Source organism: Triticum aestivum, chromosome 6B, assembly GCF_018294505.1.
Source record: "Triticum aestivum cultivar Chinese Spring chromosome 6B, IWGSC CS RefSeq v2.1, whole genome shotgun sequence".
Classification (NCBI taxonomy): Eukaryota; Viridiplantae; Streptophyta; class Magnoliopsida; order Poales; family Poaceae; genus Triticum; species Triticum aestivum.
In genome coordinates this window covers 552,800,541-552,872,629 of record NC_057810.1, presented here as the reverse complement: position 1 = coordinate 552,872,629, position 72,089 = coordinate 552,800,541, and the positions used below count along the sequence as shown (strand labels likewise).

The 72,089-nt window shown below is 43.8% G+C and overlaps 1 long non-coding RNA gene and 1 pseudogene across 30 annotated transcripts; one reads left to right on the top strand and one right to left on the bottom strand.

The window, feature by feature from the left end:
• The first annotated feature begins 22,644 nt into the window (after positions 1-22,644).
• Positions 22,645-71,849, top strand: LOC123139360 (probable leucine-rich repeat receptor-like protein kinase At2g28990; annotated as a pseudogene).
• LOC123137960 (uncharacterized) lies at positions 47,873-53,776 on the bottom strand. Of its 30 annotated transcripts, none has more exons than XR_006468671.1 (10): positions 52,740-53,776; positions 52,460-52,649; positions 51,973-52,232; positions 51,677-51,828; positions 51,174-51,317; positions 50,554-50,675; positions 49,516-49,884; positions 49,302-49,422; positions 49,115-49,209; positions 47,873-48,876 (listed from the first exon to the last, which is right to left on the bottom strand). It is a non-coding gene; the product is annotated as an uncharacterized lncRNA (long non-coding RNA). The 30 variants fall into 30 exon arrangements; XR_006468670.1 differs by having other exon boundaries at positions 50,558-50,675; XR_006468682.1 differs by having other exon boundaries at positions 49,516-49,879; positions 50,558-50,675.
• Positions 71,850-72,089: the final 240 nt, after the last annotated feature.

Here is a 72,089-nt window from a genome sequence, read left to right as displayed (position 1 = left end):
TTGAGGCTCGCGGTGGGTATCGTTATTTTCTGACCTTCACAGATGATTTGAGCAGATATGGATATATCTACTTGATGAACCATAAGTCTGAAACATTTGAAAAGTTCAAAGAATTTCAGAGTGAAGTGGAAAATCATCGTAACAAGAAAATAAAAGTTTCTACGATCTGATCGCGAAGACGAATATTTGAGTTACGAGTTTGGTCTTCATTTGAAACGATGTGGAATAGTTTCGCAACTCACGCTACCTGGAACACCGCAGCGTAATGGTGTGTCCATACGCCATAATCATACTTTATTGGACATAGTGCAATCTATGATGTCTCTTACCGATTTACGACTATCATTTTGGGGTTATGCATTAGAGACAGCAACATTCACACTAAATAGGGCACCATCTAAATCCGTTGAGACGACACCATATGAACTGTGGTTTGGCAAGAAAACCAAGTCGTCGTTTCTTAAAGTTTGGGGTTGCGATGCTTATGTGAAAAAGTTTCAACCTGATAAGCTCGAACCCAAATCAGAGAAGTGAGTCTTCATAGTATACCCAAAAGAAAATGTTGGGTACACCTTCTATCACAGATCCGAAGGCAAGATCTTTGTTGCTAAGAATTGATCCTTTCTAGAGAAGGAGTTTCTCTCGAAAGAAGTGAGTGGGAGGAAAGTAGAACTTGATGAGGTAATTGTAACTTCTCCTGAATTTGAAAGTAGTTCATCACATAAATCAGTTCCAGTGACGCCTACACCAATTAGTGAGGAACTTAATGATGATGATCATGAAACTTCAGATCAATTTACTATTGAACCTTGTAGGTCAACGAGAGTAAGATCCGCACCAGAGTGGTACGGTAATCCTGTTCTAGAGGTCATGTTACTCGACCATGATGAACCTACGAACTATGAGGAAGTGATGATGAGCCCAGATTCCGCAAAATGGCTTGAGGCCATGAAATCTGAAATGGGATCCATGTATGAGAACAAAGTGTGGACTTTGGTTGACTTGCCCGATGATCGGCAACCAATTGAGAATGAATGGACCTTCAAGAGGAAGACGGACACTGATAGTAGTGTTACTATCTACAAAGCTCGAATTGTCGCAAAAGGTTTTCGACAAGTTCAAGATGTTGACAACGATGAGATTTTCTCACCCGTATCGATGATTAAAGTCTGTGCGGATCATGTTAGCAATTGCCGCATTTTATGAAACTTGGAAAATGGATGTCAAGACTACATTCCTTAATGAATTTATTAAAGAACAAGTGTATATGATGCAACCAGAAGTTTTTCTCAATCCTAAAGGTGCTAACAAAGTGTGCAAGCTCCAACGATCCATTTATGGACTGGTGCAAGCATCTCGGAGTTGGAATATACGCTTTGATGAGTTGATCAAAGCATGTAGTTTATACAGACTTGCGATGAAGCCTATGTTTACAAGAAAGTGAGTGGGAGCACTACAACTTTTCTGCTAAGTATATGAGAATGACATATTGTTGATCGAAAATGATGTAGAATTTTCTGGAAAGCATAAAGGAGTGTTTGAAAGGAGTTTTTCAAAGAAAGACCTCGCTAAAGCTGCTTACATATTGAGAATCAAGATCTATAGAGATAGATCAAGATGCTTGATAAGATTTTTCAATGAGTACATACCTTGATAAGATTTCGAAGGTGTTCAAAATGGACCAGTCAAAGAAGGAGTTCTTGCCTGTGTTGCAAGGTGTAAAGTCTAGTAAGACTCAAAGCCCGACCACGACAGAAGATAGAGAGAGAATGAAAGTCATTCCCTATGCCTCAGCCATAGGTTCTATAAAGTATGCCATGCTGTGTACCAGACCTATTCTATACCCTTCCCTGAGTTTGGCAAGGGAGTACAATAGTGATCTAGGAGTAGATCACTGGACATTGGTCAAAATTATCCTTAGAGGACTAAGGAAATATTTCTCGGTTATGGAGGTGATAAAGAGTTCGTTGTAAAGAGTTACGTTGATGCAAGCTTTGACACTGATCTGGATGAATCTGAGTCTCGATCTGGATAGATATTAAAAGTGGGATCATTTAGCTAGAGTAGCTCCATGCAGAGCATTGTAGACATAGAAATTTGCAAAATACATACAGATCTGAATGTGGCAGACCCATTGACTAAACCTCTCTCACAAGAAAAACATGATCACACCTTAGTACTCTTTGGGTGTTAATCACATGGCGATGTGAACTAGATTATTGACTCTAGTAAACCCTTTGGGTATTGGTCACATGGCGATGTGAACTATAGAGTGTTAAATCACATGACGTTGTGAACTATTGGTGTTAAATCACATGGCGATGTGAACTAGATTATTGACTCTAGTGCAAGTGGGAGACTGAAGAAAATATGCCCTAGAGGCAATAATAAAGTTGTTATTTATATTTCCTTATATCATGATAAATGTTTATTATTCATGCTAGAATTGTATTAACCGGAAACTTAGTACATGTGTGAATACATAGACAAACAGAGTGTCCTAGTATGACTCTACTTGATTAGCTCGTTAATCAAAGATGGTCAAGTTTCCTAGCCATAGACATGTGTTGTCATTTGATAAACGGGATCGCATCATTAGAGAATGATGTGATGGACAAGACCCATCCGTTAGTTTAGCACTATGATCGTTTAGTTTATTGCTATTGCTTTCTTCATGATTTATACATGTTCCTCTGACTATGAGATTATGAAACTCCTGAATACCGGAGGAACACTTCGTGTGCTATCAAACATCACAACGTAACTGGTTGACTATAAAGATGCTCTACAGGTGTCTCCGATGGTGTTTGTTGGGTTGGCATAGATCGAGATTAGGATTTGTCACTCCGTGTATCGGAGAGGCATCTCTGGCCCCTCTCGGTAATGCACATCACTATAAGCCTTGCAAGCAATGCGACTAATGAGTTAGTTGCGGGATGATGCATTATGGAACGAGTAAAGAGACTTGCCGGTAACGAGATTGAAATAGGTATGGTGATACCGATGATCGAATCTCGGGCAAGTAACATACCGATGACAAAGGGAACAATGTATGTTGTTATGCGGTTTGACCAATAAAGATCTTCGTAGTATATGTAGGAGCCAATATGAGCATCCAGGTTCCGCTATTGGTTATTGAACGGAGATGAGTCTCGGTCATGCCTACATAGTTCTCGAACCCGTAGAGTGCGCACGCTTAACATTCGATGACGATTTGTATTATGAGTTATGTCATTTGATGATCGAAGTTTGTTTGGAGTCCCGAATGAGATCACGGACATGACAAGGATTCTCTAAATGGTCGAGAGGTAAAGATAAATATATTGGAAGGCTATATTCGGACATCGGAAAGGTTCTGAGTGATTCGGGTATTTTTCGGAGTACCGGAGAGTTACCGAAATTCATCGGGGGAAGTAGTGGGCCTTGATGGACCATACAGGAAAGGAGAGAAGGGCCTCAAGGGGTGGCCTTGCGCCCCCCATGGCAAGTCCGAATTGGACTAGGGAGGGGGTGGCGCCCCCTCTCTTTCCTTCTCCCTCTCCTACTCCTTCCCTCTCTCCCCTCTTGTAAAAGGAAGGGGACTCCAACTAGGATTGGGAATCCTAGTTGGACTCCCCCTATAGGCGCGCCCCTCCTAGGCCAGCCTCCTCCTCCTCCCTCCTTTATATACGTGGCCAAGGGGGCACCCCAAAGCACAATAGACAGTCTCTTAGCCGTGTGCGGTGCCCCCCTTCACAGTTTTACACCTCGGTCATATCGTCGTAGTGCTTAGGCAAAGCCCTGCGCCGATAACTTCATCATCACCGTCACCACGCTGTCGTGCTGACGAAACTCTCCCTCGGCCTCAGCTGTATCAAGAGTTCGAAGGACGTCACCGAGCTGAACATGTGCAAATCGCGAAGGTGCCGTGCTTTCGGTACTTGATCGGTTGGATCGCGAAGACGTTCGACTACATCAACCGCGTTACTAAACGCTTCCGCTTTCGGTCTACGAGGGTACATGGACACACTCTCCCCACTCGTTGCTATGCATCACCTAGATAGATCTTGCATGATCGTAGGAATTTTTTTGAAGCTATTGCGTTCCCCAACAACAAGTAAAAGTGGTCTTTTCGTGATCAGGTTAAACATGTATTTGCAAAAAACTAGAGTATCCATCAAGGAAGCAAAAGTGTGTGTGCTTAGATAATCTTTCTAGCATTTGATCAATAAAGGGCAGAGGGTAATGATCTTTTCTAGTTGCTTTATTTAATTTTCTAAAATCTATTACCATTCTATAGCCTGTAACAATTCTTTGTGGAATAAGTTCATTCTTATCATTAGGAAGAACAGTAATACCTCCTTTCTTAGGAACACAATGAACATGGCTTACCCATCTACTATCAGCTATAGGATAGATTATACCTGCTTCTAGAAGTTCTAATATTTCCGTTCTTACCACCTCTTTCATCTTCGGATTTAACCGACGTTGGTGATCAACAATGGGTTTAGCATCAGGTTCCATATTAATCTTGTGCTGAGATAGAGTGGGACTAATGCCCTTTAAATCATCAAGAGTATATCCAATAGCAGCTCTATGCTTCCTTAGTACTTTTAGTAATCTTTCTTCTTCATGTTCTCAAAGCTTAGCATTAATAATAACAGGATATATCTTCTTTTCATCAAGATACGCATATTTCAAAGTGTTTGGCAATTGTTTTAATTCAAACACAGGATCACCTTTAGGTGGAGGAGGACCTCCTAGAGTTTCAATAGGCAAATTGTGTTTAAGCAGAGGACGTTGTTCAAAGAAAATATCATCTATTTCATTTCTTTCATCCATATGTAAATCATTTTCATGGTCTAGCAAATATTGTTCTAGTGGATCAGTAGGAGGCACAACAATAGAAGCAAGACCAATTATTTCATCCTTACTAGGAAATTCTTTTTCATGAAGCTTTGTACTAAACTTGGAAATGAGACTCATCACCAAAACTAACACCGACAGTTTGTTTCTCAAAATCTATTCTAGCATTAACGGTGTTCAAGAAAGGTCTACCAAAGATATTTGGACAAAAGTCATCTTGTGGGGAACCAAGAACAAGAAAATCAGTAGGGTATTTTATTTTCCCACACAAGACTTCAACATCTCTAACAATTCCAATTGCTGATATAGTATCTCTACTAGCAAGTTTAATAGTAACATCTATGTCTTCTAGCTCCGGGGTGCTATGTCATTCATAATCTCTTGATATAAGGAGTAAGGAATAGAACTCACGTAGCACTTATGTCACATGTTATCTAACCTCTAGTGGTGTTATGTGAACGTCGACTACATAACACTTCACCATTATTTGGGCCTAGAGGAAGGCATTGGGAAGTAATAAGTAGATGATGGGTTGCTAGAGTGACAGAAGCTTAAACCCTAGTTTATGCGTTGCTTCGTAAGGGGCTGATTTGGATCGATATGTTTCATGCTATGGTTAGGTTTACCTTAATACCTTTGTTGTAGTTGCGGATGCTTGCAATAGATGTTAATCATAAGTGGGATGCTTGTTCAAGTAAGAACATCACCCAAGCACCGGTCCACCCACATATCAAATTATCAAAGTACCGAACGCGAATCATATGAACGTGATGAAAACTAGCTTAACGATAATCCCATGTGTCCTCGGGAGCGCTTTTCCTATTATAAGAGTTTGTTCCGGCTTGTCCTTTGCTACAAAAAGGATTGGGCCACCTTGCTGCACTTTATTTACTTTTTTTACTTGTTGCTCGTTACAATTTATCTTATCACAAAACTATCTGTTACCACTTATTTCAGTACTAGCAGAGAATACCTTGCTGAAAACTGCTTATCATTTCCTTTTGCTCCTCGTTGGGTTCGACACTCTTACTTATCAAAAGGACTACGATAGATCCCCTATACTTGTGGGTCATCAATCACCATGATCTTGCGTGTGCGTAGGATTTTTTTTTTGAAATTACTACATTCCACAACAGTGGCATCCGAGCCAGGTTTTATGCGTAGATGTCATATGCACGAGTAGAACACAAGTGAGTTGTGGGCGATATAAGTCATACTACTTACCAGCATGTCATACTTTGGTTCGGCGGTATCGTTGGATGAAGCGGCCCGAACCGACATTACGCGTACGCTTACGCGAGACTGGTTCTACCGACGTGCTTTGCACATAGGTGGCTGGCGGGTGTCAGTTTCTCCAACTTTAGTTGAACCGAGTGTGGCTACGCCCGGTCCTTGCGAAGGTTAAAACAACATCAACTTGACAAACTATCGTTGTGGTTTTGATGCGTATGTAAGAACGGTTCTTGCTAAGCCCGTAGCAGCCACGTAAAACTTGCAACAACAAAGTAGAGGATGTCTAACTTGTTTTTGCAGGGCATGTTGTGATGTGATATGGTCAAGACATGATGCTAAATTTTATTGTATGAGATGATCATGTTTTGTAACCGAGTTATCGGCAACTGGCAGGAGCCATATGGTTGTCGCTTTATTGTATGCAATGCAATCGCCCTGTAATGCTTTACTTTATCACTAAGCGGTAGCGATAGTCGTAGAAGCATAAGATTGGCGAGACGACAATGATGCTACGATGGAGATCAAGGTGTTGCGCCGGTGATGATGGTGATCATGACGGTGCTTCGGAGATGGAGATCACAAGCACAAGATGATGATGGCCATATCATATCACTTATATTGATTGCATGTGATGTTTATCTTTTATGCATCTTATCTTGCTTTGATTGACGGTAGCATTATAATATGATCTCTCACTAAATTATCAAGGTATAAGTGTTCTCCCTGAGTATGCAACGTTGTGAAAGTTCTTCGTGCTGAGACACCACGTGATGATCGGGTGTGATAGGCTCTACGTTCAAATACAACGGGTGCAAAACAGTTGCACACGCAGAATACTCAGGTTAAACTTGATGAGCCTAGCATATAACAGATATGGCCTCGAAACACGGAGACCGAAAGGTTGAGCGTGAATCATATAGTAGATATGATCAACATAAATGATGTTCACCATTGAAACTACTCCATCTCACGTGATGATCGGACATGGTTTAGTTGATATGGATCACGTGATCACTTCGAGGATTAGAGGGATGTCTATCTAAGTGGGAGTTCTTAAGTAATATGATTAATTGAACTTTAATTTATCATGAACTTAGTCCTGATAGTATTTGCATATCTATGTGGTAGATCAATAGCTCGCGTTTAGCTCCCTTGTTTTATTTTTGATATGTTCCTAGAGAAAACTAAGTTGAAAGATGTTAGTAGCAATGATGCGGATTGGATCCGTGATCTGAGGATTAACCTCATTGCTGCACAGAAGAATTATGTCCTTGATGCACCGCTAGGTAACAGTCCTATTGCAGGAGCAGATGCAGACGTTATGAACGTTTTGACAAAAGCTCGGTATGATGACTACTTGATAGTTTAGTGCACCATGCTTTACGGCTTAGAACCGGGACTTCAAAAATGTTTTGAACGCCACGGAGCATATAAGATGTTCCAAGAGTTTAAATTGGTATTTCATACTCATGCCCGTGTCGAGAGGTATGAGACCTCTGACAGTACTTTTCCTACAAGATGGTGGAGAATAGCTCAACTAGTGAGCATGTGCTCAGATTGTCTGGGTACTACAATTGCTTGAATCAAGTGGGAGTTAATCTCCAGATAAGATAGTAATTGACAGAATTCTCTAGTCACTATCACAAAGTTATTAGAACTTTGTGATGAACTATAATATGCAAGGGATGACGAAAGTAATTCCCGAGCTCTTTGCGATGCTGAAATCGACGAAGGTAGAAATCAAGAAAGAGCATCAAGTGTTGATGGTTAACAAGACCATTAGTTTCAAGAAAAGGTCTAAGGGATAGAAGGGGACTTCAAGAAGAACGGCAAGCAAGTTGCTGCTCAAGTGAAGAAGCCCAAGTCTGGACCTAAGCCTAAGACTAAGTGCTTCTACTGCAAAGGGATTAGTCACTGGAAGCGGAAATGCCCCAAGTATTTGGCGGATAAGAAGGATGGCAAGGTGAACAAAGGTATATGTGATATACATGTTATTGATGTGTACCTTATTAATGCTCGCAGTAGCACCTGGGTATTTGATACTGGTTCTGTTGCTAATATTTGCAACTCTAAACAGGGGCTACGAATTAAGCGAAGATTGGCTAAGGACGAGGTGATGATGCGTGTGGGAAATGGTTCCAAAGTCTATGTGATCGTGGTCGGCACGCTACCTCTACATCTACCTTCGGGATTAGTATTAGACCTAAATAATTGTTATTTGGTGCCAGCGTTGAGCATGAACATTATATCTGGATCTTGTTTGATGCGAGACGGTTATTCATTTAAATCGGAGAATAATGGTTGTTCTATTTATATGAGTAATATCTTTTATGGTCATGCACCCTTGAAGAGTGGTCTATTTTTGATGAATCTTGATAGTAGTGATACACATATTCATAATATTGAAGCCAAAAGATGCAGAGTTGATAATGATAGTGCAACTTATTTGTGGCACTGCCGTTTAGGTCATGTCGGTGTAAAGCGCATGAAGAAACTCCATACTGATGGAATTTTGGAACCACTTCATTATGAATCACTTGGTACTTGCGAACCATGCCTCTTGGGAAAGATGACTAAAACGTCGTTCTCCAGAACAATGGAGCGAGCAACAGATTTGTTGGAAATCATACATACTGATGTATGTGGTCCGATGAATATTGAGGCTCGCGGCGGGTATCGTTATTTTCTGACCTTCATAGATGATTTGAGCAGATATGGGTATATCTACTTGATGAAACACAAGTCTGAAACAGTTGAAAAGTTCAAAGAATTTCAGAGTGAAGTGGAGAATTATCGTAACAAGAAAATAAAGTTTCTACGATCTGATCGCAGAGACGAATATTTGAATTACGAGTTTGGCCTTCAATTAAAACAATGGGGAATAGTTTCACAAACTCATGCCACCTGGAACACCACAGCATAATGGTGTGTCCGAACGTCATAACCGTACTTTATTAGATATGGTGCGATCTATGATGTCTCTTACCAATCTACCACTATCGTTTTGGGGTTATGTATTAGAGACAGCTGCATTCACGTTAAATAGGGCACCATCTGAATCCGTTGAGACGACGCCTTATGAACTGTAGTTTGGCAAGAAACCAAAGTTGTCGTTTCTTAAAGTTTGGGGTTGCGATGCTTATGTGAAAAAGCTTCAACCTGATAAGCTCGAACCCAAATCGGACAAATATGTCTTCATAGGATACCAAAGGAGACTGTTGGGTACACCTTCTATCACAGATCCGAAGGCAAGACTTTTGTTGCTAAATTCGGAGTTTTTCTAGAGAAGGAGTTTCCCTCAAAAGAAGTGAGTGGGAGGAAAGTAGAACTTGATGAGGTAACTGTACCTGCTCCTCTATTGGAAAGTAGTTCATCACAGAAACCGGTTTCTGTGACACCTACACCAATTAGTGAGGAAGTTAATGATGATGATCATGGAACTTCAGATCAAGTTGCTACTGAACCTCGTAGATCAACCAGAGTCAAGTTGCTACTGAACCTTGTAGATCAACCAGAGTAAGATCCGCACCAGAGTGGTACGGTAATCCTGTTCTGGAAGTCATGCTACTAGATCAAGATGAACCTACGAACTATGAAGAAGCGATGGTGAGCCCAGATTCCGCAAAATGGCTTGAGGCCATGAAATCTGAGATGGGATCCATGTATGAGAACAAAGTGTGGACTTTGGTTGACTTGCCCGATGATCGGCAAGCAATTGAGAATAAATGGATCTTCAAGAAGAAGACTGACGTTGACGGTAATGTTACTGTCTACAAAGCTCGACTTGTTGTAAAAGGTTTTCGACAAGTTCAAGGGATTGACTACGATGAGACCTTCTCACCCATAGCGATGCTTAAGTCTGTCTGAATCATGTTAGCAATTGCCGCATTTCATGATTATGAAATTTCGCAGATGGATGTCAAAACTGCATTCCTGAATGGATTTCTGGAAGAAGAGTTGTATATGATGCAACCGGAAGGTTTTGTCGATCCAAAGGGAGCTAACAAAGTGTGCAAGCTCCAGCGATCCATTTATGGACTGGTGCAAGCCTCTCAGAGTTGGAATAAACGCTTTGATAGTGTGATCAAAGCATTTGGTTTTATACAGACTTTTGGAGAAGCCTGTATTTACAAGAAAGTGAGTGGGAGCTCTGTAGCATTTGTGATATTATATGTGGATGACATATTACTGATTGGAAATGATATAGAATTTCTGGATAGCATAAAGGGATACTTGAATAAGAGTTTTTCAATGAAAGTCCTCAGTGAAGCTGCTTACATATTGGGCATTAAGATCTATAGAGATAGATCAAAACGCTTAATTGGACTTTCACAAAGCACATACCTTGACAAAGTTTTGAAGAAGTTCAAAATGGATCAAGCAAAGAAAGGGTTGTTGCCTATGTTACAAGGTGTGAAATTGAGTAAGACTCAAAGCCCGACCACGACAGAAGATGGAAAGAGAATGAAAGTCATTCCCTATGCCTTGGCCATAGGTTTAATAAAGAATGCGATGCTGTGTACCAGATCTATTGTATACCTTACACTGATTTTGGCAAGAGAGTACAATAGTGATCTAGGAGTAGATCACTGGACAACGGTCAAAATTATCCTTAGTGAAATAAGGATATGTTTCTCGATTATGGAGGTGACAAAAAGGTTCGTCGTAAAGGGTTACGTCGACGCAAATTTTGACACTGATCCAGATGACTCTAAGTCTCAATCTGAATACATATTGAAAATGGGAGCAATTAGCTAGAGTAGCTCCGTGCAGAGCATTGTTGACATAGAAATTTGCAAAATACATACGGATCTGAATGTGGCAGACCCGTTGACTAAACTTCTCTCACAAGGAAAACATGATCACACCTTAGTACTCTTTGGGTGTTAATCACATAGCGATGTGAACTAGATTATTGACTCTAGTAAACCCTTTGGGTGTTGGTCACATGACGATGGGTATTAATCACATGGTAATGTGAACTATTGGTGTTAAATCACATGGCAATGTGAGCTAGATTATTGACTCTAGTGCAAGTGGGAGACTGGAGGAAATATGCCCTAGAGGCAATAATAAAGTTATTATTTATTTCCTTATATCATGATAAATGTTTATTATTCATGCTAGAATTGTATTAACCGGAAACATGATACATGTGTGAATACATAGACAAACAGAGTGTCACTAGTATGCCTCTACTTGACTAGCTCGTTGATCAAAGATGGTTATGTTTCCTAGCCATAGATAAAGAGTTGTTATTTGATTAATGGGATCACATCATTAGGAGAATGATGTGATTGACTTGACCCATTCCGTTAGCTTAGCACTCGATCGTTTAGTATTCTGCCATTGCTTTCTTCATGACTTATACATGTTCCTATGACTATGAGATTATGCAACTCCTGTTTACCGGAGGAACACTTTGTGTGCTACCAAACGTCACAACATAACTGGGTGATTATAAAGGTGCTCTACAGGTGTCTCCGAAGGTACTTGTTGGGTTGTCATATTTCGAGATTAGGATTTGTCACTCCGATTGTCGAAGAGGTATCTCTGGGCCCACTCGGTAGTGCACATCAGTATAAGCCTTGCAAGCATTGTAACTAATGAGTTAGTTGCGGGATGATGTATTACGGAACGAGTAAAGAGACTTGCCGGTAATGAGATTGAACTAGGTGTGGAGATACCAATGATCGAATCTCCGGCAAGTAACATACCGATGACAAAGGGAACAACGTATGTTGTTATGCGGTTTGACCGATAAAGATCTTCGTAGAATATGTGGGAGCCAATATGAGCATCCAGGTTCCGCTATTGGTTATTGACCAGAGACGTGTCTCGGTCAATTCTACATAGTTCTCGAACCCGTAGGGTCCGCACGCTTAACGTTTCGATGACAGTTATATTATGAGTTTATATGTTTTGATGTACCGAAGGTTGTTCAGATTACCGGATGTGATCACAGACATGACGAGGAGTCTCGAAATGGTCGAGACATAAATATTGATATATTGAAAGCCTATGTTTGGATATCGGAAGTGTTCCGGGTGAAATCGGGAATTTACCGGAGTACCGGGAGGTTACCGGAACCCCCCGGGAGGTAAATGGGCCTTAGTGGGCCTTTACAGAGAAGAGTAGAGGTGGCCAGGGCTGGGCCGCGCGCCCCTCCCCCCCTAGTCCGAATAGGACAAGGAGAGAGGGGGCGGCGCCCCCCTTCCTTCTCTCCCTCCTCTTTCCCCCTCCCAAATCCTAATCCAGCTAGGAAGGGGGGGAGTCCTACTCCCGGTGGGAGTAGGACTCCTCCTGGCGCGCCCTCTCCCTGGCCGGCCGCACCCGCCCTTGATCCTTTATATACGGGGGCAGGGGCACCCCATAGACACAACAATTGATCTGTTTGATCTTTTAGCCATATGCGGTGCCCCCTCCACCATAGGTCACCTCAATAATACTATAGCGGTGCTTAGGCGAAGCCCTGCGTCGGTAGAACATCAACATCGTCATCACGTCGTCATGCTGACAAAACTCTCCCTCAACACTCGGCTGGATCGGAGTTCGAGGGACGTCATCGGGCTGAACGTGTGGTGAACTCGGAGGTACCGTGCGTTCGGTACTTGATCGGTCGGATCGTGAAGACGTACGACTACATCAACCGTGTTGTGCTAACGCTTCCGCTTTCGGTCTACGAGGGTACGTGGACAACACTCTCCCCTCTCGTTGCTATGCATCACTGATACGTCCATTTTGCATGATGATTTTATATCAATATTTATCGCATTATGGGCTGTTATTTCACGTTATGTCACAATACTTATGGCTATTCTCTCTAACTTTACAAGGTTTACCATGAAGAGGGGGAATGCCGGAAGCTAGAATTCTGGCTGGAAAAGGAGCAAATATTGGAGACCTATTCTGTGCAACTCCAAAAGTCCTGAAACACCACGGAATGTCTTAGAATAAATAAAGAAAAATCGTCACCAAAGATGAAGGCCAGGGGGCCCACACCCTGCTCACGAGGGTGGGGGCGCGCCCTCCCCCTGGGCGCGCCCCCTACCTCGTGGGCCCCCTGGTGGCTGTCTGATGCCCATCTTCTCCTATATGAGCTCTTTCGATGAGAAAAAAAATCAAAAGCAACCTTTCGGGACAAGACTCCGCCGCCACGAGGCAGAACCTTGGCGGAACCAATCTAGGGCTCCGGCAGAGGTGTTCTACCGGGGACACTTCCCTTCGGGAGGGGGAAATCATCGCCATCATCATCACCAACGCTCCTCTCATCGGGAGAGGGCAATCTCCATCAACATCTTCACCAGCACCATCTCATCTCCAAACCCTAGTTCATCTCTTGAATCCAATTCTTGTCTCCATGTCTGGGATTGGTGCTAGTAGGTTGCTAGTAGTGTTGATTACTCCTTGTAGTTGATGCTAGTTGGTTTATTTGGTGGAAGATCATATGTTCAGATCCTTTATGCACATTATTACCCCTCTGATTATGAACATGAATATGCTTTGTGAGTAGTTACGTTTGTTCCCGAGGACACGGGAGAAGTCTTGTTATTAGTAGTCATGTGAATTTCGTATTCGTTCGATATTTTGATGAGATGTATGTTGTCTAACCTCTAGTGGTGTTATGTGAACATCGACTACATAACACTTCACCATTATTTGGGCCTAGAGGAAGGCATTGGGAAGTAATAAGTAGATGATGGGTTGCTAGAGTGACAGAAGCTTAAACCCTAGTTTATGCATTGCTTCGTAAGGGGCTGATTTGGATCCATATGTTTCATGCTATGGTTAGGTTTACCTTAATACTTTTGTTGTAGTTGTGGATGCTTGCAATAGAGGTTAATCATAAGTGGGATGCTTGTTCAAGTAAGAACAGCACCCAAGCACCGGTCCACCCACATATCAAATTATCAAAGTACCGAACGCGAATCATATGAACGTGATGAAAACTAGCTTGACGATAATCCCATGTGTCCTCGGGAGCGCTTTTCCTATTATAAGAGTTTGTTCTGGCTTGTCCTTTGCTACAAAAAGGATTGGGCCACCTTGATGCACTTTATTTACTTTTGTTAATTGTTGCTCGTTACAATTTATCTTATCACAAAACTATCTGTTACCACTTATTTCAGTACTTGCAGAGAATACCTTGCTGAAAACTGCTTATCATTTCCTTCTGCTCCTCGTTGGGTTCGACACTCTTACTTATCGAAAGGACTACGATAGATCCCCTATACTTGTGGGTCATCAAGACTCTTTTCTAGCGCCATTGCTGGGGAGTGTAGCGCCTTTGGTAAGTGGAATTTGGTATGGAAAAATTTATATAGTGTGCTAAAATTTTTGTCACTTGTTACTATGGAAAGTAATTCTGTGAGGGGCTTGTTCGGGGTATCTTCACCCCGTACAGTAGAGCAAAGAGTTGCTCCTCAACCTTCTGAACCTATTGAAAATGAAACTCCTTTTGAATTTCCTTCGGGTATGATGGAAAAACTGCTAGCTAATCCTTTTACAGGAGATGGAACAAAGCATCCTGACGAACATCTACGCTATGTGGATGATATTTGTGGACTATTTAAGCTTGCAAGTATACTCGATGATGTTGTTAAGAAGAAGGCTTTCCCTTTATCTTTGGAGGGAGACGCATTGACATGGTATAGGCTATGTGATGATATGAGATCATGGAACTATAAAAGACTGAAATTGTAATTTCATCAAAAGTATTACCCTATGCATCATGTTCATCGTGATCGCAATTATATATATAATTTTTGGCCTCGCGAAGGAGAAAGTATCGCTCAAGCTTGGGGAGGCTTAAATCAATGTTATATTAATGCCCCAATCATGAGCTCGTAAAAGAAGTGATTATGCAAAGTTTTTATGCTTGACTTTCTGATAACAATCGCACCATGCTCGATACTTCTTGTGTTGGCTCTTTTATGATGAAGCCTATTGAATTTAGATGGAATTTATTGGGTAGAATTAAACGCAACTCTGAAGATTGGGACCTCGACGAAGGTAAGGAGTCGGGTATGACACCTAAGTTTGATTGTGTTAAATCTTTTATGGATACTGATATTTTCCGTATTAGCACTAAATATGGACTTGACTCTGAGATAGTAGCTTCTTTCTGTGAATCTTTTGCTACTTATGTTGATCTCCCTAAGGAGAAGTGGTTTAAATATCATCCTCCCATAGAAGTAAAAGTAGCTGGACCTATTAAAGTTGAAGAAAAGACTGTCACTTATAATGATCCTATTGTTCCTACCTCTTATGTTGAGAAACCACCTTTCCCTGTTAGAATGAAGGATCATGCTAAAGCTTCAACTATTGTTCGTAAAAGCAATACTAGAACTTATACACCTCCTGAGCAAGTCAAAGTAGAACCTAATATTGCTATTGTTAAAGATCTCATGTGTGATAATATTGATGGGCATGTCATTCAATTCTCTGGTGAAACTGCTAGAATTGCTAAACCATGTGATAGAGATAAACATAGACATGTGGTAGGCGTGCCTGTTATTTCTGTTAAAATAGGAGATCATTGTTATCATGGCTTATGTGATATGGGTGCTAGTGCTAGTGTTATACCCATTGACTTATATAAAAAATTATGCAAGATATCGCACATGCTGAGTTAGAAGATATTGATGTTACAATTAAACTTGCCAATAGAGATACTATATCTGCAATGGGAATTGTTAGAGATGTTGAAGTCTTCATATACGAGCACGGGAAGCCTCTCATCAAACCTGATCATCCTCCTCTAACAACGATGATGCGAAGATTGCATGAATGGTACATGGATACCTGCAGGAAGTCTGGGAAGGATAGTTTGATGGTGAGAATTAAAGATGAGCACGACTTAATTGGAGTCGACCTGATGCCTGTTGAATTTGTGGAGTTATTTCAGTTATTCAATCAAGAGGCCCTCGACAAACAACTCATGACTTGCTACTGTCTGTAAGTATTACTTCTGTAATTAAGTCTCTATAGCTCAGCTCGTTCATTGCATGTATATATAATTATCCTCACTATATTATGCAGACCGAAGATCGTCAAATGCAAAAAAGGACAAATCTACGACCTTGGGTTCATTAGCCCAAATACCGTAAATGAATTTATGGTACAAAACAGAGTCAAAGATACTGAGGAAAACTTGCTACAATCGTTCCTTCACATCAAAACAAAGGGGAAATATTCTTTCCTTACAACTTCAAGTGAGTGTTACTGTCTTGTGCATATTCGGTTTCGCTTACTCAAGGTTATAGTAATGTAATTGATGAGTTATGAAGGAAATATGCCCTAGAGGCAATAATAAAATTATTATTTATTTCCTTATATCATGATAAATGTTTATTATTCATGCTAGAATTGTATTAACCGGAAACATGATACATGTGTGAATACATAGACAAACAGAGTGTCACTAGTATGCCTCTACTTGACTAGCTCGTTGATCAAAGATGGTTATGTTTCCTAGCCATAGACAAAGAGTTGTTATTTGATTAATGGGATCACATCATTAGGAGTATTATGTGATTGAATTGACCCATTCCGTTAGCTTAGCACTCGATCATTTAGTATTCTGCTATTGCTTTCTTCATGACTTATACATGTTCCTATGACTATGAGATTATGCAACTCCCGTTTACCGGAGGAACACTTTGTGTGCTACCAAACGTCACAACGTAACTGAGTGATTATAAAGGTGCTCTACATGTGTCTCCGAAGGTACTTGTTGGGTTGGCGTATTTCGAGATTAGGATTTGTCACTCCGATTGTCGGAGAGGTATCTCTGGGCCCACTCGGTAATGCACATCACTATAAGCCTTGCAAGCATTGTAACTAATGAGTTAGTTGCGGGATGATGTATTATAGAACAAGTAAAGAGACTTGCCGGTAACGAGTTTGAACTAGGTATGGAGATACCAATGATCGAATCTCGGGCAAGTAACATACCGATGACAAAGGGAACAACGTATGTTGTTATGCGGTTTGACCAATAAAGATCTTCGTAAAATATGTGGGAGCCAATATGAGCATCCAGGTTCCGCTATTGGTTATTGACCGGAGACGAGTCTCAGTCATGTCTACATATTTCTCGAACCCGTAGGGTCCGCATGCTTAACGTTTCGATGACAATTATATTATGAGTTTATATGTTTTGATGTACCGAAGGTTGCTAGGAGTCCCGGATGTGATCACAGACATGACGAGGAGTCTCGAAATGGTCGAGACATAAAGATTGATATATTGGAAGCCTATGTTTGGATATCGGAAGTGTTCCGGGTGAAATCGGGACTTTACCGGAGTACCGGGAGGTTAGCGGAACCCCCTGGGAGGTAAATGGGCCTTAGTGGTCCTTTACGGAGAAGAGGAGAGGTGGCCAGGGCTGGGCCGCGCGCCCCTCCCCCCTAGTCCGAATAGGACAAGGAGAGAGGGGGCGGCGCCCCCCCCCCTTCCTTCTCTCCCTCCTCTTTCCCCCTCCCGAATCCTAATCCAACTAGGAAAGGGGGGAGTCCTACTCCCGGTGGGAGTAGGACTCCTCCTGGCGCGCCCTCTCCCTGGCCGGCGGCACCCTCCTTGCTCCTTTATATACGGGGGCAGGGGGGCACCCCATAGACACAACAATTGATCTGTTTGATCTTTTAGCCGTGTGCGGTGCTCCCCTCCACCATAGTCCACCTCAATAATACTGTAGCGGTGCTTAGGCGAAGCCCTGCGTCGGTAGAACATCAACATCGTCATCACGCCATCGTGCTTACGAAACTCTCCCTCAACACTCGGCTGGATCAGAGTTCGAGGGACGTCATCGGGCTGAACGTGTGCTGAACTCGGAGGTGCCGTGCATTCGGTACTTGATCGGTCGGATCGTGAAGACATACGACTACATCAACCGCGTTGTGCTAACGCTTCCGCTTTCGGTCTACGAGGGTACGTGGACAACACTCTCCCCTCTCGTTGCTATGCATCACCATGATCTTTCGTGTGCGTAGGATTTTTTTTGAAATTACTACGTTCCCCAACAAGTTATGCGTGCGCAGGTTCCACTTTATTTTGCTAGAGATTAAGCTTGACAGGGGAGTAGTAACTGTCTTAGATTCGAGACGTAAAGATCCCGAGGAGTATGCGGACATGACTGCAATGCTTCAGAAGTAAGTTCAATCATTATCGCACCATATCGACAACTTCCGTTCATTTCCTGATATCAACTAATCATTTTCTTTGCCTAGCAGGGTTTGAAAACAGTTCACCGGAATGGTTCCGGGTCTGCAGAAGGAGCTACGATTTACACACCCCAGAGTAAGTAGTACTAGCTAGTTCCGCACATCTCTCATTGATTCTTGTTTCATCAATACCATTATCATGCTTGATTATCAGTTTCATTGAACTCTATTCTCGTAAAGTGCTTGTGGTAGGAAGGCGCGATTAATTTATGTGGATACTACGTTTGCGAGTTTATTCACCACTCAACCTTTGAGCGGGGCTACTCTGACCAACAATATGAAGTACGTAAACAATAATATTCACAATTTTATTTTATTACCATCAACTGTGTTGAGTTTCCTTCATATATATGTATTGACCCCCTTCTTTAAATTAGATCTGGCAGATGCAGGATGAACTCCTACCACATGATCGCATACGAGGAATTCAAGAGGAATTGGCGGGATTCTTTCTTGACCACGTCATAAATGAGAAGGGAGAATACCATTACGGAAGTTCAATGGGAGTTTGGCGCTTGATGATGTCAGGGATGTTATATTGTATATATGTAGTAGCGTTGGATAGATATACGAAAACTTGTTGTTCGACCAAGCACGGAGAAAGAGAGGTCACTCTTCTCTCTATATATGTTCATGATCATGATGTTGTGTAATTAATGGTTCCTTCATTTGCTTACTAGCTAGCGTCGAGTTATTTCTATATGTATAGTAGCTAGGGTCGACCAAGCACGGAGAAAGAGAGGTCACTTCTCTCTATTAGCTAGCTAACACAATATGAAACCCCTAAATTAACCCTCCAAAACCCCTAAACCCCCTCCCATTTCAAAAAAAAACAACAACAAAAACCCCAGCGCTTGCGAGCTGCTGACGTGTGGCTGCCTTTTAGTCTCGGTTGGTGTTACAAACCGGGACTAAAGGTTCTCCTGCCTGGGCGCCCCACAGCGGCCACGTGGACCTCCTTTGGTCCCGGTTCGTAAGCCAACCAGGACTAAAGGTTTTGGGCATTAGTCATGTCTGTTTTGTCCCGGTTCCAGAACCGAGACTAAAGGCCCTCTGGAACCGGGACTAGTACCATGTTTTCTACTAGTGTCCTCCCGCTCCTCCTGCACCATGTCCATGTAATGGGCATGGGCCTTGCCTATGGTCAAGGTGCAATGCACCGACGAGGTTGGCACGGAGGAGGAGGGTGGTGGCGCCGGTTCATCGGTGGGATCATCCTCCATTGGGACATCGTCGTCCTCCGACTGCCCTCGGCCAGCTAGCCAGCAACAATGGAGGCCATCTCCTTCTTCTGGTTGGACGTCAGCCCGTCCTAGAGAGCTTTGGCGGGGGAGGGATCCATGGTGGGAGTGGTGTGGAGAGGGGTCGGAGTTGGATGACTACGGCTATGGCCGGGGCAACATTTTTTATAGCAATGGTGGGCGTCAGAGGGATGGACGGGTGGCGCCAGAGGAGACGCCTTGGCAACCGCGTGCCATCAATGTGGGCGGCAGACAGACAGACGAGGCGGCCATCGCGTCATTTCAACGCGCGGCAGACGCCTGCATAGGGAAGAGACGCGGGCGGCGCTCTCTCGGCCGACACGCCACTTCAATGCCGGCGCCAGTGAGTGATCGCATCCGCTCTACCGGGCATGAATGCGGGCTCTGACGCTCTGGAGCGGCGCTGGCCGAAAATGAGTGGGAGGGGAGGAGGTTTTGGTGGGTCAGGGCGGTCAGAAGCGGGCGTGACAGCGATCCAGACTCCCGCAAACCTCCCCACTTTTATCTTCGTTTGCGGGAGAAATCGGGTCCGAACTGCGCGGCGGACCGATATAGACCCGCATTGGATGGCTTCTATGGTGTGGACAGCGCGGTCCGGACAGTTGCAGGAGGTTTGAGGGTCGGTGTTGAGATGCCCTTAGGAGGATCGGGGAGCTCTTTTAGCATGACTAGCTAATTCATGGGTCGTGGCGTTTACCTCACTAGAATAATATTCAAAGCATATGTTGAGAAAAATCATGCTATAGATGATAATATTAAAAAATGTCATATCTTGCTAGGGTAAAAAACTTAATATTAATCACCTGCAAGTCCTCTGATTTCTTCTTCTTTTCCTGGAAAAATGATAAGAGTTGATGAGCAGAAAATTACAAGCAGCTAAGAATGCAAAGTCAAGAATTATCTAGATAATGTGAAATGAAAGATGAGAATTGTAAGAAACGGGCAGGCGTGACCAACAAAAATGATGCACGACATTACGTGCGTTACATTTGGTCGTTTGCTAATATGTTTTTACCATGCATGGCCTTTTATTCGACCAAAGGGTGGATTAATTGACTTAAAATGAAGCATTAATGGGATACAATTATAATAAGCATACACCCGCCCTATCTATAGTTAGAATGCACACAACTAACAACAACTCTCATACACAAATAAACATGCGGCAAAAAGCAAAGTCATAAAAGATAAAAAGAAACTATGCCTAAGCGAGGAAAAAAAAAAAGAAAACCCCCGAGCGATCAAAACAATGGCCAACAAACTACAACAATGATCATATCTGTACCAGCCATCTCTTGACACTGACAAGGATATCTACATCAGCCAACTCGGCACATTGAGCACCACCATCGGTAACCTCCACTGCCGACTCACACCGCCGCATCCTCCGCACGCCGTAAACCACACACCGCCTCCGCAACAGGCTCGTTCTAACCCAGATCTCGCATGCTGCTTGACCATGTCGTCTGGATCTAGGCCCGAGAAACCCTAAGACAGCGACCGCCAGCCGAAGCTAGTCATGGCGCTGTTGGAACCCCTCCTGGCTACGAGCAGCACACCAAGGCGGAACTCCACCATCCACCGGTGAGGGCGGAGCATCCAGCGGCAGTGGTGCGAGACAGTGCAGATCAGACACCAGGAGGAGAGGACGGGGAAGAAGGAACGCCCGGCCGCCGCCCGATGCATGGAGCTTTGCCTGGCTGGCATGAGGGATGCGGCCTAAAGGACGGGAATTTGGGCGGACGCCCGGTCGCCACAGAGTCGTCTAGGAGGCGACATGGGAGTTTTTTTACCATATATCGGCTTTTGGGGGCCACATCTAGGGATCTGGTGAACAAACCGCGAGTGTTTTTTTTAGCATCAGTACAGACACAAGCGCTCATATACACGCGCATACACTCATCCCTATGAACGCACACACGCACACCCTACCCCTATGAGCACCTTCGAGAGACTGAGCCGGCATATCATCTTGAGATTTACGAAGTCACCGTAGGCACCTCATCATCGACGGGAACGTCACCTCCCACTGAAAGCGCATTGCCGAAAATCCTGAAATAAATCCAGGAATAATGCGAGCACCAGGAATTGAATCCTGGTGGGTTGGCGGATACCACTATCCACCTAACCAACTCAACCACAGGTTGATTCGCAAACCACGAGTGTTTTGACATGCGAAGCATGTACTTCCTTTGTCTCACAATATAAGATCATTTTTCAAGTTACGTTCTTCAAAAACGATCTTATACTATTATAAGACAGAGGGAGTTCACTCCATTCCGAAATATAGTGCGTCCACGCTTCCCGAGGTTCAACTTTAACCATAAATTTAACTAACGAGACCGACTGCGGTAGAAAAAAAATTACATAATTAAAAACTTCTTTTGAATACGAATTCACTGGTATAACTTTTGCTCTCACCGCAGTCAGTTTTGTTGGTTAAATTTATGGTCAAAGTTGAAACACGGGAATAGAGAAAGCACTATATTTTGGAACGGATGGGGTATACTAATTACTGTCTAGAGCTTTCCACAACTGTATTAATAAAATTGATGAAATCATCGATAGTTTATCTTCATCTCATTAAATTAGCCAGTTGAGGCACTAAAGAAAAAGAGAGGAAATATTCTTTCATGAGGTCACGACATGCTTCCATGGGTTCATTGAGCCTCCTACGTGGAACCAACAACTTGGCATCAAATCCGTGTTTCGAAGTGCAAAGTCAACTAAACCAAGACGCGATCTTACAATTTCCCTGCGAGTAAGGTCGCTGTCAGTCATCATTACTTCTTCTCTCATTTTTGTTTCGAACCATGATGATTCTTCTCTCCATTTTGTGAGACGGATAGAGCTCGAGAAGAACCAGTCGGTCAACTCCACGGGTTGGCGTTTACGGGCATAAAAATAAACTCAAGTGCATAATTATCCACATTTAGTTTAGGATGTTTTGGTGCAATATATACACATAAGCGCGCAGGGCATTGCCAGTTAGAGATAGTGCCATTGCATGCGCTGTTCCAAACTTCCAATGGTGATCTTCGTCTATTTTGCTGTGCTCGTGTTAAGCGCCACCCCGATCCATGTCGTCGGTCAGCCAGGTTTTCACCTGAATAAAGATGCGCATCACACCGTACCAATCCCATGTGTGTCTTCTTGGTGTATCTCCCGATTCTAACTTGTTTCATGTTGTTTGTGTAAGAAAGGCTTTCTGAGCATCGACTGCGGCATGGATGCCGAGCTCAGCGGCCGAAAGGACGTCAACACCGGCATCGTCTACATCTCAGACGACCAGTACGTCGACGCCGGGGAGAACCACCGGGTGGCAGCCGAGCACGACACCAGCGCCACTGTCGAGCATTATCGTACGCTCAGGAGCTTCCCGTCCGGCGTATGGAACTGCTACTCGCTCCCGACGGAGATCGGCACCAAGTACATGCTCCGGCTGGAGTTCTTCTACGGGAACTACGACGGCAAGAACAGGTTGTCGACGCAGTTCGACCTGCACCTGGGAAGCAACTACTGGGACACGTATGAGACCGGCACTAGGGGCTGGCCGGCCGAGGCGGTCTTCGTCGCCTGGGCGAGCTGGGTGCCGGTGTGTCTTGTGAACAACGGCGGTGGCACCCCATTCGTGAACTCCGTGGAGCTGAGGGGGCTCGGGGCCTCGCTATATCCCAACGCCACCACCAGCCAGTCGATGGCCCTGTATTCGCGGCGCAATTTGGGGACAAACAAATATATGCGGTATGCTCCGCTTCCATCTTTCTTTTCTTATTCAGTGTTGCTAAATCTCAGTCGACAAATGCTATACTGATGAGATCTTATGCGAAAATTCATACAAATTTTTTCTTTTTATTTTTTTCTTTCATATATGATAGTCCCTCCTTTCCGGTTTATAGGGCTTATCTCAAAATTTTAGTTTTTCCATTTTATAAGGCTTAATTTAGTTGTTTTTCATCACATGTTCAGATTTCAAGGTGCATTAAATCATTGCATGCAAGTACTAAGAGAAAATTAACCAATGCATGCAATTTATGCATGCATGCATTGCAATTAATGCATTGGTAAACATACTTTTTTTGAGGAAAACAAGATTAGTAATTGGGTGCTTTTGCAAACTATAAAAAGTATTCCACCACTCATCATCTACCTTGGTTGGTAAGAATTTTGAATTGAGCCTTATAAACCGAAAAGGAGGGGGACTTGGTTAAATCTATATCGACTGAGATCTAATCACACTCTTTCTTATTAGGGGGTTGAATTGAGCTTAATATTTGTGTGCTCCTCGCATTTAGCTTTAAAACTGAATACTGAAGACCACGCGTCAATTACACGTACTCCAGTGGTTAAACATTAATTTTGTTTGACATATACTTTACAACAATTTTAATAACATTTAATTATATGGAAGTATGGGTAGAGAAATGCACGTAAAGTTTTGATTTAGTTCAGATTTTGCTACGATTTGATTGGATTTTTTGCGGGTAAGATTGATTTGATTTGATTAAGTTAATGTTAGACGTGGTTTAGTAAAGTATCGATTTGATTTAAATTATTTCAAGATAATATATTTATGTTGCTTCTTATTTTGCCATCGCGCCGGCCGGGCAATAGACCGGGCCGGTCAAACTAGCCGCCGGTCTGTAGAAACTGGCACCTGCATAGCTTGACCTGTCCGTCTAACGCATAACTTTTTCTCTTGGAAACTTCAAAAAAGACCGTGCCATCTAGGTTCTAACCCGAGACCTTCATGTTCAGAGCAAAGCAAACTAAACATTAGACCATCGCGACCGATTGTCCTTACTCACTGCTCTTCCACTTTTATCCTCATTTAGTTCGTGGAACTTTTTCCTTTTCCTTTTTTTTATTTTCTTTTTTTTCTTGGAATGGGTTTGTTTCTTTAATTCTTTTTTTTTGCTAAAAGCATGAACTTTTTCCTCATATCCGTGATCTTTTTTTATTGATGAAAATTTTCTTTAAGATCGATGAATTCTTTTCAAATGGATGAATTTTTTTCAAAATAGACGAACGTTTTTTAGAATCAGTTTTTTTCAAATCTGATGAACTTTTCTCAAGTTCAATGAACTTTTTTCAACATTGATGAACTTTTTTTAAAATTGATGATTTAAAAAAATGACCTTCTTTTCAAAATCGATGAACTGTTTTCAAAATAGAAGAACTTTTGTCAGAATAGATGAATTTTATTCAAATATGATGAATTTTGTTTTTCATATTTTACCAAAAACATTCATATTCGATGAAATTTTTTCAAATTTGATGATTTTTTTAAAAAAATAAATGAACTTTTTTCAAAATCAATGCCTTTTTTCAAAATCATTGAAACTTTTTTAAGGATATAAAGTTTTGTTTCAAATGGATGAACTTTTTTCTTTAAATCTGCAAGCCTTTTTTTATTTCACAATTTTATTTCATAAGAAATAGAAAAATTAGGTGAGTTTTTTCTACCGGATCAACAACCAAAAAAGGAACAAAAAAACTTGGCTACTAGCGAGTGGCTGAGCGAGCGGCCGATCCAGTGAAGCGAGGGACCGAAGTTAGCAGTACCGACTGTATTTGCTTTCCCGAGCAAGCGAGCGCGATCATAGGCCGACGCATGCCAGCGACAGTGCGAGCGCCAGCACGTTAACGGGCGCCTGCAACGCTGCATAGGAACTCTCGTGCGTGAGCGCTATGATAAACCACAAGTATAGAGAATCGCAACAGTTTTCGAGGGTAGAATATTCAATCCAAATTTATTGATTTGACACAAGGGGAGTCAAAGAATATTCTCACGTATTAGCAGTTGAGTTGTCAATTTAAAAACACCTGAATAACTTAATATCTGCAGCAAAGTATTTTGTAGCAAAGTAATATGGAAGTAACGGTAACGGTAGCAAAAGTAATATTTTTGGGTTTTGTAGTGATTGTAACAGTAGCAAAGGAAAAGTAAATAAGCGAAGAACAATATGTGTAAAGCTCGTAGGCATTGGATCGGTGATGGAGAATTATGCCGGATGCGGTTCATCATGTAACAGTCATAACATAGGGTGACACAGAACTAGCTTCAATTCATCAATGTAATGTAGACATGTATTCCTAATATAGTCATACGTGCTTACGGAAAAAAACTTGCATGACATCTTTCGTCCTACCCTCCCGTGGCAGCGGGGTCCTAATGAAAACTAAGGGATATTAAGGACTCCTTTTAATAGAGTACCGGACCAAAGCACTAACACATAGTGAATACATGAACTCCTCAAACTATGGTCATCACCGGGAGTGGTCCCGGTTATTGTCACTTCGGGGTTGCCGGATCATAACACATAGTAGGTGTAAGGGCATATTTATTCCCAATATGTTTTGGTGATTGATGACAATGCTTGTGCGGACTAATCGTGTGCGTTAGTTCTTTCAGAGATTCATCCATTGGCACGAGACGATTTCCTCCCCTCGATGTTGTAATTCAAGACGGTGTAGCTCCTTCGTTTCGTTGTTGTTGGACTAGTTCCGTAGGAGTCACCGTACTATCAAGAGGGGATCCGTTTTGGTAAGACTTGGGTGGAATCACACGTACACATCATTATCACACCCGTCGTCTTTCCTTCCGCATCTCTGGAGCTGCTGTTTTCCCCTTACTGTGCTCTACTCTGCCCTAGCGGTAGTACCGCGTCCACAGCGGTAGTACCGCCGAAACTCCACAGCGGTAGTACCGCTCTCAGAGCGGTAGTACCGCTTGGGTGTTTCGGCCGTAGTACCGCTGTGCGTCTGGGCTACTTCCGCCTCGATTCTCGAACGAATTTTTCGTGTCGGGTTTTGCGGCACTAAGGGAGGTAGTAGGGGCGGTAGTACCGCTCTAAGCGGTAGTACCGCCCTTCCCTAGCGGTAGTACCGCCCTGGTGTCAGGGCCTTGGGCAGCGCAGCAGTACCGCTGGGTCGAAGCGGTAGTACCGCCCGGAGCGGTAGTACCGCTCTTCCCTGGCGGTAGTACCGCCCTGGGGTCAGGGCCCCAGGCAGCGCGGCAATACCGCTAGATCGAGCGGTAGTACCGCCCGGAGCGGTAGTACCGCCCTTCCCCAGCGGTAGTACCGCTCTGTGCGGGGCTGGTGAGTGGGATAACGGTTGGATTGTTCTTCCCACTATATAAAGGGGTCTTCTTCCCCAAAGTTGTCCTACCTCTTTTCCCCAAAGCTCCATTGTTGCTCCAAGCTCCATTTTCGCCCGATCTCTCTCCCTAGCCAATCAAACTTGTTGATTTGCTCGGGATTGGTTGAGAAGGCCCAGATCTACACTTCCACCAAGAGAAATTTGATTCCCCCACTTATCCCTAGCGGATCTTGTTACTCTTGGGTGTTGAGCACCCTAGACGGTTGAGGTCACCTCGAAGCCATACTCCATTGTGGTGAAGCTTCGCGGTATTGTTGGGAGCCTCCAAGTGTTGTGGAGATTGCCCCAATCTTGTTTGTAAAGGTCCGGTTGCCGCCTTCAAGGGCTCCAATAGAGGAATCATGGCATCTCGCATTGTGTGAGGGCGTGAGGAGATTACGGTGGCCCTAGTGGCTTCTTGGGGAGCATTGTGCCTCCACACCGCTCTAACGGAGACGTACTTCCCCTTAAAAGGAAGGAACTTCGGTAACACATCCTCGTCTCCACCGGCTCCACTCTTGGTTATCTTGTCCCTTTACTTTTGCAAGCTTACTTGTGCTATATCCATTGCTTGCTTGTGTGCTTATTGTCTTTGCATCATATAGGTTGTTCACGTAGTTACACATCTAGACAACCTATTTCATTGCAAGTTTTAAATTGTTAAAGAAAAGTCTAAAAAGTGTTAGTTGCCTATTCACCCCCCCCTCTAGTCAACCATATCGATCCTTTCAATTGGTATCAGAGCGTCGTCTCTTTATTAAGGACTTTGCCATCCGAAGAGTATGGTTGACACCAACGATGGTGTGGAGGAGCACTCCGGTGTGAATCCTGTCTCGTCTTCGGCTGAAGGGGGAACCTCGGTCTCTCGTGAGGAATTCGATATGGCTTTAGACACATTGAAAACCTCCATGACGGTCGAGGTTAAAAGCATGTTTTCTGAATTCCTAGAGGGACTCAAACTATCTACCTCGCCAATGAAAGTGGGTGATCCCATTAACAAGGTGACGGATGCTAACCCCGACAAGGGGGAAGCTAATAGTGAAAAGAGTCCGTCTACTAGTGGTAGGAATGGCACCGGCATCTATGCCCGTGTGGAACCCCCGGTGTATAGAGGACCGATCCCCTCTACTCATTTGAATCATGCCGGTCCTCCTCCTAAATATGTGAAAAATGAAGATTATGATTCTTGGGTTTATCGCTTCAAGCGTCATTTAAAACATGTGAATACTAACCTTTGGAGAATTATTGAAGAAGGTTTCTATCCTCATGATCCAAGCAACTTCACCCCTCGAGAAGAAGTGGACAATCAATTTAATGAGAGTGCTCTCTTCATCATCCAAGATGCTATCCTTCCCGAAGATCTCCCTCATCTTCGACCTCATGTCATGGATAAAGAAGCATGGAAGTGTGTCGAGCGTATGTATTGAGGAAGTGCTAGCATTCAACGCTCCAACTATGAAGTGGTGCAAGATGAAGCCAATGAGTTTGCAATGAAAGAGGATGAAGAACCTCGTGAGCTCTTTCGAAGAGTGACCAAACTTGCGGTCGCACTCCGAGATCATGGGAGCAAGGACACGGATGACAACTGGATCAAGCGCAAGTTCCTCAAGGCCATGATGCCCTACAACAAGGCCATGTCCTCCGTTATCCGCCAAAGACCGGACTTCCACTCCATGACCTCTGGTGAAGTGTTGGATGAGTTTGTTGCAATGAACATCTTGGATAAGACCGCCGACAATGCGGTGCTCCGTTCCCAAAGGGAAAAGAAGCCAAATCTTGCCTTGAAGGCCAAGGTTAGTGTGGAAGAAGAAGAAGAAGAGGAAGATGAGGAGAGCAACCCCGAGGACACGAAGTATGATTATCATGAGCACATGGCTCTTGCCTCAAGAACGTTTTGGAGTAAGAAGACTACAAGACCCAACTTCAACAAGAACAACTCAAGTGGCCTCAAGGGGAAGCAACGAGTTAGAACTTGTTTCAACTGTGGCAATGTCAGCCATTTCGTTGCGGATTGTCCTTACGAGAAGTGGGAAGACAATGGTGGCAAGTTCATTCGAAAAGACAAAGCCAAGTCCTTCCCAAACAAGAACAACTTCACCAAGAAGACTCCTTCTCGCGGGTTGGTGGTTCAAGAAGAATACCGTGAGGATGACGATGATGATGAAGATGGTGAAACAATGGCCATGGCATCCGTTGCCATTGTCTCAACTCCTCGGGTGTCTCTCTTCGATGCACCTAACGAGAACATCACCGCCAAGTGCCTCATGGCTAAGGCCACCAACAAGGTAACCCCCAACATCAAAACCACCATTATTCCTAACCCTCCTTCAACGGATGACTTTGATAATGGTAAGGGGTCCAATGAGGAGATCAATGAATTTGAGTCCTTCATGAGTAAGCTCAAGGGAAAATCCAAGAAGCATTTCGTTGCTCTCTTGGAACAACTTGGTGAAGCCAATGACATGATCGAGGCTCATGAAGAAACCATCACTAAGATGGAAAGTCATAGTCGTGACTATGCCGATGAGATATTGGATCTCTCTAATGCTCTTGAGGAAGAGTGTGGGCATCGTTTGGCTCTTGAGGAGTCACACAATGATGGTCATGCTAAACTAAAGAAAGATATTGATCATGCTCTTGTTGTGTCTCGTGTTCTAGCTTCCGAGAAGGGTAAACTTGGGGTTGATCATGTTAGACTCACGGAGGAGTTTGACGTACTTGACAAGGCCCACAAGGTCTTGAAAGGTGCTCATTCCACCCTCAAGGAGTCTCATGCTCAACTCCAAGTTAAGCTAACCAAGGAAAAGGCCACATTTCCTCACATGGTCTTAATTGATAATGCAAATGCTACTAACCCATGTTGTGAGCATGTGCATCTTGTGGAGGAAAATGCCAAGTTGAAGGAAAAACTCGAGAAAGGTCTTGTGTCATGCATACAAGGCGAGAAGAACCTAAATGACCTTTCGAGAAATCAAAAGGAAGTTGTGGGCAAGGAGGGAGTTGGGTTCGCACCCAAGTCCAAGAACAAGAAGAAGAACAAGGAGAAGAAGAGCAAGACCAATCGACCTCCTCCGCTCACGCAAACCTTTGTGAGGGAGGGAGAAGGTGCTCCTAAGGAGAAGAAGAACAATGAGAAGAGTGGTGAAGCCAAAGAGCGCAACGCCATCTCTCCCAACAAAGCCGGCGACTTTAACCCCTCTTATGTGTTGTGCCGTGCTAGTGATGGACATGTTTATGCTAAATTTGTTGGTTCTCCTTATGAGTACATTGAATGGTCTATTTGGGTTCCTAAGACCCTTGTTACTAACATCAAAGGACCCATTACTCAATGGGTACCTAAAACCAAGCATTGATCTCTTGTAGGTGTTTGCTTCCGGTGGGGGATCATGGTTGCTCGATAGTGGAGTAACAAATCATATGACCGGGAGCAAGGACTTGGTGGTGGACGTGCACAATATCCCATCTATGCCCACCAATGTCGAATGGGGTGATGCCTCACATTCTAAGGTATTGGGTCTTGGCAAGGTTGTCATTTCTCATGATCTAACGATCAAGAAAGGCATGCTTGTTGAGTCCCTTGCGTTCAATTTACTTTCCGTTCGTCAACTCGCACTCATGGGTTTTGCCACCTTCTTTGATATTGATACCGTGGCCCTCTTGTGGAGCAAGACTCTTAAAGTAGCCTTTGTTGGGCATGTCGAGAACGGTCTCTATGTGGTTAACTTCTCGGAGCAACCCACTAAGACCGCGACATGCCTAATGGCTAAAGTTGATGTGGGATGGCTTTGGCATCGCCGTTTAGCCCACGTCAATATGAGATCTTTGCAAAGTCTTCTCAAGGGGGACCATGTTCATGGACTAACGAATGTTAGTTTTGCCAAAGATCGTGTTTGCAGTGCTTGTATCGAAGGAAAGCTTCATGAGACGGCTCATCCTCCCACGACTATCATCTACTCGAAGAGACCCTTGGAACTCCTCCACATGGACCTCTTTGGGCCCCCATCCTTTGATAATCTTGGGGGTAGAAAGTATTGCTTGGTGATAGTGGATGATTATTCAAGATACACTTGGGTATACTTCTTCAAGAGGAAGAGTGAGACTCAACAAACCATCATCGACTTTGCAAATGAAGCTCAACGTCAACATGATGCAAAGATCTTGACAATAAGAAGTGACAACGGCACCGAGTTCAAGAACTACACCTTGGATGAGTTTCTTAGTGATGAAGGGATCAAGCATCAATATTCTGCACCATATACCCCTCAACAAAATGGTGTTGCGGAGAGGAAGAACCGGACGTTGATGGATGCGGCAAGAACCATGATGGCGGAGTTCAAGTCTCCATACAACTTCTGGGCCGAAGCCATCAACACAGCTTGTCATGCATCCAATCGGCTCTATCTCCGCAAAGGCTTGAACAAGACTCCGTATGAGATACTCACCGGGAACAAGCCTAATCTCAAGTACTTCCGGGTGTTCGGGTGTAAGTGTTTCATTCTCAAGAAAGGTGTTCGTTTTTCTAAATTCGAAGCTAGAGCTCATGAGGGCATATTTGTTGGTTATGCTACAAACTCTCATGCTTACCGTGTTCTCAACAAGTCCAACGGACTCATTGAGGAGACGTGTAACGTAGAGTTTGATGAAAATAACGGCTCCCAAGTGGAGCAAAGTGGTACTTGTGATGTAGGTGATGAAATTCCTCCCCAAGCCATAAGAAGAATGGGTATTGGTCATATCCTACCCATTGAGGAACCCCTTGTGGCCGAAGGAGAAGGACAATGCTCCACTCAAGTGGAGCCATCACCTCCCCAAGATCCACACGCTTCCAAAGAACAAAGTGAAGGCCCTCAACCTAAGGAACAAGACCAAGGGCAAGATCAATCACAAGATGGTGATGAACCTCCACATGATGCCCAAGGTCAAGTTCTTCCCCTCGAGCAAGTTCAAGATCATGAGCAAGCTCAAGATCAAGAACAAGCTCATGACAACGCTCAAGATGATCAAGTGAACCCTCCTCCTTCGACATCCGAGGAGGAATTGGAGCGTCGTGCCGTGAAGATTGCTTCCAAACTCACCACCAAAGGTCATCTCATGGAGAATGTGGTTGGAAGCCTAAGAAAGGGGGTAAGCACTCGTAGACAGTTAGCAAACTATTGTGAACATCATGCGTTTGTCTCTTGTGTTGAACCCCATAAGGTCTATGAGGCGCTCGAAGACTCGGATTGGCTCAATGCCATGCATGAAGAACTCAACAACTTCGAATACAACAAGGTGTGGAGATTGGTGCCAAGACCTTCGGGGAACCACAACGTCATTGGAACAAAGTGGATCTTCAAGAACAAGCAAGATGCTCATGGGAACATCATTCGCAACAAGGCAAGATTGGTAGCACAAGGCTACTCCCAAGTCGAGGGTATCGACTACGGTGAAACCTTTGCTCCCGTTGCTCGTCTTGAATCCATTCATTTGTTGATTGCTTATGCTTCCCATCACAACTTTAAGTTGCAACAAATGGATGTGAAAAGTGCTTTTCTTAATGGTCCCATTAATGAGTTGGTTTATGTCAAGCAACCCCCCGGGTTCGAGGACCCCTACTTCCCGGATCATGTGTATCAACTCGATAAGGCACTCTATGGCCTTAAACAAGCCCCACGTGCGTGGTATGACCACCTTACCGAGTTGTTACAAGATCGTGGATTTGAAGTAGGACAAATCGATCCCACTCTTTTTACTAAGAAGGTCAAAGGGGAGTTGTTTGTATGCCAACTATATGTTGATGACATTATCTTTGGTTCTCCTAACAAAGCTTTCAATGAGGAATTTGCCGCTCTCATGACCTCCAAGTTCAAGATGTCTTCGATGGGAGAATTGAAGTTCTTCCTTGGCTTTGACATCAAACAAAGAAGAGAAGGAACCTTCATCAACCAAGCCAAATACACTCAAGACATGCTCAAGAGATTCAAGTTAAGTGATGTCAAGCCGGCTTCTACTCCAATGCCCACCAAGTGCCAACTTGACATTGATCCCAATGGTAAAGCAGTGGATCAAAAGGTATATCGCTCCATGATTGGATCCTTGCTTTACCTTTGTGCATCTAGACCAGATATCATGTTGACTGTGGGGATGTGTGCACGGTTTCAAGCTGCACCAAAGGAAAGTCACTATGTGACGGTCAAGCGAATCTTTCGATATTTGGCTCATACCCCAAACTTTGGCTTATGGTACCCAAGAGGGGCAAACTTCAATCTTGAAGGGTTTACGGATTCCGATTGGGCGGGAGACAAAGTGGATAGGAAGTCCACTTCCGGAGGGTGCCAGTTTCTTGGGTGCTCTTTGGTGAGTTGGTCTTCCAAAAAGCAAAGTTGTGTGTCTCTCTCGTCCACCGAAGCAGAATATGTGGCGGCCATTAGTTGTTGTGCACAACTCTTGTGGATGAGGCAAACTATAAAGGAATACGGTGTCATTTGTGACAAAGTGCCTCTTTGGTGTGACAACGAAAGTGCCATCAAGATTTCTCTCAACCCGGTGCAACACTTCAAGACGAAGCACATTGAGATTCGGTATCACTTCATCCGGGATCACATTAGGCGAGGAGAGATCAAGCTCAAGTATGTCAACACTCATGATAACCTTGCAGATATTTTCACGAAGCCCTTGGATGAAGCAAGATTTCGCGAGTTAAGGCATGAGCTAAATATCATTGATTCGAGCAATGTGACTTGAACCCTGGCACACCCCACCCCACTCAACTTGGTATCTTGCTTAGATGTAGGCATGGACATAGGGGGAGTGTTGTTCTCCCAATGAACTTTCCCTCCCCCCATTATGCATAAAACGATCAACTCTTTCACAATAGCCATTTTTGATGGTACTTGTGCTTCAAAGACGAGTTTTGGTCATGGGCCCAAGGATAATTCTTCGCGGTGCCATACCATTTGACTCAAACATAGGTGGCTCCGGCCACCGCCCTCTCCTGAGAGAGGCCAGAGCTTACTCTGTTTCGTGTGGTTGTTTGTGTTTGAGTTGTTTCTGGTCTGTTGTGTGTGTGTGTGTGTGTGTTGTCGCGGCGGTCCTCTCGTTCTTTTGGCTTTGCTTTCCGTTTCTTTTTTAGCATTAGCCGTTGGTCTAGAAGCAGTGTGGTTGCTGAAGCGGTACTACCGCTGGTGGCGAGCGGTACTACCGCTCTTAGCGGTACTACCGCCCTCCAGAGCGGTACTACCGCTGTGAGGCGTGGGCTGGGGGTTATATCGGGGGCAGGGGGAGTTTCTTCTCCCCCATACCCATTCGCTCACCCCTTCGCCCTGTTCGTCTCTCTCTTCAGCAACCGGCACCGCAGGAGGGCTCTGGCGGATCTCCCTCTCCGGGGCGCTCCTCTCCGTTTCCTTCGGTGGAATCGATCCCCACCTTGTCCTCTTCCCATGGATGCCGGTATTGCCCCCGTTCCCTATTTCCTTTCGTCTAGATTTCCAATCTAGCGTTCTTGGGGCAATAGTAGTTGCATCTCTAGATTTTTGTCCAGATCTAGGCTTGAGTAGGATGGAGAATGCTTCTAGACTGTTTGGATTAGTGTTAGGTTGGAGTATTTTTGAATTTGGTAGGACGGTAGTACCGTATCTGACCACGGTAGTTGGAAACTACTGTTTCCCCGCCTCGAGCGGTACTACCACTCTCCCAGAGCGGTACTACCGCTGAGAGCGGTACCAGAGCGGTACTACCGCTCAAGGGTCACGGTACTACCGCCCTCTACCCAGTTCCATCATCCTCCAACCTCTCAGTGATCTCTTTGTTCGTGTTTGTGGCTTAAGCTCCTTCTTTCTGGTTGTTTGTGTGTTTGTGTGTGTGGTTACAGGTGATGAGGTTCCTGAGCATCAGGCTCGTCGTGTCAACCCCGGTCGTGCCTCGTCCAAGCGCTACCGCACCACTGAGCTCACTGAGCCTGCCGAAGGATCTTCTAGTGCTCCACCTCCTCCCCAACTGCAGAAGAAGCCTGGGGTCAAGCCAAAGCCAAGCAAAACCGTGCCAGAAATGCCACCCAAGGAGTTCTGGGCAAGGTGCCGCCGCAACCCGTATGAGGTCGACCAAGATCCCACTTTGGTCAACCGTCCGTTCTGGACCAGGTTCCAGTTTGCCATCTATTTTGATGTCCTCAAAGCCAAGAAGAATCTCTATGTCAACGTGCACTCCATCGACACCGAGCATATGGAGAATGATCCTGACTACTTTGGTGAAGCTCTTCAGATGTGCACTCAACTGAACATTCTCGGGATCATGCAATTCAACAAGGACTATGATGCTGATATTGTGGCCCAATTCTATGCCATGGTTCACCTTGGGACCGATGAGGATAGGACTCTGACTTGGATGACAAATGGCAAGTTGCTGTCAGTCAAGTGGAAAGCTTTCATGCAGTTGATTGGGGTGGAAGATCTTGGACTTGAGTCTTCTGTCGGCTTTCGCCCCCACCGTCGCACCAATGCCACTCACAAGCAAGCTCTGTGGCCCTACTGCACTCTGAGGATCAACCATGAGACGAAGAAGGAGACCTATGAGCTGCCTGCCTATCTGGACATTCTTCACCGTATCTTCAGAGAGACTCTTTTCCCTCGCATCGGGAATCTGGACCAGGTTCACTCTTATCTCGTGGACATGCTTCTCTTCTGTCAGCGGGAGAAGGGGCAGAGCATCAGAGAGTCCTTGGATATCTCTCATGTTATGAGGTCTGAGCTAATTTCTGCTATCTCCGAGCGCAAGTGCCCGATTTATGGTCCGTTCATTATGCTGCTTATTGAGAAGGCCTGGGATCGTGTCTATCCCAAGGTGGTGCTGGAGATTGGAGAGTTGGTTTCTCACGATGTCAAGCGTCTGAGGAAGAAGGATAACTGGGGCACTCAGGCCCCTAGGACTGGAGTTGCTTCATCTGCTGCTGCCATGGAGACTGAGGAGGAGTTTGGGGCTGAGGCTGAGGATGAAGATGATGACTGCGTGCCTTCTGAGGGAGAGCCCTCTTGGGACAAGAAGCTCAAGATCAAGGTGAAGAAGATGTTTTGCATGGAGTCTCACGGTCAGTACATGACTCATGTGGCTGAGAAGAAGGCCCGAGGTCGCCACAAGGAGCTCATGCGTCAGATGGGTGCTATTGTGATTAGTGGTTCTGAGGATCAGCTTACCGAGGAGGAGGAGTGGATTCAGCAGTACTGCCCCTGGACTGATTCTAATGCTGAGCACTTCCCGGCTGACGATGGCACCGCAGATGATCCCTCTGAGATCTGATGGGTGTCCATCGTTTACCTTCACCTGGAGCCGTAGCATCACTACCTCTCCTTTTGGTGTCTCGATGCCAAAGGGGGAGAGAGTTTAGGGATTTGCGTTCTGTGTCTTCCGTCGTTTGTGTTTGTGCTTTCGCTTGTTGCTTTATTTGGTTTGTGTCCGTGAGACCTAAGTTCTGGTTCTGTCAGTAAGACCTAAGCTCGAGTCATATGGTGTGAGACATATGCTACCTTATCTCTTCGTATCTTTATCTATGTCTATCTAGCTTATGAGTTCCATGCTTATCCTGTTATATATATATGTTGCTCTCATATCTTGCTTAGGTAGTTGGTCTCTAAAATGTAGGGGGAGCATTGATCCTGGCATCTGTGCCGTGCAGTCCAAAGCACTTTTCTAGGTAGCACACATCCAGGGGGAGCCCTTCTATATTTTAGGACGGTTGTACTTTTGCGCTTATCCTATATCTTTCATATTGTGCAAATCCCGTATTGTCATCAATCCACCAAAAAGGGGGAGATTGTAAGGGCATATTTATTCCCAATATGTTTTGGTGATTGATGACAATGCTTGTGCGGACTAATCGTGTGCGTTAGTTCTTTCAGAGATTCATCCATTGGCACGAGACGATTTCCTCCCCTCGGTGTTGTAATTCAAGACGGTGTAGCTCCTTCGTTTCGGTGTTGGTGGACTAGTTTCGTAGGAGTCACCGTACTATCAAGAGGGGATCTGTTTTGGAAAGACTTGGGTGGAATCACACGTACACATCATTATCACACCCGTCGTCTTTCCTTCCGCATCTCTGGAGTTGCTGTTTTCCCCTTACTATGCTCTGTTCTGCCCTAGCGGTAGTACCGCGTCCACAACGGTAGTACCGCCGAAACTCCACAGCGGTAGTACCGCTCTCAAAGCGGTAGTACCGCTCCGAGCGGTAGTACCGCTCTCAGAGCGGTAGTACCGCTTGGGTGTTTCGGTCGTAGTACCGCTGTGCGTCTGGGCTACTTCCGCCTCGATTCTCGAACGAATTTTTCGTGTCGGGTTTTGCGGCACTAAGGGAGGTAGTAGGGGCGGTAGTACCACTCTAAGCGGTAGTACCGCCCTTCCCTAGCGGTAGTACCGCCCTGGTGTCAGGGCCCTGGGCAGCGCGGCAGTACCGCTGGGTTGAAGCGGTAGTACCGCCCAGAGCGATAGTACCGCTCTTCCCTGGCGGTAGTACCGCCCTGGGGTCAGGGCCCTAGGCAGCGCGGCAGTACCGCTGGGTCGAGCGGTAGTACCGCCCGGAGCGGTAGTACCGCCCTTCCCCAGCGGTAGTACCGCTCTTTGCGGGGCTGGTGAGTGGGATAACGGTTGGATTGTTCTTCCCACTATATAAAGGGGTCTTCTTCCCCAAAGTTGTCCTACCTCTTTCCCCCAAAGCTCCATTGTTGCTCCAAGCTCCATTTTCGCCCGATCTCTCTCCCTAGCCAATCAAACTTGTTGATTTGCTCGGGATTGGTTGAGAAGGCCCAGATCTACACTTCCACCAAGAGAAATTTGATTCCCCCACTTATCCCTAGCGGATCTTGTTACTCTTGGGTGTTGAGCACCCTAGACGGTTGAGGTCACCTCGAAGCCATACTCCATTGTGGTGAAGCTTCACGGTATTGTTGGGAGCCTCCAAGTGTTGTGGAGATTGCCCCAATCTTGTTTGTAAAGGTCCGGTTGCCGCCTTCAAGGGCTCCAATAGTGGAATCACGGCATCTCGCATTGTGTGAGGGAGTGAGGAGATTACGGTGGCCCTAGTGGCTTCTTGGGGAGCATTGTGCCTCCACACCGCTCTAACGGAGACGTACTTCCCCTTAAAAGGAAGGAACTTCGGTAACACATCCTCGTCTCCACCGGCTCCACTCTTGGTTATCTTGTCCCTTTACTTTTGCAAGCTTACTTGTGCTATATCCATTGCTTGCTTGTGTGCTTATTGTCTTTGCATCATATAGGTTGTTCACGTAGTTGCACATCTAGACAACCTATTTCATTGCAAGTTTTAAATTGTTAAAGAAAAGTCTAAAAAATGTTAGTTGCCTATTCACCCCCCCCCCTCTAGTCAACCATATCGATCCTTTCAGTAGGTGACTATAGACTTGCAAGATAGGATCAAGAACTCACATATATTCATGAAAACATAATAGGTTCAGATCTAAAATCATGGCACTCGGGCCCTAGTGACAAGCATTAAGCATAGCAAAGTCGTAGAAACATCAATCTCAGAACATAGTGGATACTAGGGATCAAACCCTAACAAAACTAACTCGATTACATGATAGATCTCATCCAACCCATCACCGTCCAGCAAGCCTACGATGGAATTACTCACGCACGGCGGTGAGCATCATGAAATTGGTGATGGAGAATGGTTGATGATGACGATGGCGACGAATTCCCCTCTCCGGAGCCCTGAACGGACTCCAGATCACCTCTCCCGAGAGGTTTTAGGGCTTGGCGGCGGCTCTGTATCGTAAAACACGATGAATCCTTCTCTCTGATTTTTTTTCTCCCTCAAAGTGAATATATGGAGTTGGAGTTGAGGTCGATGGAGCGTCAGGGGGGCCATGAGGCAGGGGGCGCGCCCAGGGGGGTAGGCGCGCCTCCCACCCTCGTGGACAGGGTGTGGGCCCCCTGACGTGGATTCTTCTTCAAGTATTTTTAATATTTTCCAAAAATATGTTCCATGGAGTTTCAGGTCATTCCGAGAACTTTTGTTTCGGCACATAAATAACACCATGGAAAGTCTACTAAAAACAGCGTCAGTCCGGGTTAGTTCCATTCAAATCATGCAAGTTAGAGTCCAAAACAAGGGCAAAAGTGTTTGCAAAAGTAGATACAACGAAGACGTGTCAACTCCCCCAAGCTTAAACCTTTGCTTGTCCTCAAGCAATTCAGTTGATAAACTGAAAGTGATAAAGAAAAACTTTTACAAACTCTGTTTGCTCTTGTTGTTGTAAATATGTAAAGCCAGCATTCAAGTTTTCAGCAAAGATTATGACTAACCACATTCACAATAACTCTTAGGTCTCATGTTTACTCATATCAATGGCATAATCAACTAGCGAGCCATAATAATAAATCTCGGATGACAACACTTTCTCAAAACAATCATGATATGATATAGTAAGATGGTATCTCGCTAGCCCTTTCTGAGACCGCAAAACATAAATGCAGAGCACCTTTAAAGATCAAGGACTGAAAAGACATTGTAATTCATGGTAAAAGAGATCCACTCATAGTTATACCCAATATAAATTAATAGTAATGGATGCAAATGACAGCTGCGCTCTCCAGCTAGTGCTCTTTAATAAGAGGGTGATGACTCAACATAAAAGTAGATAGATAGGCCCTTCGCAGAGGGAAGCAGGGATTTGTAGAGGTGCCAGAGCTCGGTTTTGAAATAGAGATAAATAATATTTTGAGCGGTATACTTTCATTGTCAACATAACAACCAAGAGATGGTGATATCTTCCATGATACACACATTATAGGCGGTTCCCAAACAGAATGGTAAAGTTTATACTCCCCCTCCACCATCAAGCATCAATCCATGGCTTGCTCGAAACAATGAGTGCCTCCAACTAACAACAGTCCCAGGGGGAGTTTTGTTTGCAATTATTTTGATTTGATTTGCATAAAGCATGGGACTGGGCATCCCGTGACCAGCCATTTTCTCGTGAGTGAGGAGCGGAGTCCACTCCTCTTGAGAATAACCCGCCTAGCATGGAAGATACGGACATCCCTAGTTGGTACATGAGCTATTCGAGCATACAAAACAGAATTTCATTTGAAGGTTTAGAGTTTGGCACATATAAATTTACTTGGAACGGCAGGTAGATACCGCATATAGGAAGGTATGATGGACTCATATGGCATAACTTTGGGGTTTAAGGGATTGGATGCGCAAGCAGTATTCCTGCTTAGTACAAGCGAAGGCTAGCAAAAGACTGAGAAACGACCAACTAGAGAGCGACAATAGTCATGAACATGCATTAAAATTAATAAACATGGAGTACAAGCATGAGTAGGATATAATCCACCATGAACATAAATATCGTGAAGGCTATGTTGATTTGTTTCAACTACATGTGTGAACATGTGCCAAGTCGAGTCACTTAAATCATTCAAAGGAGTATACCACCCCACTATACCACATCACAACCATTTTCATAGCATGTTGGCACGCAAGGTAAACCATTATAACTCATAGCTAATCATGCATGTCATGAGCAACTATAATCTCTAATTGTCATTTCAAACATGTTTATTCATAATAGGCTGAATCAGGAACAATGAACTAATCATATTTACAAAAACAAGAGAGGTCGAGTTCATACCAGTTTTTCTCATTTCAATCAGTCCATCATATATTGTCATAATTGCCTTTCACTTGCACGACCAAATGATGTGAAAATAATAAGAGTGCACGTGCATTGTACTAAGCTGAAATCTGCGAGCATTCAATAAATAGGAGAAGACAAGGCAATGTGGGCTCTTGGTTAAATCAACAATAATGCATATGAGCCACTTCAGCAATTTAATTATGGTCTTCTCCTATCGACCCCCAAAGAAAAGAAAAGAAATAAAACTATTTACACGGGAAAGCTCCCAACAAGCAAAAGAAGAACGGAAAATCTTTTTGGGTTTTCTTTTTAATTGTTACTACTACAATAAGAAAAATTAACTTAACTAAAAGCTGCACTATTTTTTTTGGTTTTTCTTAAGGTTTATTAAACACACAAGAAGAAAGCAAGAAAAAGAAAATAAGCTAGCATGGATAGTACAGTGAAAAAGTATGAGCACCGACATATAGCAATGAGTGTGTGAACATAAATGTAATGTCGGTGAGAAATACGTACTCCCCCAAGCTTAGGCTTTTGGTCTAAGTTGGTTTATTGCCACGGATGTCCTGGCGGATATTCAAAGTTGTAGTTGGGGTCGTACTGAGATGAAGAAGACTCTGATTGCCACTGGTTGGCAATCATCTCCGAATCCCACTGGTAATTAGATTGTCGTGGAGGATCAAATTGTGGTTCCGACTCCGGCTCTGTGGCTGATGTAGGGTTCCGGTAGGCGTGAATGGCCGCCAGCGGAACGAGATACGGACCTGCAGATAAATCAAACAAGGAAGGAGCAGGCAAGGTAATAGTTTCAGGGTGATGTTTATCAAAGAACAATTTGTATTTAAGCGACCCTTCCCTATTCTTAACAATAAAGTCATGCGCTATCATACTCTTATAATCTAAATAAGCAGTAGGCAGCAATTTTTCTTCTTTTTCATAGTGCCTAATAGGTATGTTATAATGTGCAGCAAGGCTTGAAGTATAAATACCTCCAAAGATGGGGCCCTTTGTACGGTTCAAACTTAACCGTTTAGCAATAATACCGCCCATACTAACAGTGTTATCGCAGAATAAACCATGAAACAAAATAATAATATCAGGAACACTAAGGTTTCCACAGTTTCTGCGACCTATTAAGCAACGACTAGCAAATATGGCAAAGTAGCGTAAAACAGGAAAATGTATGCTAGTGATTCTTGCATCGGGAACCTTCCTAGTTTCCCCTACAGTAATAGTGTCAATAAACCCATCCACATCTTCACGATGTGGTTCATCTAAACTACCCTCAAAAGGTATTTTGCAAACCTTGCAAAATTCATCTAGTGGCATCTTCTTAATCACATCATATAAATGAAACTCAACTAAAGGTGGTGATTAGTTATGATAATAGTAGAAGTTTTGCACAAAAGTATTGGTGAGTAAGAGATACTGTTTGCGTTGGTCGCGGAGAAAGTCGGTGAGGCCTGCATTCTCAGCCAATTCATAAAAATCATCATAAATCCCGGTTGCTCTCAAGAAATCATTGGAAGGCCATTCACACGGTCGAACCTCCGCGGTGCAAGGCAAATTATATTTGGGCCTCTGTGCCTCTTCACTTTGCTTTTCCTTCGAGCTTCGGCTCGATGAGCCCCTCAAAAATCTCTTCATTATTTTCTGAAATTTTTAGTAACTTCAAATAAAAGTGAATCAAGCTCAACAAAATTGATAGCAACTACTCCTACAAGTGCCTGGAGCCTATATCATGCATTAGAACTACTTGGAACCATATAAATTTGACATGCAAGCTCAAGAAAGTGGTCACCTAGGCAACAAAAATTTGCAATGAATAAAGTACTAGAACAAAAACTAATTGGACCAATGGAGGAGTCACATACCAAGGAACAATTCCCCCAAGCAGTTTTGTGAGAGGTGCTTTGAGTAAGGAGATCGAAAATCGCAGCAAAATGAGCTAGAACTCGTGCTTGAGCTGGATAGTGATTTTTTTGAGAGGAAAAAGGAGTGTGTGGGTGCAGGAATAAGTGGAGGGGAGCCACAGTGGGCCCACGAGGCAGGGCGCGCCCTGGACCCTCGTGGCCAGGTGCTTGCTCCCCCTGCTGTGTTCTCAGTTCCAGATATTCTCAAATATTCCAGAAAAAAATCATATTTCAATTTCAGGGCATTTGGAGAACTTTTATTTTTGGGGTATTTTTATATTGCACGGATAATTCAGAAAACAGACAGGAAAAATACTATTTTTACTTTTATTTCAACTAAATAACAGAAATTAAAGAGAGGGTACAGAAGGTTGTGCCTTCTAGTTTCATCCATCTCATGCTCGTCAAAAGGAATCCACTAACAAGGTTGATCAAGTCTTGTTAACAAACTCATTTCGAATAACATGGAACAGGAGAAATTTCGAATAACACTATGTTACCTCAACGGGGATATGCACATCCCCTATAATAAGAATATCATATTTCTTCTTAGCAGTAGGAAGAGGAAATTCAAAACCTCCAAAAAATCGATGGAATTTTTCCAATGGAATTGATACTGTGGACTTGAGGTTGTTTCCTCGTAAAGTGTACGGTATGCTCATTGCCATTAACATGAAAAGTGACATTTCCTTTGTTGCAATCAATAACAGCCCCTGCAGTATTCAAAAAGGGTCTTCCAAGAATAATAGACATACTATCGTCCTCGGGAATATCAAGAATAATAAAGTCCGTTAAAATAGTAACGTTTGCAACCACAACAGGCACATCCTCACAAATACCGACAGGTATAGCAGTTGATTTATCGGCCATTTGCAAAGATATTTCAGTAGGTGTCAACTTATTCAAATCAAGTCTACGATATAAAGAGAGAGGCATGACACTAACACCGGCTCCAAGATCACATAAAGCAGTTTTAACATAGTTTCTTTTAATGGAGCATGGTATAGTAGGTACTCCTGGATCTCCAAGTTTCATTGGTATTCCACCCTTAAAAGTATAATTAGCAAGCATGGTGGAAATCTCAGCTTCTGGTATCTTTCTTTTATTTGTAACAATATCTTTCATATACTTAGCATAAGGATTCATTTTGAGCATATCAGTTAATCGCATACGCAAAAGGATAGGTCTAATCATTTCAGCAAAGCGCTCAAAATCCTCATCATCCTTTTTCTTGGATGGTTTGGGAGGGAAAGGCATGGGTTTCTGAACCCAAGGTTATCTTTCTTTACCGTGTTTCCTAGCAACAAAGTCTCTCTTATCATAATGTTGATTCTTTGATTGTAGGTTATCAAGATCAACAACAGGTTCAATTTCTACATCATTGTCATTGCTAGGTTGAGCATCATCATGAACATCTTCATTAACATTTTCATTAGGTTCATGTTCATTACCAGATTGTGTTTCAACATAAGAAATAGATATATCATTTGGATTCTCAGGTGGTTCAGCAATAGGTTTACTAGAAGCATGCAAAGTCCTGTCATTTTTCTTTTTCTTCTTTTTAGAAGGACTAGGTGCATCAATATTATTTCTCTGAGAATCTTGTTCAATTCTCTTAGGGTGGCCTTCAGGATACAAAGGTTCCTGAGTCATTTTACCAGTTCTAGTAGCCACTCTAACAGCATAATCATTATTCTTACTATTTAATTCATTGAGCAAATCATTTTGAGCTTTAAGTACTTGTTCTACTTGAGTGGTAACCATAGAAGCATGTTTATTAATGAGTTTAAGTTCACCTTTAACTCTAGACATATAATCACCCAAGTGTGCAAGCGTATCGGAATTGTATTTCAATTGTCTACCAAAATAAGCATTGAAGTTTTCTTGTTCGACAATAAAATTATCAAACTCTTCTAAGCATTGTCTAGCAGACTTATAGTGAGGAATATCACCTTCATCAAATCTATAGAGAGAATTTACCTTTACTACCTGTGTCGGGTTATCAAGACCATGAGTTTCTTCAATAGGTAATGGATTAAGATCATATATTTCTTCAACAGGCGGTAAATTAAGACCATGTATTTCTTCAATAGGAGGTAAATTCGTAACATCTTCAGCTTTTATACCTTTTTCTTTCATAGATTTCTTTGCCTCTTGCATATCTTCAGGACTGAGAAATAGAACACTTCTCTTCTTCGGAGTTGGTTTAGGAATAGGCTCAGGAGTTGGCTCAAGAGCTGGCTCCGGAAGTGTCCAATTATTTTCATTTGTCAACATATTATTCAATAGAATTTCAGCTTCAGCCGGTGTTCTTTCCCTGAAAACAGAACCAGCACAACTATCCAGGTAATCTCTGAAAGCATCGGTTAGTCCATTGTAAAAGATATCAATTATATCATTTTTCTTAAGAGGATGATCAAGCAAAGTATTTAAGTAACTGGAGAAGCCTCCCTCAAGCTTGTGGGAGACTCTCTTTCTCAATTTGCACAAAATTATATATATCCCTCAAGGCAGCTTGTTTCTTATGAGCAGGGAAATATTTAGCAGAGAAGTAATAAATCATATCCTGGGGACTACGCACACAACCAAGATCAAGAGAATTAAACCATATCTTAGCATCACCCTTTAATGAGAACGGAAATATTGTAAGGATATATAGGTAGCGAGATTTCTCATCATTAGTGAACAGGGTGGCTATATCATTTAATTTAGTAAGATGTGCCACAACCGTTTCAGATTCATAGCCATGAAAAGGATCAGATTCAACCAAAGTAATTATATCAGGATCAACAGAGAATTCATAATCCTTATCAGTAACACAGATAGGTGAAGTAGCAAAAGCAAGGTCAGGTTTCATTCTAGCATTAAGAGATTGCTGCTTCCATTTAGCTAATAACCTCTTGAGCTCGTATCTATCTTTGCAAGCTAAAATAGTTGTAGCAGCTTCTTTTTCAAAAACATAACCCTCAAGAACAACAGGTGATTCATGTTTATTAGGGGGAGAGTCTTCATCATCAGTTTCGTCAATGTTATCAATTTCAATAATTTTATTCTCTCTAACCCTAGCAAGTTGTTCATCAAGAAATTCACCAAGTGGCACAGTAGTATCAAGCATAGAAGTAATTTCATCATAAGTATCATGCATAGCAGAAGTGGCATCATCAATAACATGCGACATATCAGAACGAATAGCAGAAGCAGGTTTAGGTGTCGCAAGCTTACTCAAAACAGAAGGTGAATCAAGTGCAGAGCTAGATGGCAGTTCCTTACCTCCCCTCGTAGTGGAGGGATAGATTTTTGTTTTCTCATCTTTCAAGTTCTTCATAGTGACCAGCAGATATAAATTCCAAGTGACTCAAAGAATAGAGCTATGCTCCCCGGCAACAGCGCCAGAAAATAGTCTTGATAACCCACAAGTATAGGGGATCGCAACAGTTTTCGAGGGTAGAGTATTCAACACAAATTTGTTGATTCGACACAAGGGGAGCCAAAGAATATTCTCAAGTATTAGCAGTTGAGTTGTCAATTCAACCACACATAGATAACTTAATATCTGCAGCAAAGTATTTAGTAGTAAAGTAATATGGAAGTAACGGTAACGGTAGCAAAAGTAATATTTTTGGGTTTTGTAGTGATTGTAACAGTAGCAACGGAAAAGTAAATAAGCGAAGAACAATATGTGTAAAGCTCGTAGGCATTGAATCGGTGATGGAGAATTATGTCGGATGCGGTTCATCATGTAACAGTCATAACATAGGGTGACATAGAACTAGCTCCAATTCATCAATGTAATGTACGCATGTATTCCGAATATAGTCATACGTGCTTATGGAAAAGAACTTGCATGACATCTTTTGTCCTACCCTCCCGTGGCAGCGGGGTCCTAATGAAAACTAAGGAATATTAAGGCCTCCTTTTAATAGAGTACCGGACCAAAGCATTAACACATAGTGAATACATAAACTCGTCAAACTATGGTCATCACCGGGAGTGGTCCCGATTATTGTCACTTCGGGGTTGCCGGATCATAACACATAATAGGTGACTATAGACTTGCAAGATAGGATCAAGAACTCACATATATTCATGAAAACATAATAGGTTCAAATCTGAAATCATGGTACTCGGGCCCTAGTGACAAGCATTAAGCATAGCAAAGTCATAGCAACATCAATCTCAAAACATAGTGGATACTAGGGATCAAACCCTAACAAAACTAACTCGATTACATGATAGATCTCATCCAACCCATCATCGTACAGCAAGCCTATGATGGAATTACTCACGCACGGCGGTGAGCATCATGAAATTGGTGATCGAGGATGGTGGATGATGATGACAGCGACGAATTCCCCTCTCCGGAGCCCCGAACGGACTCCAGATCAGCCCTCCCGAGAGGTTTTAGGGCTTGGCGGTGGCTCCATATCGTAAAACGTGATGAATCCTTCTCTCTGATTTTTTTTCCCGAAAGTGAATATATGGAGTTGGAGTTGAGGTCGGTGGAGCGTCAGGGGGCCAACGAGGCAGGGGGCGTGTCCAGGAGGGCAGGCGCGCCCCCCACCCTCGTGGACAGGGTGTGGGCCCCCTGACGTGGATTCTTCTTCCAATATTTTTAATATTTTCCAAAAATATGTTCCGTGGAGTTTCAGGTCATTCTGAGAACTTTTGTTTCTGCACATAAATAACACCATGAAAAGTCTGCTGAAAACAGCGTCAGTCTGGGTTAGTTCCATTCAAATCATGCAAGTTAGAGTACAAAACAAGGGCAAAAGTGTTTGGAAAAGTAGATACGACGGAGACGTATCACGCTATCCTTGTAATTTGGCGCACATCCCTGTTCGTCCTTGGGTTTGGCCCATTTAAGTCTTTTTTTTCTCTTTCTCACTATACATGTCGCGTTCCTATACGCAGTTCGGTCGGTGTATGTAATTTTTTCTCACTATTTTTAGGATGAAGGTTCCATCGGTGTTTTCTCGGGCAGTTTTCTCTTATTTTTTCAAGGAAGAGAATTTTTTTCGTTTTTATTTACCTTTTTTCTGAAATCATGAACTTTCTCCCAAATTTGTAGACATTTTTTTCCAATTTATGAACTAATTCAAGATGATTTTTTCAAAACCATGAAGTTGTTCAAATTCATGATTTTTTTCATTTTTTGTTAACTTATATTGTTGTGATTTTTTTCAAATTCATGAACTATTCTTAAATTCATGAGTTTTTCCAAATATGGTGAACATCTTCAAAGTTCAAGATTTTTTCAAAATTATTAATTTTTTTCTAATTTATGAATTGGTTGATGGTCAAGTGGTCAATGGTCAAAGGCCGACCAGGTCAACCGATCAATAGTTGGCTGGTCAACTGAGCGAACAATTGTTTTAGAGAGAAATCAACAGAGTAAGCAAAAGGGCGACTAAACTAAGCGAGCGAATGACTGCTTATTGGGCCGGCGCACGATGAGTAGTGTGCCGGCGCCGGGTCATTAATTGGTGCGTCTGGCGCCATATAGGGGGACTCGCTTTATTCTTTGGTCTTACTAGATGACCCGTTGCGCCCATGGTGCAAAGGGCGACAGCAAGCCAAGTATTGTAAGAGTGGTGATAAGAAAATTCAGGCACAGATCAAAATAATAAATACTTACTGCTGGTAGATAGATACTTAGTGATGATACATAGTGGTTATAAGAAGTTTTTGATCGATTATTTACAATGTTATTAGGAAGCATGGTAGATAGCTAGAGATACATCTTATGAGGCGACGAACATTAGATGGAGTCATCGTTGCACGTTTCATGGATATTGAAAACGGCTTTGTTGTCCAGGCTACCTTTATTAGTGCTAAAGCCTGGGTTTGTTCAAAACACTGAAAATACAAGCGTATGAGGACAGCAACAGGGTAGCAGTCTTCACTTGTCCTTGCAGGTGGTGGTTTAGTAGCCACAGCAAAGGTTGCGAGGACCAATTTAGCGAACAAAGCTGATGCAAAAGACAGGATAGCTCATAAGGCAAGAGATCGACATGGCATTGGCAAGTTTATAAGAGTTAAATTGCCATTGTAATAAAGCCCATTATACAGTGTATCAGTTGCATGGATGCACAAGGAAGAGATAAACCAGTTAAGGAATTTAAAAGGATCTAACAGCATTTATGGGTTCTTATCATTTTAAAGACAACATTTATGGGTTCTTAGCATTTTAAAGACAACAGGCTGTAAAACATGGCAATTTTAAAATAACCAAAAGCAAGGCATGAACAAATCAGTGAAGGGACTATAAGCTGCAGGAATAGACGTACCACACATGCATGCTTATCTGAAAACTTGGATCAACCACTACTTCAGCGTTTTTGATGAAATGAAGTCTACATACTTTATGTTATCTGGCACCTCTTTGTTTGTGCCTTTTCCCTGGTTTGTAATAGCTAGATTCAAACTAAGTAGGTGATGTCAGGTTTTCGCCCCATGGTGCTCGTTTCGATGGCGGGCGAGCACAGTGGGTTTCCTGGCAGTGCATTGAACTCGCTGCCTCTCTTTCCTTGCTTCCTGGTTGTATCGGAGACTGTTGTATTTCCATTTATCTTAAATGGAAAGGGGCACGCCCGGTTCAAAAAAAAAAGCAGCAGCAGTAGCACCCCTAAAATTTCAAAAGGATTACATGAAAAACACATACTTGTGGTCTATATGAACAGAAACAGAAATCCAACAAAGTCAAATAAAGAAACAGAAGCATGGAAACTCTAATTGCTATAGGAAAATAAGCTTTATTGTACGTGGGTTTCGTAGCGCTTAATTTTGTACGATCCATATGCCGACTGCCAGCTTGGATAGGTAGTTAGCAGTGTATTATGCTTAATTGTATAGAAAGGGCATACCTGTTAAGCTTAAGTGGCATAGGAACTGTAGTTTCCATCGTGTTAGGAGGCATAGTAGCAGGAGCATCAGCATCAATATCAGTCAGTTGAGAACCCTGCAAAAGGGTGAAGCTAATTATTGGAAACCATGCAAGAGGAAACCAAGAAAGAAGATAAAGAGGGAGCTAGATCCAATAGAAATACTAACAGTGATTGAAACAAAGGAATTTATGAAGTTGGTGTGACCACCCGGTCATGATGCTTCTCTTGCCAAACAAGGACACACGCATGCGGCAGCTCCCTCTTATGAAACTCCCCTGTGTGGATAACTGAAAAATAGGAAGTTAAATGAAAAGCAGTAAAATTAACATACATGGCTAAGAAAATGTTTAATAGGGGAGTGAAGACACTGGGTATAGTACCAGCAACTATAGGCCCAAACATCCTCCCTGTCCTCATTTTCTGTAGGTACTCAAGAAGTTTCAAGCGATACACTCGAACGGTAATGTCAGACCTATCGACTGTTTTTTGCCCAGGTTCAGTACTCTCCGTTATTTCAGGCCACTTTGGACTACATGTGAAGGTTGTGATTATATCAGGCGAGGCATGCATACGCAAAACAGCCACCCCATCATAGAAGTTTTCAGTCATACAGCGCGGACCACCAGCATAAGATGGAGGCATCCAACTCTTCTTACCGACCTCGGGCCCATTAGCTTCACCAAGTCCAACAACAAGATGGAGCTTTCCAGCGCACATGTCGTATCAAAGCTTTTCGGAAAGGACCTTCACTAAACAGCAAGAAAAGCATGAGTCAGTAGATCATCAGAGGCAGTAGAGCACCAGCAAAATAGCAAGCAGAAGATGATAGGACACGAAGTAATGTGTTGGCTGAAACGCAAGAGAATTGAGAACAGAGGTGAGATATGAACTTATTATGTTCTCTTTCACCTAAGCAAAGATAGATATAAATGCACATGCATAGCGAAGGCATTGCAAGGAAGAATCTCAACGGGAAAAAACATAGGTGCAACATAGGTAGATTACATTGTCTCAACACAGGACGATGGATTCCATAGTTATACATAACCATAAAGCAGTTCGAAAAGGATATATACATAGAATATTTTTTAGGTACCAGGAAAAGCCGAAAGAAGCATTTATGAGCTTGTACAAACGGACTATTTAGGCGCTGATTAATAAGAAGTATAAACACACTAAGCAAAGGGCTATCAAATAGCTACTCCCTCCGTTCCAAAATAGATGACTCAACTTTGTACTAACTTTTACTAAAGTTAGTACAAAGTTGAGTCGTCTATTTTGGAACGGAGGGAGTATAATATAAGCTATATCTTCACTAACAACTGAAAAGGTCTGCAGAATAGCTGTAATCTCGACTATATCTTCACTAACAATTGAAAAGGGATGGAAAATAGCTGTAATTTAAGCTATATCTTCACCAACAATTAGACTTTTTTGCTTGACGCATTCTCCAGAGAAGAAACATTTGAAGGTGTCGGGACTGCTCTAGCTGCCTTACAGAGTTAAACCGGTACTCCTCTTAAGAAGTTCCAACCAGTGCCTGTTTCAGAATGAGTGGGTAAAATTTATCATGCCGTCTGGTGTAAGCGCCCAGTTTGAAAATATAAAGCATTGTTAGTTTGGCACATATGCAAATCTATTATTCTGAGAAGAAACATTTTTCCTCAAATAATAACTTTGTATGATATATTGTGGTTACATCAAAGAAATCATCTCCAAGTTTAACAGTCTTCTACTACAATCAATCAAAAGGGCACAATAAGATCATGTAACATCACTAAGCTAACTCAAAAGAACCAAACTCTAAATATTTCGTATTTTCCTAGGCACGACAACTGCAACAAAAGAGGAAACAGATCAGCCATAATACAATTGTGTTTGTATAGGCCTACTAAAAGAACACATGAGTAATAAAGTCCACGAACTGAAATCTAAATAATTCCAGAGCAGCCCAAGCATAATGCAAGCAGCACAACTACGGCGGCGAGTTGCGGACATCAGTTGTAAGCAGCCCTCTACCGGGACAGTCGAAGTGGACCTGCTTTGACTGAGGACCTGTCGAAGTGGATGTAGGTGCAGAGGTTGATCCGTTGCTGAGGTGAGGCTTGCGGCGGCGGTCCGAACGGGTTTCTTCGCGCTGATCCGATCGGTGGCCTTTATGCGCCTGGAAGCAAAATCTGTTCTGAATGACATAGGTAGGTTAACCAACTGGGAGCGAGTAAGTTGTTCATTACTTAAGCACGACAAAATTTAGAGAAAGGAACACATAGTGTCGGACTGAATTCCTTTAGCTCACCACCCAAGATAAAGACATACTGTAAGACCTATGATCCCATCTTTACATAAATTGAGAGACATATACCTATGACATAACTACAAGCTCTACATTCGAGATGTCTGCTCAGAGTTTCTTTCATTTCATCGCAATTCTTTTGAATACGAATAAGAGAAACTTTTTGCACTCTCTTTTTTAAATGAATAAAAGAACTCGTGTCATTCGATAGAACAAAACCTAAATAGTCAAATTTGATTGGTACTTACACTTTTCAGTTTCCAGAGTCCATGTTCTGGACAACATTGTCACAGTGGATGCTGGGACCATCTCCCTTGATCAGTCAGCAGAACGGATTTTCAGATGTGGGCCTCTTCATGCCTTCTCCACTACTGTTGTTGCCACCTTGTGCTGGTCAGACCTAAACCGTGATACAAAAAATAAACAGATTAACAGAGCAAGCTCCAAAAATCTACAGCAGGAAAGCATAGATGATCAGAGCATTGAATCAAAGTGGATTTTGCTGCCACGACGCGGTTCGGTCAGAAGGCAGCCTTAGACGTACAGATAAACTGGATCTCTGCCGTCGCTTCATGGTTAGTTGCTGCAACTGCCTCCGACTCCTCATGGATTTGGCTACAAGGTCACGCCTGATAGGGAAGTCCCAGCTTCACATTGCCTGGAGTACACCACTGTCGGGCTTTACTCGCACCAGAAAAACCAGTGCCATTAACAAGGACTAAAGCAAAACCCATTTCTCCAGTATCCTGATAACCTCGCAGTCTATTTGCTTTAGCTCTCACGTCTTCATATGTCGACCCAGATCTGAATACAACGTTAAGTTACCCTTCTGTATCCATGTAAAAATTAGACAATATCATGGTAATAAGAGATCTACTCGATGGTAAAACATAGCTCTATAATAAGTATGAACAGATACCAAAGGATGCATCCTTTTAAATAATTCCGAGGGCATCATGAGTATTGCAAAAGCATGTACAAATAATGACATAACTAAGAGGAATGAATATTTCCTCTTGGAAGTTTCATACCTCTAGTTCTTCTGGTTCATAGAAGTAATGTGACTTTCGGGGTGTGAGAAATAAGGCCAGCATCTTCCCCATGGCATCTCTTGACCAGAATCGAACTCTTCTCACCCTCTCTTTCTTCTTTCTTCTCCTCCTCCTCTTCCGAGGCTGCATCGTCGTCGGCCAGCATGTCGCCCTCTCTTTCTTCTCCTCTCTGAACAATTCACATGTTCAGCATATAGACCCGGTGCTATAAGATAATGTACAAGAAAGACAGCTACCACACCAGGGTTGCACGAGCTACCTCAAAAGTGTCAGCATAATATTGCATTGAAGAAGGCATAATCTTCATGCGCTTAGTTAACACCATGTGTAGTAAAACATTCGTCTGCAAAGCCACAGACACCCAGGGTCAAAATCCACTACTGTTTTCACCAGAAAATCAGATCAGACAAGAGGGAAAGACCACTTCGAATTATAATTAGCAAAGCACCAGACAAGAGGGAAAGACCACTTTGAATTATAATTAGCAAAGCACCATCCAGAGGCAAACAAGGCGCACATTGTTGCGCCCGTCCATTGTAGAGAAGGAATAACGGTTCAAATTGCAGCCCTTCAAGTATACAACCATAGAGAAAGATCGATTGATTTACTGATAGGCTTTTGCTCTAACCTCCTATTCTAACACATATTTATTACCAATAAAAAGTTAGCATTCAATTTCGAAGTAGAAAAGCAAACATGCCCTTGTTTGTAATGGCACTTGAACACCAAAGCGAGGAATATGCAAAAGTGCATGCCTTCACAGTGATAGGACATGATGTAAAAGCAATTCCACACTACCACCATCTCATACGTGTAATGGAACAGAATATGAGCTTCAAAGTGACGGAAGATTGATCTGCTATTACCTGCAGGTTCGGGAAAAGGGGGTTTCTACCAATCAGAAAATCACATATTTGTTCAGATATTTGGATATATGTTGGTCGTCGACCACTGCAACACCTGTGGTCACAACACCAATGCCTATGATACAGCTCCCCTCGTGCCTTCTCCAGCAGCTAGCACGTGGTAAATCAGCATCACCTCTCCTCAGGTAGGTGTCCTCGTCCCGTATCTTTGGCGGATCAGTACAAAATTCATATTTGGATATATGTTGGTCATTTCACGTGCAGATGTTTTGTTAGCACATAATATTGTTGTTAGCAAGCATGTAACATAGGCACAATATTATCATTAGTTTTAATAGTCAAAACTTTAAAGTAGACTCGCCATGCTTCCCCACTGGTCCTGGACGACGGCCTCCGCATCGCGGTCGAGCAGCAGATTAACGAAAAGCAGACTCACCGTGCTTCCCCACTGGTCCTGGACGATGGCCTCCGCATCGCGGTCGAGCAGCAGATCAACGACCTTGGCGTGGCCCTCGACCGATCCAGGAGCAGATTGAGCCGCCACAGACCGCGAGGTCGCGCCCGACTTCGTCCGCGCAGGCCGGCAGCAGCCGGTGACCCTCTCCCGTCCGCCGCCACACCTCCCTCTCCTCTTTCTCTCTCCTGGAGCAGTTCGAGACGGAGCGATGCCGGTCGCTCCATCGGACAAGGAGGAGGGATGGAGCCATGGATGAGCGGGTGAGCACGGGCGCCGCGTGGAGCCGGCGGCGCGGCCGGAGGGAAGAAGGGGATCTCGAGCGTCGGGGGAGAGAAGGTCGCGTCGGCGCCGCGTGGAGCCGGCGGCGCGATGGGAGGGAACGGGGATCAGGGGAGGGGAGAACACGGGAGAGAGGGCAGGGGAGAGGAGATATTTTCACGGGACCCCTGCTGGCTGTTTTTTTCCCTCGCGCGGTGCATTGTGCGCTCGCTGTTTGATTCACATCGACGTGGATGGCGTGAGCCTGTCTAGCACCCCTTCATCCTTTATAAGTTTGATTGGGTATAAGCACTTAATTCAGTTTATTTTGTTTATTTCGGGCCCGAAAGCCCAACATTTTTGTTTGAAGAAGATACTCCCACTACGGGTGAATATGGCATGCATGTCTTTCTAGATTGACAATTTGACCAACCAAATACTCCTAAGGTTAGTATAAAGTTGAGTCATTTATTTAGGGATGGAGGGACTATGTATTATATATGATAAAAAGTTTATGTTTGGAAACTTCATCCATATATGAATATGATGATATGCTTTTGATACATATAGCAAAAATATTTGTATATGCATGTTTAAGTTGTACATTGTTTCAAATAAGGGAAAAAAATAAAGCAATATACACTTCAGTTACCAGTATAATCACTTGTAAGTTTTGTTTTTAGGTATCCCGATGATCCATACGACCATTTGTGGTGGGCAGACACTAGCGCGGAGTGGGAAAATCTTTCCGCCACATTGACCATCCGTCCGGATGCCAACTTTGCCATTCCCACGTCCGTTATGCAGACAGCCATTGCTCCTGTTGCCAATGGCACAAACACGACCAAACTCCACTTGGTGTGGTCAAAGACACCATCCTATCTTTTTATGGCATTCCTGTACTTTGCAGACTTCCAGGACAGCGTGCTCCGACAATTCGACATCTTCTTCAACGGGAATAGAGAACAACTCCCACACAACCCCTCCTACTTAGCTGCGTCTTGCATGTATAGTTCCTGCTGGTACAGGGTCATCGACGGTATATTCACTGCAACTCTTACGCCCACGACTACGTCAGCATTGCCTCCGATGCTCAATGCATTCGAGGTCTACAACCTCATCGCCCATGATGTCCCCATGACGTTCCCTGCAGATTGTGAGCTATTTGCCCCTCCCCTCTCCCTCGCCCCATTCTCCATGATCACACTATTGATACTATAAGAACGAACCATTTGACTTTGCGTTCTATGATAATACTCTCTTCTCGAGAAACATATACCTTAATAGAGTTTAATTGATTTCCTAAATTCATGGTGAATGTAAAGTAGCTCATATCATGTGTATCATATTTGATTATATTCTGTGTTAACTATCATACTAGAACCTCACCTCCGTTGCTTTTTTAGCCTTTCAACCGACATCTTGTTGTTCTCGGCCCCACCACCCACTATATAGCTTACAACTTGCATTTAGTAGATGTACATATTTCACATTGTAATAGTAGACACAGTAACATGCAATTTTTGGCGACGCCGATTCATTAAGCGGGAGACCGCACACGTAAATTAGATCATATCAAGTACTTTGTATTCAATAATTTCTTCTAAGTTTCTTGATCTTTGATAAATTTGGATTAACTTCTTACCTAGAATATATCTAATTTATTGTACAGTTCTAAGTTTTGACACTAAAATTTTTGGCATAAGGATATACAATTTGAGTTAAATAGGATTTACAAATATTATCGTGAACTACTAAATTAACAAAACAGAACATAGAACTTAGAAAATAAAGTTGGATGTAGAGTTTGTTTTGTTTCTAGCCACACAAAACACCTCTCAAGATATGTGTCTGGTTTGTAGCCTATGAACTCACGTTGAGAGGATCGTGACCATTGGTGTGCTCGTGAACTACGTAAAAGAAGTTCAAAATTTTAAATTCATACTATACTAAATACAAACGCACTCCATACATATACGTGGGTCCACATGTGTGTGCCAGGACAATGTCTACCTGCTCAATCGTGGGAGCGCCTCGCTAAGGTGTAAGGTGTAAGAGCATCTACAATCAGGTTCTCAAAAGTGACCCCTCGTATGTCCACGAACTTGTCCGGTCACCTCTCATTTTTCGTCGGTTGCAACCACAAACCTCACGTTGGATGTCGCCACAAAGAAGAAAGAGAGTGGAGGAGGAACGGCCTCCGTAGGACGGGTTCATACCGGGTCGTCCAGACTTAGAGAGATCTTTGTATGCGGCCACGCGATGAGGTGTAAGGGACACATCGGTGCGTGGAGAAGGCAGTGTCACAACAGCGCGCACTGGAGTCAACTCCTTCAATCCAAGTCTTAGTCATCACCCGAGGTTGGAGAGAACAAGCTCGACACCCTGGGGACCATGGTGGGTACACTGGTGCCGCCTCCTTAGCTTATCTGATGTAAGCACCCAGTCAAGCAGCAAGGAGCGTAGGTGGCGGCGACAGTGTGCCCCTTGGTAGCCTTCCTAATGCATCAAAGCTTGGGCCTCTTTAACGGTGTTGACGGATGTTGCCTTGCCGCCTCGGTGCGCTTAGAGTGTTTGACGAAATGACGCTTAATGTTGTTAAACTGGGAAGTAGGTTTCATCAAACCACGTACATTAGACTACGAAAGCGACAACACAAGAAAAACTTGCTGCCGCAGTAAATTGAAATTTCCCCCATTTAACCTGTCCTTTTTATGGCCGCGCTAGAGTTCCCCATTTCTTCACCTTTCGAGATGCAACTAGATGAAATTCTGAGACATTTGTGTGGGTGGATATTCTTACAATGTAGATCTCTATCCTGAATATAGATATGTTTTGTCTTAAACCAATTTATCTAATTTAATGCGATGGATTAATTTAGATAGTATAATCCTGCTATGCAGGAGCTCCTTTAATTCTATTTAGCACCTGAAGCATTGTTATCCTCATAAAATATTTTTTATGCCACCCTCCCTCCTCTTTTTCGTAATGTAGTCGACGTCATCATGGGTATAAAACTCGAATATGGAGTAAAAAAAATTGGATGGGCGATCCATGTTTCCCAACCAAATATGCATGGGACGGCGTGAAATGTAGCAGCACAACTGGTAACACTACGAGGATAATATCTATGTGAGTTAAAAAAAAGGTCTTTTATGTTCTATTCAAGTGTGTAGCCATTTCCTTATGTTGAATGCTAATTTCCATCCAGAGATCTCTCCAATAGCAGTTTGCATGGCGTGATATCTAATAAATTTGCGTTGCTCACAACACTCGAATATTTGTAAGTATAGTTAACAAGGTCACTATTCTATATACAGTTTTTAGTTTCAATATAATTTTTTAAATTGGTCAGTGCATGGCTCTCTACCAAGTTATCGTTCACAAAAAGCTATTCCCTCCGTCGGGAATTAGTTGACGCTCACCGTTTGAGCGCTAACTAATTACGAACGGAGGGAGTGTTTTAGTGGATAGATTAGTTATAATTATTACTAAGCAAGACAAAATTACTAAATGTCTAAGTTACATGTTACTTTGTGCAGAAATTTGTTAGGCAACCGTCTGAATGGCTCACTTCCAGATTCCCTCTGTAAAAATAATGCAGGATCTCACATTTTCAGGTTTGAGTTTTCTTGTTGACTCATTTTCTATTAATATGAGTCCAAATGTCAAATGTGGAGTGTTTTTTTCTTGTGATCTTACACATGTGGGGATGTACCAAATTCAAGATTTTCTTTCCATGCCAAATACTATGAACTGATTGTAGTAAGTAATTTTAGGTATGAATCTGATCAAGACATGTGCAACCAAACAATTAGTCCGCCTTCATCGAGAAATAGAACATCTATCATATATATTTCAGTAGTGGTTCCTGCACTGGTAGTGGTTGTACTTGTCATTTCATATCTGATCTGGAGGCAGAAAGAAAAACCTAACAGTGAGTGTGCTCTTATGGTGTTATCTTCTATCACATGTATCAATGTGGATTATCATGGTTTACCATATTTAGTATTTATGTTATATCTGCCATTTGCACAACCAGCTTCTACTCGTGATCCTGCCAGAGAGGCAGAACTTGTGAGTGCTCCAGTTAGTAGGAGAGGTCACGGGGAGCACCTACAAAGTACTGAGAATCATCGATTCACATATATGGAGTTGGAGAAGTTTACAAATAAGTTCGAAAGGTTCATTGGACAAGGAGGTTTTGGGCTTGTATACTATGGTCGTTTAGAAGACAATACCGAGGTTGCTGTCAAGATGCGTTCCGAGTCCTCTTCACATGGGCTCGATGAGTTCTTAGCTGAGGTACCAAATTTCAATCACCTAAAAGACGTTAAAATGTAACCTTATAATTGTGTATATGTCACTACAGCCAGTCTCCCCTAATTAAGAAAAAGTAAATGTAGTTTGTAAAATGAACTCAACTAGTGGCATTGACAGTGAGGTTACAGATAAATTTATATTTTCTTCATTATGATTTTTTCTCATAATTGACAATGGGATTCCTGAAAAATCAAGATATTATCGTCATGCTCTCTCTCTCTCTCTCTCTCTCTCTCTCTCTCTCTCTCTCTCTCTCTCTCTCTCTCTCTCTCTCTCTCTCTCTCTCTCTCTCTCTCTCTCTCTCTCTCTCTCTCTCTCTCTCTCTCTCTCTCTCTCTCTCTCTCTCTCTCTCTCTCTCTCTCTCTCGTTACCTAGGTTCAGCGCTTGACAAAGGTGCATCACAGGAATCTAGTATCTCTGGTTACTGCTGGGAGAAAGATCGTTTGGCACTGGTTTATGAGTACATGTCTCAAGGCAATCTTTTTGATCATCTGAGAGGTTTGTCCATTGCAAACATAACTACTGATGACATGATTAAGAGAGAGAAAACTGTGTAGTTGTCTCAATTTGCATACAATTTTCTGTGCACTGTTTGAGACATTAGCTCAAGTGCTTTCAAGATATTTTACTATCCAACTTGCACTAGTAGAAAAACACCTAATAGTCCCGGTTCGTAAAGGCTTTTAGTCCGGGTTCATGAACCGGGACTAATGGGTCGTTACTAATACCTCCACCCATTAGTCCCGGTTCAAACACGAACCGGGACCAATATTCCTTCACGTGGCCCTGTGCGCCGAGCCCAGTCAGGGGGCCTTTGGTCCCGGTTGGTGGCTCCAACCAGGACCAAAAGGCATCCACGCGTCAGCATTCCAGTGGCTGGGGTTTTTGTTATTTTTTTGAAAGGAGGGGTTTTGGGGGTTTTGGGGAGTTAATTTAGGTGTTTCATATATTGTGTTAGCTAGCTAATTAATTGAGAGAAGTGTCCTCTCTTATGTCCGTGCTTGGTCGACGCTACGTACTATATATACATAAGTGATCGAGAGAACCATTCAGTACAGAAGTTCGTCATGCATACCGAGAGAAGTGATCGATCGACCTCTCCTTCTTCGAGAGATTGGTCGAACAACAAGTTTTCGTATATCATGTATTTGACGCTACTGGCTACATACATGTACAATATGTATAAGATCTCTTAATTACAATCCCCTAGCAATTGAAATCAATTTCCACATGGTATTCTCCGGCTTTATTGATGACGTGGTCAAGAAAGAATCCCGCCAATTCCTCTTGAATTCCTTTCATGCGATCTGGTTCTAGGAGTTCATTCCGCATCTGCCACGTCTAATTTGAAGAAGGGGGTTAATTAATACATATATATGAATGAAACTCAACAGAAATGATGGTGTAATAAAATGAAATTGTGAATATTATTGCTTACGCACTTCATATTGTCTTTGAGAGTAGCCCCGCTTGTTTTTCAAAGTCGCGTTGTGGATGAACTCGCACACGTAGTATCCACAGAAATCATTCCCTTCTTCCTGCCACAAGCACTTTACGAGAAATAGAGGTCAATCAAACTGATAATGAAGCATTATAAATGGCATTGATGAAAGTATAGCTATAGAATCAACGGGAGATGCGCGCAACTAGCTAGCCAGTAGTACTTACTTTCGGGTATGTATATCGCAGCTCCTTCGGCAGTCCCGGAGCTTCTGCGGTGAACTGTTTCCAAACCCTGCAAGACAAAGAAAATAATTATTATTACTTGAGATATCAGGAAATGAACAAAAAGTTGCCGATATGGTGCGATAATGATCGATTGAACTTACTTGCTGAGCATTTCAGTCATGTCCGCATAGGATTTGCGATCTTTCCGTCTCGAGTCTAAGACGGTTACTAGTCCACGCTCAAGCTTAATCTCCAGAAGAATATAGTGGTACCTGCGCACGCATGCATAACTCATCAATTACATTACTATAACCTCGCTCGAGTAATAAGGGAAACCGAATATGCACACGACAGTAACACTCACTTGCCGTTGTAAGGAAAGAGTATGGTATCTTTGTTTTGATTTTTGATCAACGATTGTAGCACGTTGTCCTCGGCCTCTTTGATGTCCTTTTTAACCAGAAATTCATCTATGATATTTGTGTTAATGAACCCAATATCATAAATTTCTTGTTTTTTGCACTCGACGATCTTCAATCTGCATAATATATTGAGGATAATTAATTATAAATACATGAAATGAAAGAGCCGAGCTATATATAGAGACTTAATGACAGAAATAGTACTTACAGACAGTAGCAAAAGACCATTAGTTTATCGAGGGCCTTTTGATTGAAGAACGCGAAGAACTCATCAAATGGAACAGTCAACAGATCATTTGTAACGAGGTCGTGCTCCTCTTTAATATGCAGATACAAAGCATTCGTACCCTCAGACTCTCTGCAGGTTTCCATGTACCAATTATGGAATCTTCGCATCATTGTTGTCAGAGATTTTTCATCTTTGACGAGAGGCTTCCCGTACTCGTATCTGTGTTCGTCCACCTCCAAGAAATCAGGAAGTGCATCGTCAGGCAGGTAATCTTCAAGATTGCCATAACCGGCCACCGTCCCCGGAGCATTAGACACATTGAGCGGGGGGCACGATTGCTGTGCTTGTTCGCCGAGCTGGGCAATTTTTTTCCCCTTTGCTCGTTCTTTTGACCTTTTAGCACTGACAGTAGTTCCCGACCGCTGGGCTTGGAGATATGTCTGTTCAGTAATGCGCTCATAGTTGGTTCTCGGCGGAGACTTTGGTGGTTTCCTCAGGGCATCGATAGTGCGCTTTGCTTTCACCGGATCTACCTTCTCCTCCGGAGGTGGATGTCTCTTTGCTTTCACCCCTTCAAAGAACTCCTTCACGTGGGTCCGCACAATCGTATCGTTTTCCTCCTCGGACCTCTCGTACGGTAACTTCTCTAGAGGCTTGAGAGATGGACCGTATTTGTATTGCCTCCCGCCTCTGGTTGTGCTGCTAGACGCCGGAGCAGACGGAGCGGCTGCGGCGTCTGTCTTCTTTCGTGCTTGCTTACGAGGCGGAGGAGAAGGAGTACGACGCGCCGGAGCAGCCGGGGCGGCGACGGGTCTCTTCCGCCCTTGCTGGCGAGGCGGAGAAGGAGGAGGCTGCTGGCTGCTCGGGAGCGCCGGCGCAGGCGGAGAAGGAGGCGGAGTGCCGCCATGCGCCGGAGAAGGAGGCGGAGTGCCGCCACGCGCCGGAGAAGGAGGCGGAGTGCCGCCACGCGTGCCCTGATCGTCACTCGCCGGAGGAGGAGGCGGTGGAGGAGGCGGAGTGCCCTGACTCGCCGGAGGAGGAGGAGAGGCGGAGGCGTCCAGTTCAGAAGGTTGATGAGCTCCTTCCGCCATAGGCATGGAGTCTTCAGAGCACAACCCAGCCTAGTCTCCCCTTCACCGGTAGGGTGCTGAAGCGGGAGGTCCTCAAATCCCTCCGTTATTTCATCCACCATCACCTTAGCATATCCTTCTGGAATCGGCTGGCAGTGATAAGTTGTGCCGGGTCCACTAGGATAAACTTGGCCAACAGCCGCCTTGACCTTCAAATTCATCCATCGCGCCATAATGTGGCAATTTTGAGACTCCGTGATACCATCCACGGGATAGCTGGCAGGAGCCGTCAAGACATGCTCCGGCTGAAGCAGCTCGGTGGAAGCCACGCTGCTTCTCCGCTGAGATGGCGGGGTAGCTTCGGGGGAAGCTTCGGCAGGTCGTTTGCTGCGATCTGCTGCTTCTCGTTCCTCTTCTCGATCCTCTAGCCCCATTACCCTTTCGTGCAGCGCCTGCAGTTGGTCCTGCTCCAGTTTCTTCCTCCTCTCGTGGGTTTTGTAACCCCCTGCGTCCGGAAAACCAACCTTCCACGGAATGGAGCCTGGCGTGCCTCGTGTCCGTCCAGGGTGCTCAGGATTCCCAAGGGCCATTGTGAGCTCGTCCTTCTCCCTGTTTGGAAGGAACGTCCCTCGCTGCGCTGCATCGATATAGTGTCGAAGGTTCTTGACTGGTATTTCCAGTTGCTCGTCCGTCCACTGGCAAAACCCTGTTACAGGGTCCAAGGTTCCGCCAGACCCGAAGAACCAAGTCCGGCAACGGTCTGGCCATCTCATTGTCTCTGGTTCGATCCCTTTTTCAAGCAGATCATTCTCAGCCTTGGACCACTTAGGCCGGGCTTGCAGGTAGCCACCTGACCCCGTGCGATGGTGAAGCTTCTTCTTCGCAGCATTTTTCTTGTTTGTCTCCGACATCTTCTTACTCTTTTCCGATGTCTTGTGGGCCACAAATGCGGGCCAGTGATCTTTGATCTTCTCATATTTGCCGATGAATTCTGGTGTCTTTTTTTTCGACAAACTGGTTCAGCTCTTTCCTCCACCTCCTCATTAGGGTTGCCATCTTCTTAAGAGCACAAGACTTGATTAATTGCTCTTTAACTGGCTTCTCCGGATCCTCCTCTGGCGGTAGGGTGAAATTTGCCTTCAGCTCAGTCCAAAGATATTCTTTCTGCATATCATTGACATAAGACACCTCAGGGTCTTCCTCCTTAGGCTTATACCATTGCTGGATGCTGATCGGGATCTTCTCCCTAACAAGAACCCCGCACTGAGCAGAAAATGCCTTCCTTGTCCGGATGGGTTCAATCGGTTCGCCGTCGGGCGCGATTTCTATGATCTCAAACTTTTCATCCGAGCTCAACTTTTTCTTCGGGCCTCGTCTCCTTACCGAAGTTGTGCTCGATCCGGAGGGCTAGAAATTATAAGGAAGAAAGACGAGAGTAATTAATATGTGTACATATACCAAAACAATGGAAGCATCAATTAACTAGTCAGCACGGGCTTAACTAATATATATATACCTGGCCGGGCTCGGTTCGGTCACCGGAGCAGTCAGCACGGTCTCCTTCTTGTACCTCCATTGTGTCACCGGAGCCATCATGAACATAGTCCTCTTCTTGTACCGGCATTAATGGGCCGAAGCCATCATGAACATAGCCCTCTTCTTCACCCAGTTCTTCCAGCTGACCAACGGTGTCGAGGAGAAATGACGCAACTTCATCCCTTCCATTTGCGATTATGTCCCCCAATATCGCTTCTGTTTCTTCGTCTCGGGAGTGCTCCATAGTTTCTGCAAATATTTACAACATGTCAATTATTATTCAAACATGGTACAGATGGATATATATATATATATATATATATATATATATATATATATATATATATATTAGTGGCAAACGTAGAACTAGCTAGCTAATCACAATAAGGAATCATGTTAGTGGCCTCGACGCTGCTTCTCTAGGGTTTGGGGTCGCCTCGACACAACAACGCTTCAAGGGTTTGGGGTGGCCTCGACGACAACGCTCTTTTAATTTGGTAAATTTGGGTGGCCTCGAGAGAGTTAATTTGTCGGGTAGGGGCGCGGCGGGAGGGGGTAGGAGACCAACATCGTTTTCTCTCTAGGGTTTGGGTGTCCTCGAGAGTTTTGGTCGAGCGAGAGGGCCGAGGGGGGGTGCTGCCGTTGTATAAGTTATCACAGTCGAGAGGGGGTATATATATCGACCGTCCCTCATGTCGAAGTAATCTCGAGGGGGTTATATCGACAACGACGCGACAACGACGAGAAAGAAAAATAATTAAGGAAAAGGAAGAAAAGAGGAAGCAGGAAGAATGAAGAGGAAGAAAAAAAAAAGAGGAGAAGAAGAAAGGAATAGAAAATTCTATTCCTTTCTTCTTCTCCTCTTCTTTTTCTTCTTTTTTCCTCTTCTTATTTATTTCTCCTCTTCTTCCTCTCCTCTTCTTCCTCTTCTTATTTTCCTTTTTTCCTCTCATTCTTTTTCTTCTTCTTTCTTCCTTCTTCCTTCTTCCTCTTTTCTTCCTTTTCCTTATTTTACTTTCTCCTCTACACTAACCTAAAATGCACTAACCTAAAATCGATATCTACTAACAACCTAAATAAAAATCAATACATATATGAAAAACATATATAAACAAAAAAATGCTATGAACATTATATTCATACATACATATATAGCCACATCCATTCATCATATATATAGCTACCACATACATATATACATTATATATATGAAAAAATGCAATGAACAAAAAAATACACTTATGAAAAAAATACTATGAACATGTACACATATATATATATATACATACAAACACATATACACAAAAAAATGCAAAAAATTGCTATGGAAATTGTAGGGGAGGCGGGGGCGGCGCGCAGCGGCCGCGCAGGGCAGGGGCGGCGGCGCGGCGGCCGCGCAGGGACAAGGGTGGCGCGCGGTGGCCGCGCAGGGGCGCGGGACGGGAGGGGCGCGGGAGCAGGCGGTGCTCACAGGAGGCGGCGGCGACGGCTCAGGCGAGCAGCCTGACGGCGTCGGTGGCGGCGGCGACGGCAAGGTGGAGCAGGGGCGTCGGGCGGCGACGGCGACGAGGAGGAGCGGGGGGCGTCGGGGGAGAAGTGGGCGATTTGGCCGGAAACTGCTAAGTGTTGCTTATATAGCAAACCCTTTAGTCCCGGTTGGTGGCACCAACCGGGACTAATGCACCCTTTAGTCCCGGTTGGTGCCACCAACCGGGACCAAAGGCCTCTTTTTTGGCAGCCCAAATGGCGGGAACCGGCGGCCTTTGGTACCGGTTGGTGGCACCAGCCGGGACTAATGCCTCCCCCTTTAGTCCCGGTTGGTGCCACCAATCGGGACCAAAGGCCTCTGTGGTGCCCGCCTCGGGGCCAAAGTTTAGTCCCACCTCGCTAGTTGAGAGGGGCGCGCAGTGGTTTATAAGCCCCACTGCCGCACCCCTCTCGAGCTCCTCTCCACCGCAGGCTTTCGGGCCTACTTGCTATTGCTTTGCTTGATGGGCCTTCTGGGTCTACTGCGGGCCTCAATCCTGGCCCATAGTAGGGTTTCATGTCGTATTCAGGCCGTGGGGGGCCAGTAGGAGGCATTTTTTTGTTGTTTTGTTTTCTTTACTTATTGTTGCTTATTTATTTTATTTTTTATTTCCAAGTTTTTTTTTGTTTGTTTTCTGCATTATTTATTTTCTTTTTTTTTGCTTTATTTTTTAATTGTTTTTGCTTTTAGTTTTAGGAAAATTATAAACTTTCTGTTAGTGCCATTAGTTTTCAAATTTGAAAACACTTTTTTTGTTTTTTTTGTTTTCTTTCTTGCTTTATTTATTTTATTTTGTTTCTACTTACAACAAAATACTTATTGTTGCTATTTTTAATTATTACGAGGGCCGAACCATAAGACATTAAAGCATTTCAAATGAACTCTGAAAAAGTTGAAAGTTGGCATGGTATCATAAATTGACCCACATAGCATGTGCATGTACAAAACGGACAATGGTATCATACTCGTCAGTTACAAAGTTGGCATGGTATCATCATAATAGTTGCGGGAGAAAGTCTTCACTTTTTCTTCGCTTGTGTCATTTGCTTATTGCGCCGTAACCATGGATAATCTTCATCGTTTATCAGGATGCTGGGGTCAGCCTTGACTTTGAAGGGAGGAATTTCATGAAACTTTTCATAATCTTCAGACATGTCTGTCTTGTCCTCCACTCCCACGATGTCCCTTTTTCCTGAAAGAACTATGTGGCGCTTTGGCTCATCGTATGATGTATTCGCTTCCTTATCTTTTCTCTTTCTCGGTCTGGTAGACATGTCCTTCACATAGATAACCTGTGCCACATCATTGGCTAGGACGAACGGTTCGTCAGTGTACCCAAGATTTTTCAGATCCACTGTTGTCATTCCGTACTGTGGGTCTACCTGTACCCCGCCTCCTGACAGATTGACCCATTTGCACTTAAACAAAGGGACCTTAAAATCATGTCCGTAGTCAAGTTCCCATATGTCCACTATGTAACCATAATATGTGTCCTTTCCCCTCTCGGTTGTTGCATCAAAGCGGACACCGCTGTTTTGGTTGGTGCTCTTTTGATCTTGGTCAATCGTGTAAAATGTATTCCCGTTTATCTCGTATCCTTTCCAAATCAATACAGTCAAAGATGGTCCCCTGGACAACAAGTACAACTCATCACAAACAGTGTTGTCACCTCTGATACGTGCTTCCAACCAACTGCTGAAAGTCCTGATGTGTTCACATGTAATCCAGTCGTCGCACTGCTCCGGGTGTTTGGAGCGCAGACTGTTCTTGTGTTCATCGACATACGGGGTCACCAAGGTAGAGTTCTGTAGAACTGTGTAGTGTGCTTGAGACCAAGAATATCCGTCCCTGCATATTATTGAGTCCCTTCCAAGCGTGCCTTTTCCAGTCAGTCTCCCCTCATACCGCGATTTAGGGAGACCTATCTTCTTAAGGCCAGGAATGAAGTCAACACAAAACCCGATGACATCCTCTGTTTGATGGCCCATGGAGATGCTTCCTTCTGGCCTAGCGCGGTTACGGACATATTTCTTTAGGACTCCCATGAACCTCTCAAAGGGGTACATATTGTGTAGAAATACGGGGCCCAGAATGACAATCTCGTCAACTAGATGAACTAGGACGTGCGTCATGATATTGAAGAAGGATGGTGGGAACACCAGCTCGAAACTGACAAGACATTGCACCACATCACTCCTTAGCCTTGGTATGATTTCTGGATCGATCACCTTCTGAGAGATTGCATTGAGGAATGCACATAGCTTCACAATGGCTAATCGGACGTTTTCCGGTAGAAGCCCCCTCAATGCAACCGGAAGCAGTTGCGTCATAATCACGTGGCAGTCATGAGACTTTAGGTTCTGAAACTTTTTCTCTGCCATATTTATTATTCCTTTTATATTAGACGAGAAGCCAGTCGGGACCTTCATACTAAGCAGGCATTCAAAGAAGATTTCCTTCTCTTCTTTGGTAAGAGCATAGCTGGCAGGACCTTCATACTGCTTTGGAGGCATGCCGTCTTTTTCGTGCAAACGTTGTAGGTCCTCCCGTGCCTCAGCTGTATCTTTTGTCTTCCCATACACGCCCAAGAAGCCTAGCAGGTTCACGCAAAGGTTCTTCGTCACGTGCATCACGTCGATCGAAGAGCGGACCTCTAGGTCTTTCCAGTAGGGTAGGTCCCAAAATATAGATTTCTTCTTCCACATGGGTGCGTGTCCCCCAGCGTCACTCGGAACAGCTAGTGCGCCGGGACCCTTTCCAAAGATTACGTGTAAATCATTGACCATAGCAAGTACGTGATCACCGGTACGCATGGCGGGCTTCTTCCGGTGATCTGCCTCGCCTTTGAAATGCTTGCCTTTCTTTCGACATTGATGGTTGGTCGGAAGAAATCGACGATGGCCCAGGTACACATTCTTCCTGCAGCTTGCCAGGTATATACTATCGGTGTCAAGTAAACAGTGCGTGCATGCGTGGTATCCCTTGTTTGTCTGTCCTGAAAGGTTACTGAGAGCGGGCCAATCGTTGATGGTCACGAACAGCAACGCCTTTAGGTTAAATTCCTCCTGTTTGTGCTCATCCCACGTACGTACACCGTTTCCATTCCACAGCTGTAAAAGTTCTTCAACTAATGGCCTTAGGTACACATCAATGTCGTTGCCGGGTTGCTTAGGGCCTTGGATGAGAACTGGCATCATAATGAACTTCCGCTTCATGCACATCCAAGGAGGAAGGTTATACATACATAGAGTCACGGGCCAGGTGCTGTGATTGCTGCTCTGCTCCCCGAAAGGATTAATGCCATCCGCGCTTAAAGCAAACCATACGTTCCTTGGCTCACTTGCAAACTCATCCCAGTACTTTCTCTCGATTTTTCTCCACTGCGACCCGTCAGCGGGTGCTCTCAACTTCCCGTCTTTCTTACGGTCCTCACTGTGCCATCGCATCAACTTGGCATGCTCTCTGTTTCTGAACAGACGTTTCAACCGTGGTATTATAGGAGCATACCACATCACCTTCGCAGGAACCCTCTTCCTGGGGGGCTCGCCGTCAACATCACCAGGGTCATCTCGTCTGATCTTATACCGTAATGCACCGCATACCGGGCATGCGTTCAGATCCTTGTACGCACCGCGGAAGAGGATGCAGTCATTAGGGCATGCATGTATCTTCTGCACCTCCAATCCTAGAGGGCATACGACCTTCTTTGCTGCGTATGTACTGTCGGGCAATTCGTTATCCTTTGGAAGCTTCTTCTTCAATATTTTCAGTAGCTTCTCAAATCCTTTGTCAGGCACAGCATTCTCTGCCTTCCACTGCAGCAATTCCAGTACGGTACCGAGCTTTGTGTTGCCATCTTCGCAATTGGGGTACAACCCTTTTTTGTGGTCCTCTAACATGCGATCGAACTTCAGCTTCTCCTTTTGACTTTCGCATTGCGTCCTTGCATCGACAATGACCCGGCGGAGATCATCATCATCGGGCACATCGTCTGGTTCCTCTTGATCTTCAGCAGCTTCGCCCGTTGCAGCATCATCGTGCACATCGTCTGGTTCCTCTTGATGTTCAGTAGCATCACCGTATTCAGGGGGCACATAGTTGTCATCGTACTCTTCTTCTTCGCCGTCTTCCATCATAACCCCTATTTCTCCGTGCCTCGTCCAAACATTATAGTGTGGCATGAAACCCTTGTAAAGCAGGTGGGTGTGGAGGATTTTCCGGTCAGAGTAAGACTTCGTATTCCCACATATAGGGCATGGACAACACATAAAACCATTCTGCTTGTTTGCCTCAGCCACTTCGAGAAAATCATGCACGCCCTTAATGTACTCGGAGGTGTGTCTTGAACCGTACATCCATTGCCGGTTCATCTGCGTGCATTATATATAATTAAGTGTGTCAAAAATCATTACAGAACATCATGAATAGATAATTAAGTGACCAAATTAATAGAAGTTCATCATCACATTAAAACCAAAGTACATACATAGTTCTCATCTAACAACATAAAGCTCTGCAGAGCATCTAAATTAATTAAACCATACACTGAAACTATGTAAAACATTTCAATGCGAAAACAAATGCGATCATAATCGCAACCAATGTAACAACTGATCCAACGGCATAATGATACCAAGCCTCGGTATGAATGGCATATTTTCTAATCTTTCTAATCTTCAAGCGCATTGCATCCATCTTGATCTTGTGATCATCGACGACATCCGCAACATGCAACTCCAATATCATCTTCTCCTCCTCAATTTTTCTAATTTTTTCCTTCAACAAATTGTTTTCTTCTTCAACTAAATTTAACCTCTCGACAATAGGGTCGGTTGGAATTTCCGGTTCAACAACCTCCTAGATAAATAAAATCTATGTCACGTTGGTCGGCATAATTGTCATAAACAATAAATGAACCAATAGTTATGAAAAGATAATATATACCACATCCGAATCATAGACAGGACGAGGGCCGACGGGGGCGGATACCAAAACCATCGCACTATATAAGATGCAATAATAAAAGTAAGAAAATTATACAAGTATCTATATAAATATACAAGTAAGAATTTTTTTTCCTTTCAGAAAGAAGATAAGAACAAGAGGCTCACCACGGTGGTGCCGGCGACGAGATCGGCGCGGGCGATCGACGGCGGTGAAGACGGGGACGGGACGTGATGGACCGCTAAACCTAGACAAATATTGAGGAAAATGGAGCTTGGAGGTCGAGCTTGGAGAGGAGAAAGCTTAAGTAGTGTGGCTCGGGCATTCCATCGAACACCTCGTGTGCATAGGAGGTGAGCTAGAGCACCACAAAGCTCTCCCTCGCCGGCCACGAAAAACAGAGCACTGGGAGTGCTCTGCTCGCGGGCGAGGGGTAGATATAGGCAACTAATTGGTCCTGGTTCGTGCCACGAACCGGGACTAAAGGGCAGCCTTTGGTCCCGGTTCACGCCACCAACCGGGACCAATGGTGATGGGCCAGGAGCGAGGCGTATTGGTCCCGGTTCGTCACACCAACCGGAACCAAAAGGTCCAGTCGAACCGGGACCAATGGCCCACGTGGCCCGACCGGCCCCCGGGGCTCACGAACCGGGTCCAATGCCCACATTGGTCCCGGTTCTGGATTGAACCGGGACTAATGGGCTGACCCGGCCTGGACCATTGCCCCCTTTTCTACTAGTGTTGTCCATCTACATTTGTGCCTTATGGAGTGTATGCATATTTCTAGAGGCTACTGACAAAGAGAAAGTCTTGAACTATATTTTCTGTTAATTTCTAGCACAAAAGAATGAACTAAAATTACAAATAAAAAATGGCATTAATATCTGAACATTGACATGTACAAAATTCATAGTAATGTTCTAACCATCATTGTGCGCATATATGAAGGCAAAATTCTTGCTTCTGAAACCTTGAATTGGGGAATGCGTGTGCGAGTTGTGCTTGAAGCTGCACAAGGTATTGTTGCAATGGAATATTATTAATTTCCTGAAGAAAATGTGTTCCAACTTATAACTCATGTGCTCTTGTATTCTTGAAGTTTTCTTGGTTTGCTGTTATATACATAGGCCTAGATTATCTACACAAGGGTTGTAGCCTGCCAATAATTCATCGAGATGTGAAGACAAGCAACATCCTCTTGGGTCAACATCTGCAAGCGAAAATTGCTGATTTTGGACTTTGCAAAACCTATCTCAGTGACACACAGACTCACGTGTCAACCATTGCAGCTGGGACCACAGGTTACATCGACCCAGAGTATGTCCCTTTGTCCACTGAACAACATTTTGGTACCTCTTCTTTGTACAACTCAATTGAGTAAAGTAAACCATATGTCTTCCCCCCATAAGGATGTCAATCAAGACATGTCCATATGCACTCCTTCGTGATTCTATACATTTAGATGTTCTAAAAAAAACGCAACAAATCAACCAACGGGTTCATGTGCACCTATGTTTACATAGTCTGCTTGTCTTTTATTTTCTTGCACAACTAGCTAGCTTTGCGGTGAAGCTGAAAGAGAACTGATAAATAGACTGTATGCAACACAATTTCATCTTAATCTCGCAATTGCAGTCTCTGAGATAACTGAAGCGATGCATACCTGTTGTTTCCTAGATACTACCACACTGGCAGGCTCACCGAGAGCAGCGATGTTTACAGCTTCAGTGTAGTTCTACTGGAGATAGCCACCGGCGAGCGTCCAATACTGCCGAGCCATGGCCACATTGTTCAGCGAGTGAAACAAAAAATTGCATCTGGTGACATCAACTTAGTCGCTGATGCCCGGCTCAGTGATGCCTATGATGTGAGTTCCATGTGGAAAGTGATTGACACCGCGATGGCGTGCACATCGGATGTTGCTGTTCGAAGGCCAACAATGGCTGCCGTGGTTGTGCAATTGAGGGAGAGCCTGGCATTGGAGGAAGCTCGTGAGGGCAGTGGTGTCAATGGGAGCACCACGAATGATATTGCAGCACTGTCTACATTCGGTCCATCAGCAAGATGAAGCCGCACATTTACCCATATGGGTTCCATGCATCATTGTCTCGTTGATGAGGCCCTAGTCTCTCTTTATTCTTAAACGACCGCAGGGTCTCACTATTTTCCACAAAAAGGGGGTATTCATTATGGTTTCTTGTAAATTGTTTGTCATCCTAAGGCAAACTATGGAGGATTTGTGTTGCATTGTGTCATATGTGTAATGCGTGACTATTTGTGCAAGCAATAAGGATTGGGTGAGCTCAAC